The sequence below is a fragment of the Coturnix japonica genome, chromosome 18 (genome assembly GCF_054131305.1).
Source record: "Coturnix japonica strain WE chromosome 18, WE-NBRP24, whole genome shotgun sequence".
NCBI classification, from domain to species: Eukaryota; Metazoa; Chordata; class Aves; order Galliformes; family Phasianidae; genus Coturnix; species Coturnix japonica.
In genome coordinates, this window is record NC_140680.1 from 9,546,022 (window position 1) to 9,617,590 (window position 71,569).

The 71,569-nt window shown below is 47.8% G+C and overlaps 1 protein-coding gene across 2 annotated transcripts; it reads right to left on the reverse strand.

The window, feature by feature from the left end:
- Positions 1-10,944: 10,944 nt before the first annotated feature.
- On the reverse strand, positions 10,945-33,206 carry ADRB2 (adrenoceptor beta 2). Of its 2 annotated transcripts, XM_015876329.3 has the most exons (2): positions 31,815-33,206; positions 10,945-13,370 (listed from the first exon to the last, which is right to left on the reverse strand). In XM_015876329.3, the coding sequence occupies exons 1-2, from the start codon at positions 32,986-32,988 to the stop codon at positions 13,336-13,338; spliced, it is 1,209 nt and encodes a 402-aa protein (XP_015731815.2). In that variant the 5' UTR covers positions 32,989-33,206; the 3' UTR covers positions 10,945-13,335. The 2 variants fall into 2 exon arrangements, with proteins under 2 accessions (XP_015731815.2, XP_085375045.1); XM_085518919.1 differs by lacking the exon at positions 10,945-13,370 and having other exon boundaries at positions 31,277-33,199.
- Between the last annotated feature and the right edge of the window lie 38,363 nt (positions 33,207-71,569).

Below are 71,569 nucleotides of genomic sequence, written 5' to 3' on the forward strand. Positions count from 1 at the left end.
CCTGTGTTTTCAGCTACTCACTGAAGCCCCTCTTATCATCACAAAGCTTTTTTCTGAGCTGGCATTTGTAGGCTGTAATCAAGTTCCCCACCTGTCTCCTCTTTCAGAGAAAACAGATTGGATTTCTTTAATCTGCCCCTGCAAATCCAGGTGAGCAGAGTCTTTCTATTTTCTCATGCATGTCATGCACCCTGGCTGTAAGAGCTGCAAGTGTTATGTATGTACTGAGAGAGCTTCTGAAAGAGTCTGTTCTGCAAACTACGCTTGCAGGGGGGTCACAGGGGATGCTGGGGGCTCTTTGAGAGAGCAGCCCCAGCCATGATCCATCAGTGAGGGCATCTGCTGGTGAGCTCTGCTAATACAGTGTGGGTAAGGCACTGGGCTGCATGTTTGTAGAAAGGAACAAACAAACAAAATGAATGAGAGTTAATATCTGCCCAGGAGACGTGGATTGATTTCCTGCTCATCTGCCAATCTTTAATTATTATTATGCATCATGGTATTTCGTTTCCTAAACAAAAGGCAATGAAAATCGAATAGAGTAACATCAGATACCTGTAACTCAATTGAGGTTTAACAGCTTTATTAACTCAAAACTGAAACATTCCAAGGGAGTCGATGCAGTATGTCCTTCAGATCCATGGGCTCTGTATAGTCTTTGGGAAGCCCCCATCACACTACCCAGGGCTGGCTCCCAGTGGAAGCAGCAGTTGCTCCTGCAGCAAAGTGCCCATTTAAAAGTCTTCGAGTCTCTTTTGGGGCACTGGTTATCATCACTCTGAGAAGTGCTCATACTTCAACATCCATTAGTGCCTTATCTCTGTGAGCCTGCCCCACTCCTGCAGCTCTGCTGGGCGCTGTAGGGGACGTCACGCTGCAGTGCTCAGTGGCCCTGTCATCCCTTGTGCATGTCATGGCTTCATCATGCGTCTCGTTAGTTAATTAGATGACAGAAGAGCAAGCGGTACCAGTCAGAGCAGAGCTACAAAACGTGTGATAATGTCAAATGAGCTCAGAGAGTGAAGCCCAAGGTGCTGCCTGTCATGAGAGCCCACATTGGGCAGCTTGTTCCAGTCACTCAGGATGAGCACGGCCTGACACATGGCCTGCACTGCCTGATCTGTGCTGTCTACGGACCCAGCTGTGTCCCAGTGGGACCTTATTTTTCAAAGAACATGTTCCTCAGACAAAAAATGACTGTTCCTATTGGAGAGGGAGGTGAAAATCAGAGGTTAATGGACTTGAAGGCCAGAAGATGCTGTCCTAATGGCTACACAGCCTCCTGACACATTCCCCCATTCACCAGCTGTGTAAGGGCAGCAGGAGAGCAGCAAGCCTGCCCTGCACTGACAGCCAGGCTTGGCTTCATAATGGTAAGAAGCACATCTGCATTCCTAGGAAGCCTGCTCAGTTTTTATTATCAGCACCTTGCTTATAGCCTGAATTTATCTTGCTGCACTTCCTAATCCCTCCATCTTTTAATTCCTTTGGTTATCAGCTTAGGCAACTTTCTGCAGCCAGAAATGGTTCTCCTGAATAATGCACACACTATCCAAGACAAAACACAGCCACACCATCCTGCCACTGGGTGGACTCTGCTGAGGGGCTGCTGCATCCTCACGGCGGTCATGTCCTCGTACAGAGCCTCTCTGGGAATGGGCTTTGGTCCTTTGCATGTTTTTCTCTTTGGAGCTTTGGGTAGCAGCTCTGTCCTCCTGTAGCTGTGGGCAGGGTGCACACCCACAAGGGCAGCAGGGCAATGTATGAGGGCAGGAATAAAGCCCCCAGTGCAACATGCCTTCTGCAATTTGCTTTGCTGCTCATGCTACAGTATTGATTTCAAAACCTCTCTGCTGCTTATTTAGTTCTGAAGTGGAGCAACATGCCGATGAGTTGGGAGAAAGTCGAGGCAGTGTATCGTACCTGGCTAATTGTATGGTCTGCACTGCCTTTTATCTTAGCTTGCAATTCATTTAGCAGCAAATCTCTATGTTCGTCATTTTTGATTCCTGGGATACCATATAATTTCATTTGCAAATTGATTTGTGCTTTCTGATACTTCAATAACCCCCTTTGGTATAAACACAGCTCTTCATTTCTCTGTAAGGACGTGGACAACAAGCAGGAGCTGAGCACAAAAACAGCCACTTATTTAACCAGCAAGTATCATTTTCCATGCCCCATTTCTCACCAGCCTCACCAGCCTGGGGTTCAGATGCCACATGCAGATGAGGCAGACATGGTTTGTTTTCAGTTCTCTTTGCAGGTAGTATTTTCTCTGCACTGTGCTGCAGGACAGCCTGGAGCACCCACTGCCCATATCTCAGTTGTGAGCTGCTCCACAGAGGGACTCACATGTTGCTGACTGCACTGCTATGGGCTTCAGTGTATGGGATGCACTGGACCTCCTGTTGCTGCTGTGAGATGAGTCTTCAATCCTCCCTCAGCAATCAGCAAAATGCAGTTTGTAAACGTTCTCCTTTTTTTACTTCTTCTATGCTATAAACCCATAAGCTGTTACAGAGACACGTGCTTTGATTGCTGCATTCTCTTTCTGTCCTCAGCCGTGAGATCAGAGAGTGAGAAAGGCTTCATTTCAAATAGCTGCTGATTATCATTTACACTCCTCTTACTTCTTGTCCTCTCGGATCGATACTCTCTTAAGTACCGCAAATTGGAGAAAAGCTGTATTTTCACAAAAGATGTACAATGAGATCATTGGCTCCGAATCACTCATCTCTTTATGGCAACGATTTCTCCAAAGGAACTTTCTTTGTCATTTCCGATACCACTTGCAAAGACAAATAGCTGGAAATGCTCTTCGAATCCAAACGTGACTTCTCAGGCTGGAACAAGCTGGTTAATTTGGACGGTGGCAATAAAACACTTTGAAAACTATGGAACTATCATAAACCAGCATAAAAAGTGAGTCCATTTCAATCCTCCAGAAGAGAACAGCATGTTTTGTTTGCTTTATTCTTCATATATCCACAAGTCAGTGAAGACTGGGATTTTTTTCCTTTCATTTTTCTCTTCATCACGGAGCGTGGGCTGGTTTTCCTCTCTTTTTTTTTCTTGAGGGGAAGGAACTGCGCAGAGGAAAGGGAATCAAAGAGAAAACTCTTGGAAGGCCACGAGTGCCTTGAAAGGAGAGCAGCCTCCTGCATGCTGGCAAGGAGGTGGCAGCCTGCGTGTTGGTGACAGCAATATTTCAGGCCCTGCCATCCCAGTGAACACCCCCAATCTCAGATGTCTGTGCTCTGCCTACAGTGATTCAAGGCAGAGAGCATCGGCTTGATGCCTCAGGTCTTACATTTTGTAATGGAAAATTAGCTGGAGAGACAATGCATCACTTGGTCCTGAGTGGTGGTGTGCAGGCAATGCCTCCATCAGCAGCAGGAAGAGGAATGGGAACCAGCCCATGCCTTGGGGTGTCCTGCACCACAGCACAGCCTGGGTCTTCATACAGCCTGCTACATAGATTCAATGCATTTTCCCCATGCATTTGGCCTGCAGGATCTGCCCAGTGCCACGGAGCTGCGCTGCACTCAGAGCAACCACATCAATATTCATCTCTTTGTAAAGATGACCCGACCCTGCTGATCAGTCACTTCAGATTATTCGTATCGATCTAGCACCGTTAATGATTAAATACAATGTTCTTCAAAGCTTGCGTTTAACAAGAAAGCTTGATTGGATTTACTGTTTTGTTCTCAGTTGTTGTTGTTTCAGTTATGTTGTTTCCCCCCCTCCCCGCCCCCCCAGAATCTTTGTGGAACATCATGTCATTTTGCAAATGAAGAATTACCCTCTTGCCTTTTATTTAAAGCTTCCCTCTGAAGGATTCACATCGTGTTGCTGAATCAGATGGATGCTGTGTTGCAACACCCACCACCACCTCAGAACAACCCCCTCCCAGCCACCCGCAGTGCAGGGATCCTGGGTGCATGGGGTACCAGCTCTGGGTGATGCCACCCATAGCAAATCCCAGCAGTGCTGGGGCCAGGGGTTCCCAAAGCCCTCTGTATTTTTCAGGATTGTTAGGAAAGAGATGTTGGCATTTGTGTCCCAGCTCTTGTCAGCTGGAACAAACAACCACAACACCTGGTACCAGTCCTGAAGAATATTCCATGCCTTTGAAGGGAAAAGTCAAAAGGCAAGAGCACCAAAAGAAGTTTACTTGGTGTTCTCCATTTGCAGTACTGAGAAGGCAACCTTAAAACCCCAGCACAACCTGCAGTGCAATTTTACCTTTGTGTTTCCACCATCCATCCAAATGCCGTCCTCCAGTGGCAATTGGATCTGAATGAATTGGATCTGAAAGAGGAATAAGCTCCACACACCAAGATGTGATTTCTGCACACTCCTGGGGAAGTGCTATTGGAGAACCAGGGCAGAGTTTTACTGCAAATAGAGCTGTCAATGCATTTATTTTTTCTCTTGTCTGAGAGTGAGAAAACAAGGGCTCAATCACACATTGTAAGAGAGAAAAAACAAGGAGAGGACACAGCAGTGAAACCAGCGAGCTGGCACTTGTTAGTGACAGCTTGAAAGGAAGGGAAATCAAAGTTCCAGTAAGAAATCAGTGACCTGACAAAGCACAGACACCAAGCAGCAGCAGAGGACAGCCTGGGGAGGGTCCTGTGCAGTTCCACTTCAGCTGAGGTCAGAATGCAGAGCAGCACCACATGCGGCAGTAGGACTGTGTACACATGGGCACATGCATGTTTCTGCCCAAGTCCCCACTCCTGATAGGAGATGGATAAATAGAAGTGACCCAGAGGTCTGGGGTTACATCTGCTTAGACTCAATGACTCGAAATCCATTTCAGGCTCCTTAGCGGCCCCATTCAGCACAGTCATGCTGGAGCCAGGATATGAAGGGCACCTGTCAGGGCTATTTCAGGAACCAGAGGCCTCCCTCCCCTCCATGCTGAGCTCACGTTGTATCAGATGAGGTCTGCTGGAGCAGTGTGCATGGAAAGTCTGGTTTTCAGTGAGAAGTCTGGATGACAAAGTGACTTTCTGAGCCCCCTTGTCACTGACAGCTCCATCTCTGACCATGACACCAGGATACAGACAGGAGCAACCAGGCTCGCTCTTCAATGAAGGCTATTTCTGCAAATACCTCATCTTTACTCTTTCTAATTGCTGCCACTGGCTTCAGTACCCCCTCAGCATGACCTGAGCTGACCTCAGGCACCTCCACACGGCCATTTGGGCTCCAGCACAGCCTGTCCCTGTCCCTGCAGGGCCATGGTAATAGAGCCTGCAGCCAGAGCACACTTGGCTTGATCCAGAACTGCCTGGAGGAGAAGATAAATAAAGGAGGGACAAAGTGTTTTAACACAGGAGACAAAATAAACATGTTAAGTGCTCTATATGCAAAAGCAGGAGGAATCCCACTGCCTCAGGAATGTTCCTGCTGTGACTTGAATGTGGTACAAACCCTCTTCAAACGCTTCATCACTAAATGTTTCTCTGCAAATCCTGCTTGCCAGGGCAGGGGAAGTCTCTGTCACACAGCCAGCTCCTCACCAACAAGCTTTGGAGGTAAGTGCTCCTCCTGGCCATCTCAGGACCAAAGGTGAGATGTGTTTCACTTACCTTAAAGCCACAAGGTGAGAAGAAACAGTGAATGCAAGAAGTGAGCAAAGGAAGAAGCACTGCCTTTGGGAGATGCCTCAACAGCTCAGTCAGCCCAGAGTCAGCCTTGTGTGATGAGTGGCTGATAGCAGATCCTGTGCTTGCTTCTGGTTTTGCATAGCTGGAATGGTCTGAGCTATAAGATCTGCTTCAAGGCTGAGTTCCTCCTGGTGCTTCTGCTGAGAGAGCTCTGTCCTATCTGCTGTGGAGGAGCCCTCAGTGAGTCCCCATTATAGGGACTGATCATCTGTTTTGATGTGATTTGGTTAACAGGAGCTGAACTATCTGGAGCTCTGCTCCTGATGCAGTAAATGATTCCCCTGCTTACAAATCCTGTTGTATCAGTAATTTCCCACTCATCACTCCTATTGTTTCTCCTCACTTTATATTTAAAATGGTGGAGAGGGGAAAGGAATGGAGACATCTGTATAGGTGAAGCTGGAGCTTTGGTCTCATCCAGGTGTTCACCAGCTCCATGTTTCCACCTGGGCTGTGCACAGCAGGCCCGGGTCAGCATGGGATGGAGCACAGAAACAGGCATGAAGGGCACTTCTGTCATCAGACAGACATCTGCCTGCAGCAGGATGGAGCAATGGACTCCTCCAGCAGGTGCTGCCCTGGAGAGATTAACCCCCAAAAGGGGATGGAAAAACAGCCCTGACGTGAAACTGCATTCCCTGCTAGCAAGCCTGCAGATAAATCCGGGTGCAGTGCAGGCCCTGTGAGTCAGGTTCCTTTTTCTGCTGTCTGATAATACCACCCTGAGAAGGGTTCCCTGGAGGTGGGGACTGGGTTAAGTGAGGTTGCAGGGGAGATTTCCAGGAAAAAGCAGAGCTTTGAGGGCTACTGGAGGGCCTGGTTATGCCTTGGCACTATAGGTGTGGAGTGATGCTGGGTTCACACCTGTGGAAATGGGGGTGAGATCCTTTTTGGATGTGACAACCCACCCCAACCAGAAGCCAATTCCCCGAAGGGACGCTTCTGCAGCTGGTCTGAAGTCTCCATAGCAGAGATTTGCTGTTCCAAAAGAAAAGCCATGAAGAAAATCATGGCAAAAGCTATGGCTGATGAACTGTGCAAAGTAATCTTTTCAGCCTGGCAGAATCTGTTTATCACCCAGTGCCTGACGGTACCTTTGCAGGAGATGGTCTGCTGTGGCAAGGTTATGCTCTCACCAGGTTAAATTACTCAGCTATTGACTGCATTCATTAGTCAGATACTGAGTCACCGTGGTGAAGAAAATGAGGAGTACTACAGCATTGCTTTATTACTCAGTCTGCTGAAAGAAAACGGCTCCCCTTTTACTTCTCACCCAAAAGTTGAGGATTCAAAACATCAGAAGTACGTCTCAGCATGAATCAGTCAGGAAATGTATATGGAAGATCAAATGGATCGTCAATCCAATTAGCATCCTGGGTTCCTGCAGGGATGGGTGTTTTACTTACATACTCTATTGAGTGTTTCATCTTCATGTCCCAACCCCTCCGCAACCCTTTCTTCTTAGGTCTTCCTTCCCATCTTCCTGCTGTCACAAACATCTCTTGGCTCCCAGGAGCAGCTCTGTAACCAACAGTGTAAACTCCTTTTTCTCTCCTTCCCAAGAGATGCTACTTTTATTTCTCCTTTTTCTTTTCTTTCTGATTAATTAAACCTACCTAATTTTCCTGGATGCAGCTCAGGCAGTTGCTCTACCAGGCAGCTAGAGAGTGCTGAGCTAACAGACTATAGAAACATGTTTTCTCCCTTCAAAGTTACCCAGTCAAGTGGTTTCCTATTAAAAGTCATCACAAAGACGTTGCCCTGAGGTCCACGTGCTGTCACCCATTTGGCTCTGCAGTCCCCAGCTGTGCTGTGGTGATGCTCTGGTACATTCTGTAATTGCTAATCAGATCTATACATGCACAACAGCCCCAAGAATTGATGCTTAAATAAACACTGGGAATTATGAGCCAATGAAATGGGCGTTCATTTCTATTCTGGGGCCACTTGTTCTCTTGTTCCTCAGAAGTATGCTGGGTTTGCATACTGAAGTTGCCAGTCCCAGCTTTGCATCTGCTGAAATCTTTCCCATGATGCTGGCATCTTGCAGAAAAACACATGGCTCCTATTGAACCACCACTACGGCATCAGTTCACAGCTATGAGGCCACTATTCTTTATGAGTGTGCATCGGGGATGTGAATACTTTGTATGAATTGATTACAGAGGAAGAAAATGATGGCAAAACTAGAACCATTGTCTTCCCTGAGGTTTCAGGACATTTGCCTGGGCAGAACTGCTTTGCTCTCAGCCTCTTCACTACCTGAACCAGGTTTATTTTTGCTGTTTGTGTCACTGGTGCTGCAGAATTGCCATTACTGTCCCAGCTGCTGTTGCTTAGTGTGTCCCAAGCTCCTTGCCCTGTTCCATCCATACAGAGGGGGTTCAGGGCAGCCTTCCTATCCCCTCCTGTGGCAGCATGGCTGCTAAGCCTCTTTATAACCAGCACATTCCCCTGCTTGTGGGGCACACCAACCCTTCCTGCCTTCCACTACACCCCAGAAATAGCACTGAGCTCCCGCTGTGCTTGGCTGCAACAGCAACAGGTGCTGCACTGGGTTGTGTGTGGGTGCTTCGTTCCATGGCCTCAGGGCTGTGCCTGGGCTGTTAGCACAAAGCTGGGGCGTGATGTGTGTGCCCAGCTTGTCCATGTTCAGAAGAGTGGCCCAAGTCTGCCCTTCTCCACACTGCAAATTCAGAGCTGCACATCCAGCATTGCCCAGGGCAACACCAGCAAAAATAACCCAAGCATGGGTTACAGCACCAGGGAGCACACAATGAAATCCATCAAGGATCAATGTAATCTGTGCCTGCAGAGAGCTGACAGCTGAAAGCAAGCTTTGGGAAACCACGTCCACATGGCACCAATGTGGAGAAGTGCTCAGCCTCAGGACGGAGAGCTGGAGGTTTGTTTAGCTGCAGATAGCCATGAATTTGGGGATGAAAGAGTCCGATTCCATCCAAACCATTTCTTTTTCACAAAAATGACATTTGTGGTCACACTTCTACAGAGGATCTCTGCAACGCGGCAACCTTCATTTTGTTGATGCGTTCACTTCACTTTGTTTTAGATGATAAAAAAACCCTGAACAATTCAATTTCCTCTTTGTTTGCTCTGTCCCTGGCTGCACTCACCCAAGCAGTGCTGAGGGTGCTCTCCTTCCTCCCCTCACCTTTCCTTGTTCTTTTAAAATCTGCCCCAAAGGAAGCAGTGTAGGAGGAAGCGGGTTGACGTGGGGTGGGTTGGATGCGCTCTGCTTGGGGCCCTGATGGAGCTGTGGCTTGTTTCTATCAAGAAAGAACCGTCCAAAATGATCTCTCAAAGATGGCAAATATTCACCTAAAGAGAAAAAGAAAACCTTTCCCGCAATGTCTCCAGCCCTCCCATTGCGCTGAGTGGGCAATGAATGAGGATTTACCCATAAACAAAACCCATTGACGTCCCCTCATAGTCAGGCTTAGCAGCAAAACAGTTAATGGTAAATAATCACATTAGAGACTTTTCTACTTCTTCAGTTTCGAGTCAGGGCAGTCTGTAGAGAAGCAGCTTTGATAAATCAGCTCTGGTGGCTGCAATGCCCAGAAACATTGAGTGCTTATTTTTTGTGTTTTAATTACCATCATTTCCATTTCAGTACCATCCCATCTTCCTGCTTTTTGTTTCCTGCTGTCAGATCTCAGCCCAATCTGTGCAGATCCACATTTTCATTATGAATTTCACCGACAGCCACAGACAAAAAGAAAAGCAGACAAATAGCCCAGCCCCATCCCTCCCCCAAAACCAGCCCTGGTGCACCAGGACCATGCAGCTGAGGGGTGAACCTTCATCAGATCCCATGGAGACCAAAACGGAGCGGTCTGTGAGTTTTAAGTTCTCCATTAACAATCCAAATGAAGGTAAATTGTGCACACGAAGTTACTGAATCCAAAGCTTTTATTCACAGGTTTACATTTACAAGCTTCAAGGCTCTCATCTGATGCAAGAAGTGATGGTGCCAAAGCCTTGAAGGAGCAAACTGGAACGGAGCAAGGAGCAGTCTGCATCCTGGAATGGGCAGAAAGGGGTCATTTGATTCCTGGAAGGATTAAAACAGCTCGTAAAGCAGCCCCATTCAGTCTGCAGCATCTGCAGGCAATGACATCGCAGCTCAACAGGGCTCTTTACCAGCAGTTTGAGAAAACAATTGTACATGCTGCTCTTGAGAGGTTTAAGCTGCCATAATTCATGTTCATACCTCTAACCATGAAAGGATGAAGAGAAGGTTTATTGCAGCAATGTGCCACAATAATCTCATTGCGGCTCTTTTCTCGGGATTTGCTTTAAAGCTTCAGGAACTTCGGGGAGTTATTTGGACACATCATGAGATGTCTGGAGGCACTGGAGTTGTGCTCATGGAAAAGAAGGCTCACAATTTATTCAGTCCCAATCCCCCCCCCCTAGAGTGACCTCAGAGCTCAGTAAATCAAGACGCAAAGCCTGGAAAATGGGGAGAACACATCCTGTCTGCTTGCTGGATCCATGTGGACCTGCAGTACAGGTACTGCCTAAAGCCTTACTGCTGCCAGACAGAGCACAGACACAGCCTCCAACATCTTTGTTCATTCAGGCCCTCCAATGTTTTAAATTGGGATGATTAATTGTCTCATCATGAATTCTGTTGGAAATGTGTTATTTTGATTCTTTCAGCGCGCAGGGACCAAAAGCCTCTCCTGGCAATTGCTTCCTAAAAGCTGCGATGTTGTCACTGCCACCCTGCCCCGCAGCAGCAGGAGAGAACAGCCGGCAATGGAGAGGTGGAATTAAGGATCATGCTGCTGTATCACTGATCTGGTGGCTGGGCGCAGCATGAGCCGTTGGGATCACACACTGCCAAGTGGATGGGAGTCTCCAAATTCCCTTATTATCATCCTGTGAATCCCCTGGGAATCACAGCATCCTATTTCATCTGCCTTGTTCTCTCCTCCTAGGTTTCCTTGACTTGTTCTGCTCTGTGCCATAGCAGCTGCAGGACTGGTACCAATGGTTGTTCTATTCCCCTCTATCCATGTGCCACAGTCCCATCCATCCCCAGGAGATATTGCAACCTGCCTCACATCAGCAAACTCCCCCCAAGAGCCCCAGCTTCAGTGCACTTCATGCTGTGATTTTCCTCCCCTTGACCTGTCCATTGCATGGCAAATTTCAGCCCCCTCAGCCCAGCACGGTCCCTTTGTCCAGCACAGCTCAATGAATAGCGCAATAAAGGAGAGTGGGAAGAGGAGAGCTTTTCATTCTTTATTGGTAGGAACAATTTGTTCAGTGAGAACAGAGCTCTCACAATCACAATGGTGCTCCAGCTGAGTTTGGCACACGCACTCCCCCAGCACTGAAGGTTCTGCAGAGATGGAGGGGATGCCGTGTGCTTTCCCCAGCATTTGCTCGCTGTGGGATGGGAGCTGCTCATTGCTGACACTGGTACGGACACATAGCAGCCTTTGTCCCTCTCCTGTACCACACGTGCTGCACAAGGAGGTGCAGAACAGCTCCACACTGCTACAGGTCCTGGCTGTTCTGCTTATGGGTTCAGATCTCTGACAACTCCCCCTCTACCAGTTAATGACATGTGGGCTCATACCATGTTGAGCTGCAGGAGGGTTGGAGCATCAGCAGCCTGGGAGTTCCTTGGAGGAGGCAGGAGGAGCATTACTCAGGGGGCAGAGCTTTCCCAGTGAGCAGCGGGTATTTGCATAACATCACTGGGAATAATGGAATGAAGATTTCAGGAGGAAGTGCAGGTGCAATGCTAATAGCAGCTCTTGACTTGGACAACAGAGCAGTCTCCCAAAGGAAAAGCACAATAACCCTGGTGTTAAGGCATTTAAAATTGGCTGAGCACACCACCAGTTAATGTAATACATGGAACCAGCCTGAAGGTCCATAGGCAGATGGATTTGTAATTTGTCTCTTCCATCTCCAACAGCTCTTCAAGGAAGCACTCAGCAATCAGCAGGTCACTGCTTTGGGCCACGCTGGAGAATTATCAGAGCAAGCGTATCCATTTCTCTTATTGCAAACTGCACACGAGAGGCTTTGTGAGAAAAAGACCTACTGAGATCCCACGCTTGTCCCTAACCTGAAAGCTAATCCCGAGGGCAGTGCTTCCAGTACATAATACGTGACTGGAGACATCCAGGAATCTTCTGAGGAAATAGGTTTGGGTTGGGAGATGTTTCCATGAAGCAGCCACACAGGTTGGGACAAAGCCTCAGTGGGGATGGGGCAGGGAAGGGAGGGCATGGAGCAGGATGCAGGGCCAGGAGCAGTAGGAGCAGCAGGGCAGAGCCCCACACTCAGGAACACAGCTGTTCCACCAGCATGGAGCATATGGAGAAACTGCATCATCGCAAGGGCATCAATAAATAAATAAATACAGCTTTGGAAGGGGAAGGGCTCTGCAGGTGGAAGCCTGGCACAGCAGCTCAGGGATGGGGCTCTTGCCTTGGGTCAGTGTTGGCATGTTGTGCCTGGGCCTGTGAGAGGTGCTGAGTGACCAGAAAGCTGCAGCCTACCAGCTGGTCACACCAGTCTGTGTCTGGGATGCCATCTGTGATGAAGTTGCAAGTTTCCCTATGGTTTTGAACCATTTTTTCCTGCAGTTTCCTGCCTGAGCCTCTGCTGCTCCCTGTGTCTCTGTTCCTTTCTCTGCTGAGTGAGTTCTTAAAAATTCCACAAACAGGAGCTAAATGTGCAGCACACTCATTTCAACAGCTACAGCACAGAGCCAGATGCTCTGCATGATTATGGCTCTCGGGTGTTAAAACTTGGCTCCCAAAAGTGGCTGGTCATGTTATCATGTGACTGCTTGCAAGTAGGATTGCCAGGCTCAAGCCTTTCTCCAGTCCGAAGTCCAGGCTTTGCAGTTCCAGATCTGTTGGGATAACGAGTGAATGAAGGCCAGGTTATGTTTGCGCTGCGCAGTGTCAGCCCCATCTGACAGCAGCACTCTGCACTGAGCAGGGTTTTCCCTGTGCAAACCTCCTTCTTGTTGTGTGGGGCTGTCCCATATCCAGTACGTGTAGGGCTAAAGAGAAAAAGAGGTAGACAGAGCAGATACCAGAAGCAGAAATGAGCACAGTATAAACCAAAGGAACCTCTCGTGCTCCTCTTCCCTGCCTTGGTCAGGTTCCTGTTCCACCTGCAGCCTCAGGCAGCATGAGACAGGACCTTGCTGGGGCTCTTCTGGTCCGGTCACTGCATGCAGCCATGTGGTCCTGCTGTGCTTCTGGAAGCTCTTGCCAAGGATGCTGTGTCAGGAAAACCCCACAGTACTTTTGTGGTCATTTGTCCATTCACCTCTTTCAGCTCACGGGGCTCTTTTAGCATCTCCCCAGAGCTGGTTTCCTTCGCAGTGACTCCTGAGTGCCTCTCAGTGCCGATCCCCCATCTGTGCTCTCCAGTGCTTGAAGTGCTGGCAGAGCCTTTCCTGGTCCTCTGAATGCTTCACCAGCTTCTCCTTCAGGTGATGCACGATGGGCTATGGGCTGAGATGAAGACATTTGCCAAAGCAATCACTTCCCAAGCAACCCTGGGCTCAGAGAAGCATGGCTGAGCTCCCACTCCATCTCTTCAGAGCCCTCGTGAGCTCAGGGTGGTGAGGAAGAGGGGTCGGCCTTCAGCTCTCCACCATTCCTGGGCACCCAGGGATCTCTGTGCAAGAGAGAAAGAAAGAAAGGCATCAGGTTTATGCAGATTTTTCCTACTAAAAAAGCAGAAGGGTGCTTCTTTGCATGAAATAATTAGAATAAACAGATGCATCTCTGCATGCACAGTTAGGCCTGCTGGCCAGGAGATGAGAATATATTTCCTTCTGGTTTTATATCTGTGAATCTACAAAAAGGAAGGAACAGACCCTTTTCTTGATGGTGGAGATACCAGAATGACTGACATGTTAGATGGGAAAATGGGAAATGAATCTCGAGATAGAGAAAGGAACAAGTACTAGATATGCCTGTGCTTTTGTTTATTGGAAAGTGATATTTTAATGTGATATTTTAACAAGTACACATTGAAGACTGTGGTCTGTGAGGGTGTAGGGGGGAAAAACAGCAGTGACAAACAGAATGGATCTGGAGGAAGAAAGAGAAAACATTTCTGTTCCTTGGGAACACGACGCCTCTAAGAAGAACTCTGGGTATCCAAACTGAAGCTGTGCTCCTTGTGCAAATGGGAGCTGAAGTTTCAATGTGAGAGGGTTGCTTTGCAGTAGTATCACTTGCCAGCATCTATGAAGATATATTCATGCTCCATCTGCCCTGCAATGTTGTTTGGGGGGTGCACAACCACAAATGTTAGGGTATAGTACTTTAGAAAGTACAGTTACACCCTGAGCAGAAAATCAAGCTCTGGAGAATTTCTTAATGGCAATTTTCTGCTTAGCACCAGAGAAGGAACAAAAGTATTTCACTTTTTATGTTCCCTACTTCTAAAAAAGCTCTGTGAGCTGCAATGATTTCTGCTGGTGCAGTTAGTGCAGTGAAGTGTGAGCTGGGGTTGGCAATCATTAAACACCCAGGTAAGGAGAAACCGATTTGCTAAATCAGCTGGAATTAGATGATTTGGATAATTGCTACCTTTGAGCTTTGCATACAGGCTGCTGGGGGCTATCAGAAACCAATGGTGCCACTGTTGGGAGCCAGAAATCTTGCAAATCACTTTAGAAAATCCCTGAGATTTCCCAGGTGAAATAGCAGCAGTTCCACAACTCCAACGATTTCAGAGGAGGTTCAGGTTGCCTATTAGGAAAATACTCTCAGAAAGAGTGGTTGGGTACCAGCACAGCTGCACAAGGAAGTTGTGGGGTCACCATTCCTGGAGGTGCTCAAGAGCTGTGGAGATGTGGTGCTCAGGGATGTGGTCAGTAGACACGGTGAGATAGGTTGGGGTTGGACCTGATGATCTTAGAGGTCTTAATGATCCTCTGATTTCCACAGACAACAGCCCCACAGTCACTCAGTGTGGGACCAAGGGCTGACAGGGAAGAGAACTATACCTAAATATGAAATCACAACGAGGAAAGCAGATATGGTATGAGTTTCTCCAGAGCAGAACTAGTAACTCTGACAGAAGCTTCTCTTCCCTTTTCATCAGCTTGAAGCCGAGGGGCTCTTCTTCGACTATCCTATAGATGGAGCTTGTAAGCTGATCAGGAAACCTGAACCGAGCTGTCGGCTCGGAGGGCAAAGCTGCTGCTACTGAGTTCATCTGGAAAGGGCGTTCTCTGAACAAGCTGAGTATCTACATCCAGGAAAGACACCCGTGGAGCAGAGTGAGGTTCGGGCTTTCTGCATTCTGCAGCCACTGTGATTTAAGTGTCTCCTTTCCTCATGGGAAGGACTCCTCCTTAGCCCAGCCCCAGATGTCCTGACTGGATTCTTGCCCAGAATCCAAAAGAGGTCAATGTTTCTTGTTTCTAGATATTTCTATAATTATTACTGTAATTAGCGACTGGTACTCCAAATCCAAGCCAAGCTGATTAGTTTTGATAGGATGCAGAAGCCTGATGTCCTCTTTCTGCTCCCCCAGTTGGATGAGCTCTGCTTTCAAGCTCAGGTTCCTATGGCAGCAACCAGAGTTTTGTGTCAGGACTGGTAAACTCGGCTGCTTCCAGCCAGTGGTCCCCTTGGTTAAGTTATTAAGGACAAGGAGAGGAGGACAACCTGTGCTTTGTGGTTCCTACTCAAGCTTAACTCAAGCTGTGGTGAAGGTACAGTTCATCTTCACCAACAAAATGACAATGAAATCAGCAGAATTCATCTCTATTGCTGTATACAGAGCAAAACGTGGTTCAGTTCCATAGTGCCGGGACATGCTGAGCCCCACTACTATTGCTCTGCTTCTGGTCTATATCAGCAGCAACATTCTGAAGCCAAGAGGGTCTAGCTTTCCTTTACAGTGCTGACGTCAGTGGGGTGACCTCAGATTTATGCCAGTGTTGCTGAGAATAGAATTAAACTCCGCTGATTTACACCACTGTAAAACTGATACATATGGGGAACTGGGTTTGCACACACGTCCCTGTCCAGGCACTGACAGAAGACAGGGCTAGCTACCCGAATAACTGCATACCCTGAAGAATCCTTATTTATGGCCTCTGAATGTGTGCACGCACATAGAAGGGAGGTTTGGAAGATGGCAATTAAAATAAACAGCAGATCACTTCTCCTAAACATCTGCCTCATAAAAGCAGAAAATCAGATGTTGCCCTGGAACGCCTGCTATTTGCTGCTCTGGGTAACGCAGAGGGAGCGCAGCGCGCCCGACCTCTTCCAACATTTCCTCTGCCCTGAATTCCTCCAGGTTCACAAGTCAAAACATCACTTTCAAAACAGAAGTCACCCAAAGAAGCCTTATGGTCTCTGCTGTTGACTGTTGGATGTGCTCACAGATCAGACACCAGGAGAGGGTGAACCACCTGCATCCAACAAAGCAATGGCTGCATGGAGGTGGGCTGCAGGCCAAGTGCATGCAACTTGCAAACTAGCAGCCAGCTGGACATCACTAGTTCACATGCTGGAGGTGTTCAAGAAACGATTAGAGACATGGTTTAGTGGAAAATACTGGGGATGGGTGGATGGTTGGATGAGATGATCTTAAAGGTCTTTGTACTTGGCTGCACAAGGCGATGCTCCAGTTGACATATGGTGATGCTACTTATCTTTGTTTCATTGCAGGGCTCTGATGCAGCATCTTCCCACCACAGAGTTCACCCACAACTCCCAGACACAAGTGGCAGCTTTGGGAATACCTGGCAACTGCTCCAAACATTTCATAGTGAATCTGTCAGCTCAGGATTCATTATTACATTATTAGCAGCCAACACAACCAAGCATCAAGACAACTTCCCGTTCAGTGTCAGCCTTAAGCACTGATTTAACTTTGCATCTCCACTTTTTGATTGTTGTCAGAGTTCTCTCTTTGTCCTGTAAAGCTGGTTGGAGAACACAGACCCCCCATCACATAGATGGCACTCAAATCTATCAGGGTCTGGGAAGGTCACTGGCTCTTTGACTGATGCCAATGACAGTCTGTCCACTAAAACCCAGACCTGGAGCCTCAGTTACTTTAGTGAGAAACTTTAGAAAATGCCCACATCAAAATTCACATTTGAAGGACTCCTTTTTTTTTTCCTGACAGTTGGTCAATCATTAAAGTAACTCTGGAAAGCAGCCAGAATGTGGAACAGCTGAAAAGCAGCAGGATTTTAAGAGCTGTTATCTTATTTTTCTCTCTTGTTTGCTTGCCCCAGCTTTTGTGAGGAGCATTGTTTGCCTCTTTTTTGATTTTTGGGGCAGTTGGAAGGAGATTATTTGCTTTGCAGTCGCTGAGCAGATTGAAGGCAGTTCCCAACAGAGCAGCAATTCTCTTTGAAACCACTAAGCTGAACTCTGAAACCTTGCAGTCCCCCGGCAGGAACTCCTGCCTATTGGAGAGCTGGGAGCTCTCTTAGTGCAACACCACCATGGTCAGGCACTCAGCCCACAATGACCTGCTAATGCTCAGCACCTCGCTGCTGTGTAGGGCTGAATGTGTTCCCACTCAGGCCCAGTATAAATTCCATGCATGTGGGATCTCAGTGTGCTTGTGAGGTGCAGAAAGATGGTTTCACAACGGTACAAGAAAAAAAAACCAACAAAAAACCACAAAACACATCCTTTTGATATTCTGCAAGCCTGAAGTCATGATAGAGATAAGTGTGCTTTTATACTAAGGCCATGCATGCCAGATAATGCAGGGAATGCTTTCGTCTTGGTTTGTGGCACACCATAATTTCCTCTGCTTGGTGCGATGCCAACATATACTTGTCCTTAAGCTGGGCTTACACCCAGTTTCCTCTGAGATTTAAACAAATACGGACTTAAATCAAACAAGTTGCAATGAACAGAAAGTCCTTCTCCCCATAGGAACCGAATACTCAAACAGCATTCTCACTCCATCTGCTCTGCACTCAGCGCCTCATTGAAGAAAGGTGCTGGGATGGGACCTCAGCTCCCCTCTCACCCCAAGCCAAGGGCACAGCTCTGAGCAACCAGCTCTCCCTAACCCTGCTTTAGCAGGCTGGTTAGAGGCTGATGCCAGACTCATGTAACAAAAAAAGACACACATGAAGACACCACTATCTCTATTTTCCTGCCATCCAGCTGTGAAGCACCACATAGTCCTAATTTCCCTTCCCTCTGGGTAACACACTGAGCTGGCAGGGCTCTCAAGCACATTATGTGCCATGTTAGTGTGAAGGGTCACTCCAGGGGAAGTTTCCTTAAGGATTCTTGAGGTTCCCAATGTATTTCAACAGCAAGGACCCTTCACTAAAGTGTCACTCTTGCGTTTAAGTGACAAGGTTCTTGCATCAGGGCCACTAACAAATGAAATAGAAACTCTGCCACTGACTTTACTACTAATTTGTTTTCCCCACTAACTCAGAAGTTCTCTATTTTCCTGCAGTGCTGTAAGAAGCAAAGTTTAGTGCAAGCTGCTAAGCTGAGGGAAGAGTTTGACTTTAGAAATCACACAGTGTCACAGGACAGATCTCTGGTAACACACCAAGTGCTGTTTTCTATCATATCAGGAAAGCGAAGGCATCCCCCTGTGCTGCCTTATGGCACAGGTGGACACACATGGGAGGGTCCTTCTCAGCTCTATGGGAGCTCTTTTCTCATTCTAATAATATTATTCCTGGTAATGAGAGACTGAGCCAGACTCAGAACCCAGTGCACAACCAGAAAGTCATATGGAGAGAGAAAGGCATGGGGAAGGAGATTTGGGTCTGATTCTGATTCTGACAGCACCCAAACCAGCTGTCCTGAGGTCACTCAGAGCACAGAAATCTCTCCTTTTGGAGGAATTTGGCAGTCTGAGCTACCCAGGTTGTTGCGATTGAAGTTCTGCCTCATTGATCCAATAGAGGTCAGTCTGCAGGCCAGAGCCATTCGTGACTGGTTCCCAAATCTCCAATCTCCAGCTGGCTCTCTGCACAGCTCTGACATCTCTGGTGATCTCTGAGCAGTTTATGACTAACGTGACTAATGAGGTAACACAAAGACTAGTTTAGGCTTAGAGACACAGCGGATGCCATTTCACCAACACATAAAATTCTTTACCCAAATTTGTTCCCTCTCTCCCCTTAGAAGAACACATTACCCAAAACTGAGCATCATTCATCACTTTCATAACTTGAGATTGGGATGTAGAAGAGGAAAGGGCCCATGAGAGGTGACTGTGGGGGACAGTTTCTCCCCAGGGGTTCAGAAGTGCCCATTGCATTGCACGGCTCTGGGTTTGGTATGAGTGCCCAGTGTGGCACAGACACAAAGCAGCAGTTCCTAGATGTGATTTTGGTGATGCACTTTAAAGCACCCCTACTGGGGAAGGAAGGAGGAAGTCACTCTGTTGACATTCTCCTGCCACATGATTGCGCAAACCACGAAGGGATGTGGGCTGATGGCTGAAACGAGCTGGGGGCAGCTCAGGGACTGCCCAGATCAGGTCTGTTCAACTCAAGCTGTTTTTTGGCCATACCAAAGGTGTGAAATAGAAGTTTCCCTCATGTACGAGAATCAAAGTAAAAAGAAAGAGGTGAGATGTTAATGTTTCGGTGGGGAAGGAAGCGCCCTCTGTGCTCAGGAGTGACTGCGAGGCTCGGAAAGGTCAGGGGTTCTTTTTTAGAGTCTGAAGTTGTGAAGACATTTGACCGGGTGACATGTGGCTGCTGCCAATGGGACGGAGCTGCAGGGCTCCACAGGGAGCGGGCAGCAAGGAAAGGGGACAGCAAATGAAAGGGGAAGGAAGAAAGAGAAATAACAAGGCTTAGAGGTTTTCTTAAGATGGGCATTGGGGGACTCGCACGGCATCCGAGTGCCTGGGGAGAAGGCATTTACGTAACTGTAAGTGATTCAGCACGGAGAGAGGCAGCCAGCCCCTTCCCTCCGTGTCAGCAGCAGCACTAAGAGTGCGTAAATAACACAAAGGGAACACAAACAGCATCATGTCCGTCACAGCTGTCCCACAGGGGATACGTGGCTCTGCAGATGGTGAAGGTGGGATCAGTCCTGAGCAGCCACATGCATCCCCAACCTGCAGCAGGTACAGCACAGAGCAGCTCTGCTTCGAGCTGCCGTACACAGCACCAGACACCTCAGCTCTCTTTTCCCTCCTCACGATATGCAACGTAGTAAAAAGTAGCACTATTTTTTCACCACAAGAAGAGAAACCTTAGAGCAAACAGGTGCGCTGCAGCCTGTGCGTGCTGGGGTCACACAAACACCTCCCAGTGGCAATCAATCACGGTTATCTGTTGGTGTCTGGAGGAAGTCCAGCAGCTCTCTCATCCCGTCACATCAGTGAAGAACACGTGAGAAGTACATGAGCAGGGCGAGGGACGGAGTGCGAGCTGTCCTTTATTTCTCTCTTGTGCAACAGATCTCCAGTAGCTTTCTCAAAAGCATCTCAAAATTGCTTTGGGAAATCACTCACATCCATTCCTCATGTGAGTAGATGCAGCTCGATGAGATGTCAGATTCTTTTTCCCTCATCCAGCTCAACCACATCAAAGGGCAGAGCACAGAGGTCTGTGCCAAGGCTGATAAACACTCCCAGCCTTTACCAGGCTGATCCCATGCAGAAAACACTGGGCCCCACCACTGCTGGGCTCCCACTGTGCGTTGCTTTCCTCCAGCTGCAAGATGACAGATGTGACCAGCAGCATCACAGCAGGAACAGCACAGTCTTGCAGTGGGCTGGCAAGCAGCATGAAGGCCATGCTCAGGAATTCAGGGGTGGACTGGGCCTTGCACCTGGGTAAATACAAGCCTAGCAAGAAGGGCTTTTCTCCCAGAGCCCAGCATTTAGGTGCTGGTTGCTCCATAGCGGCTCTCAGGGGTTTTCTGCATTATGTTCTGGCAAAAAATGCGTTAAGTGATTGAGCACACGGTTGGCATCTGCCATGGAGATACGAATAGCCTTCTCTGTGAGGAGGAGCTCAGCTTGTTGGTGACCTGATGGTTCCAATGACCTGCTGCTCTTGATGGATGTGCCCATCCCTCCAGTGCCATCATCCAGTGTCAGCAACTGTGTCTTGTTTTCATCTGCGTTTCCAGCCATCAAGCCTGAGAGCTCTGAATCTCCTGATTTCCAACACAGTTCCCACTGGCGCACAACCCAACAACAAGACCCATCCTTGTCTCCATGCAGGGAGATGGAAGTGAAACAACCTCTGAGGAAGTTAATGAAGAGAGAGGAAAAGCCCAGCAAAATGAAAAGAAATGGCAAGGGCAGAATGCTAAAGGGACACCGGGTTCTATTTGCAGTGGTTTGTTTATTGTAATTTCCCTCCTCTTTAGGAAGGGCCAAATCTCACCTCACAGCACCATGACCCCGCAGCAACTGCAGGCTGTGCTGTGAAGCCCAGCTGTAACCTGAGAGCCCATTTAAAAATGGCTGGTCCCAATACTTCTGCAGGAATGACAGCCCTGGTATTTATTTATGAGGGTTCAGGCAGCTCAGCTACAGAACTCTGATGGTCTGATATGGAAGGGCTTTCAGGTTTACTGTATTTTAAATAGGGTGCATAGCTATGACAGCACTGAAGTGATGAAATCTGAAGGCCTTCAGTTTCCTATTGGAGACTCACCAGCAGCTGCATGAGGCTGCTGTGTTCCTCTACACTTCTCCCTGAGTTATGAGGGCTCTCTGCAAAGGCAAGAGGAAAGAGTGGGGTTCATGAGCACAGGAGTTTCATTGGCTGAAATGGCTGAAGAAGAACCAGTGATGTGCAAAGAAAGGGTGGTTTCTCTGGGACACCACAGCTCGATGTTGCTCTGTAGTTCATGAAATAACACTGGTGTGATATCAGTGCAAACAGGATTCCCATGAAGTTCATGTAAGACTGAGCAGTTTAAGACAGGATTCACAATACCTGTTGTAGATCAAGTGAGAATTAAATGTTTGCTTTTAAGATGACCTAATAGGTCTAGTTTCTATTAATTGTTTGCTGGTAACAACCAGTAATTGGAACTTCTGGCTGAAATCAGCGGGGATTTCCTCGGACCATTACTTGGATCTGGCTTTGCCAGTGCTATAATTAGCATGTGTACAGAGAAGCACCCATTAGCATCTGCAGACTCCTCTGTCCCCATCTGAATCAATGTCTGTGATGTAATTGCCTCCTTGGCGCTGGCTTCTGTATCACCCACGGAGGGAGGGAGGAATGCAGCATCCTTGGATGAATCACCAAACATGAAAGGGAAAGAGGAAAGTTCTCTGCAAACATCACCTTTTTGGTAATCAGCCGAAGGAAGGAAATGGGAGGAAACATTAACAAGTACTCAGGGTTAATGAAAATGGCATGTTTTTGAGGGGGATGCAGTCACTTTTAGGTTGGGCACAGTCACACAAAACTCTTTGATGTATGTAACAGCTAATGACTCTCTACAGCCCCCCTGGTGATGGCTGCCCCCCTGGTGCACGGGGCTGCATCCTATTCTTCAGGGATCTTGCCCTGGCCTCAGCCTGCTTCAGATGTGATAGAAAGCAGCGTATCTTCTCTTCAAACACCCTTGCAGAGGAATTGCCCTTCCAGGGCAGGCTCCATTTCAAGGCTTGGCGATGTTCAGTGAATCACTGCGGTTCAGCCTCTAATCTGGTGACTGACTCGCAGATGTTTGCCATTTCAGAACACGGTGATATTTTCAGCTATTTCTTCCTGCAACTCAACAAGCACCTCACATAAAAGCTTTTGTGCTTCAAAGAGGATTGAGGTCTTGGGGCATTACGCACAAAACCCAAACAAACATCTCAGCACGGCTGCCTCGTGTTTCAGTAACACAGACTGCTTTTCAAGGATGGCAGTGGGCACTGGAGGCTGGAGACCTGCAGGTGAGACATCCTTTGAGCAAGGTGCAGCCTCAGGGCTCCCTGCGCACCCACCTGAGCTGCTAAAGGCAAAGCTATCTCAGCAGACTGAGGCTGAAATGGCATGGCTGTAGCAATGCAAACCCATTTGCCATGCTGACAAGTGTGTCCAATGGATACACCGGGAGAGATAAGCTATGGTACCCCGTCCTTCCCTAACCACAGCTGCTGGCTGGCACACTGCGCATCATGGAGATGCTCTAAAATGACAAACAAAAAGCAACAATGAGAAGCAGAACTCTGGGAGTGATGCTGTTACAGAGCCCAGGTAGCATCCCCAGTGCTATTTTGATGCCTACAGCTCTCCTCCAGGGAAACCCAGTTGTCCCCACCTGCGTCTCCCACACAACACCACAGCCATCACCGTGCTGGGCAGCAGGCGGCTGTCCCAGTCTGTTTCTGTACCTGGCAGACATGCTCATTACTCACAGTGATCGTGCCTTGGCAGGCAGCAGAGCAACTTCTGAGGAGGAAGCGAGCTCACTGCTCACGTTAGAGGAAACCACTGCCCTGCAAACGGCTGCAGCTCGGGAAGGAACATGGGGACCAAGAGGAAGTCATGAATAGTTTGTTTTATATAAACCTGACTCGAGCCAAGGACTGAGAGGGGACTTTCCAAACGCACAGCCTTGACTTTGAGTCTTCTACAAGGAAGAGGAAGATGCTTCAGGAAAGAACCACAAAGCTCAAGGGCCCCTTGCAGAAGGGGATGGATGGAAAACAAGTGAAATAAAGATTAGAATCACAGAATCACATAATCACTGAGGTTGGAAAAGACCCCTAACCATCCATCTATCACCAATACTGCCCACTGAACATCATCTATCAGTGCCACATCTCCACAGTGCTTGAACACCTCCAGGGATGGTGACACTGGCAGCCCATGACAGTGCCTGATCACTCTTTTGGAGACATTTTTCCTAATATCCAACCTTAAAGGTTAAGGAAGACACTGTAACTCTGGAAATGGATTACAGGCTGTCCTCGTCTGTTGCCCAGCACTGGTGTTCTCTGGACTCCTCTATCCCTCCATCTACAGATGAAGGGATCCGAAGAAAAAACACATTTAAACTGCTTTTTTTAGTGCCATCTTATCATTCTTTCAGCACTCATGGACATCAGAAGTTAAAAACAAAACAAACAAACAAACAACACAAAAATCCACAAGACTAATGTTATCCAGAGAACAAGCAGGTACTACATAAGCACATCTGCCCTGTTTCCAAACCAAGATGCTGCTCTCCCCACTTATTCTATTCTCTCCACTGCAAATTGCATTCAAAATGCAATCTATTTGGCAGGGATTTTTTCCTCAGTCCTTTGAGCTTTGTTTCTTTGGAGGATGCCCAGAAGCATTTTGACCTTTCCACAATCACACCTGAGCTCTGGAGCTGGGAAACCCCACTTGCTGCAGGGCAGAGCCTCTGGGTTCACTCATCACCACTGCTCCCAGGAGACACAAGGCAGGGCAGTGCCTACACTCAGTAATTTCACATGAAGGCTGTCTGTATGCATGCTTGTTTGAAACCAAACAGAGGATTCTGCGAGCTGTGATAATATGCCACTGTGGTGACTCACATGAAAGTCACTGCAGTAAAAATGAGATCGAGGTCCTGAATGCAACTGTGCTATTTGGTTATCTCTCTATCATGTGCACCCACATCCGCACCAACACTTGCACAGCTTGTCCCAGGGCTCTGGTGGGGCCAGATAACCCAGGGTCAGCTTTGGGCCACCTTTTCTCACACTGAAGGGTGCTGTGCTGTCAACAATCAAACCAGCTGCTTATAGAGCATCTCAGGTTTGCAGTAGGACTTTCCTTCCATGATAAAATCGCTGGCTTTCCTTCTCACTCCAGCAGTAAAGGAGCCATGTTGTTGCTGCAGTGAGCCTGCTGAGGGGTTTGGTTAGCAGGGAGAACTCATCTCTTTTTGTTTCTTCATCACTATTTTACACTCTCTTTGGCCTACCTTTCATTTTGCCTCTGTTCTTTGGCTGCCTCCATCCCCCTGAAAGTCCTTCTCTTTCTCTCTAGTTTTCTTCACTAACTTCTATGTATTTATGAATCTGTTGGCAGGGAGATGGAAGCCTCCTTGCAGACACAGGCCTTTGGTAAGCTGCAGTTATTCAAATCCATGCTTAGGTTGGCTTTTCCAAACAATTTTATCACTATGTTTCATCTTCCAAGATGAAAAATTGATCCCCCCAAATCACTCTCGTTGTACATCCTTCTCACCCAGCAGCACTGTACTAAACTCTTGAGCCCAGCTTGTCTCTACAAAGAGCCCAGACTCACATGGAGGTTCAGTATCACTGCAGTATCTTGGTCACAACGTGATGTAACCATGACCTACAGGCAACGCTGATATGGATTTATCTCAGCATCGTTCTCACACACAACCAACCACTGAGCAGACAGCTTCCTGCTGGAGCACCAGAAGCAGCAGAGCTTTGCAGCCTTAGTGGGACACCAACCTAGCCCATAGTGTCAGTGGATTCCTATGGACAGGGCTGGGACCTCCATCCAACACATCCATCATGGTGGGCACCTTCTGCTCCGGTGCAACCTGGCTGAGGCAGGTAGAGCAGCATGGATTTGGCCCAAATACAATAAGATAAGAAATGCTCTCAGCAGCGTTGTTTTTGCTTGAGCTGATGGTTGCAAAATGTCAGAATCTCAAGCAGAGGGCCATCCCCACCCAAGGATGAACAAACATTTCTTTCAGCCAGAAAGAGAAAAGATTAAGGAGGGATTTTTCACACTCACATACACTTAAGAGGAAAAAATATTTACATGAAACAGAAAGGACTTGGCAAGGGTTTTGCAGAGGCTCTGTTGCTGTTTATGTGTTTCTTAGGACAGGGTTGATGCTGTGGAGCTCAATGGTGGAGCCTGAGCCCCCCCAGCTGCCCAGCAGGGTGTGAGTGTGGATGCGGGCAGTGCAGGCTGCAAGAAAGCCATGTGGCAAGGACACAGGTTGCTCTGATAGCCACTGCTGTGGTTTCCTAATGCCATTCCTTTGGCATCGCAATGGACCAGAACCAGGCAGGGTTGAGGGAGCCTCAGTGCAAGTCTTGAAGTAGGTACTGGGCTTTGGGCACCTCTAAGGACTAAGGTCAAGGAGGGACATAGGGAGAGCTGCTCTCCAGTCTGAAGGACCTGCTGGAAAGGAATGATGGATGGCAGATGGGGTTTCCACATCTCCAGGATCCCTGCAGCCAGCAATGGCAATTGTTCCCAGCTGGGACCCTCCAGCCCTTGAAAGCACAAAGTTACAAAACCATAAACTACTGTAATTTGTGCATCCACTATGTTTTGTAAGTGCTCAGCATGGTCCTTTCACATCCAAGCTGCACAGTGAATCCTGCTGCTGTTTTGGAAAGGAGAAGCCTTGAAACAATCAGGATACACATCGGCCTTTGCTGCCAATGCTTTCATTGTGGTTTGAGTGGCATAAGGAATGCAAATTGCATGTCACTGCCACATGCTGGGCTGGGATCTTGTTTAACACAAGCCATGGTCTTCCTTTACCCCTCCTGAAGCAGTAAGAGCAGCAGCACAACAGGGCTCCATATCTGGTAACAGAAGGGGCTGGGATATTTGTCCAAAGACCCTCCAAAAGATTTTCCAGGCCTGAAGGGAGATAAAGCAACTTGGGACAGACAGAAAAGATCCATCACACTGTGCTGCTGTCCCCCAGCTCCAGGTGTTTCAAACCCATACATTCAAGCCCAGCCCAGCCAGGTTAGGAGAGAGCCAAGGCAAGACCCCACTCAGCACACAGCAGCACAGCACTGGGCTCTGCATGACTTTCCTGGGTTACACTTTCCCATCCCTACAGATATTTGTTTCCTCCCGCTCCCAGGGAACGCAGCCACAAAGGATTAAAGCTCAGCTGTCCCCAGCCCTTCTCCATCCCCACCATGCAGGAGGCACACATGACTGCCGCTGTTTGGTGTCCAAACAGGCAGAGCAGCAGGTGAGTTCCTAAAAACCCTCATTCCTATAAGCCCTGGAGATGGAAAGCAGAGAAGGCCTTTTACAGGAGGTGCTGAGCACCTGCAGCATCCTCAGTGCTTCCAGGGAAAACGAGCTCGATGTGCAGCATAAATGAATGGAGCTCAGCCACTCTGTATGCTCTGGGCTCCTCAGGGGCTGGGTTAGTTTCCAATGAGCTCTGAAGATTTACTCACTTGGAGAATATGTGGGAGACACAGCCAGCAGGACAGCTTGAAGCAAGGACACTTGACTACAGGCATACCATAAATACTCTTTATTTAAACACAATGTCAACCATTGGGACCTGCAATAAATACTTTAACTTTTGAACATACACGTCTTCATCTAGCTAGCACAACAAAACACCTTTACATTTCCTTGTTTATGTACAGATCTATATATCACTGTATATAGATAATCAAGGTATATACACACATGTACATACATATATCTAAATATATATGCACCTGTGCAAAAATGGCCTTACCAAGGACAGTAAACAAGAAAGTATTTCCCAACCCATTCTTGCTGGCACTGGTAATATTGCACTGAAAAGATTCCTGCCATTGATAGGGTGAGAAAACAGGAGAAAAACTCAAACTGTATGCAGGGAGAAGCAGCAAATCCACTTTTTTTTCATGATAAAGAATATATGTAGGGGTCAGGGTTACATCCAGCTCCTACAGACAGATCTCACCACACTTAGCAGGAGAGACAACCTTCTTCTAAGCTGTGTGTAAACTCAGTTCCAGCGTGCACATGGGATGCACTATCACAACCACAGGAGCTGTGCTCCCAGTTGAGCTGCCGCACTTTGTTCTGTGGCTATGCCCCAGCTCCAGCATAGGCACAAGGAACATCTTTCAGCGGGCACAGTGCTGCTGCCCTGCTCCATAATATCATGAGCAGTACCTACAGGTTCCCTTGAGTGTCCCTGCAGCTGTCACTGGAGGAATGTCTGTGTAAGGGTGTAGCTACCCCAGCTGCCAAATGACTGTGTGCTCACAGCCTGGGCTGTGTGTCAATTGCAAGACGTTCTCTTTAAACCCAAGAAGAAAGGTTAGGGCTAATGCTTTCAAAACATGGCACACGGCTCTTGAAAGTCAGCAAACACGGTGGCTCAGCTGAGGAACAGGATGCTCCTGGGGCTGGATGTTCCTGCATAGGTGGCTGGAGTTACAGCCCCCTCGGCTCCCCATTTGCACCCTCCCTGCCCAGGGACACAGCCATGGCTAGTCATAGAACATCTGTTCCCCTGCTGCTGTGATGGGATGGCACTTAGTGTTTGCTGATGGAGAGCAGAGAAGGGAATGTGCAAGGCAGGATGTCCTCCCTCCTGCCAGAGGAATGAACACGCTCATAAACTCATCTTCTTGGGAAATGGGCTCATCGTACCAGGGAATACAAACACTTGGATGCAGGGGGCTGGCAAAGAGAGGGGAAGAAGCATTTCCTCCAGGCAGAGTGGTGTTTGGGGCTGCTGGCAGCAGGGCTGTAATATCAGAAGGGCAAGAGATGCTGGGAGAGCTTGAAGCCTGCAGTGTGCTTCCAGCCAGCCCTGTCAATGCTCTCCCTCTGCTGTAAAAGCACGTCCCTTATAGTAAATAAATACAAAAACAAACCTTTAGAAAAGCACAGCAGCTGTGACGTGGCAGAGCTGAAGAGCACGCTGTGTGCTGCTTGGAGACACGAGGCTCTCCAATCTGTGCTGAGCCCTGGCTTGCTGTCAGGTATTCAGGAGGGTTTGGTAACTTCAGTTTCTGCCCTCCTCCCTGCTGTACCCACTGCTCAGTGTCGTTCTTAATGAGGACTTCAAAGGAGAGGCCGTGGGGTCTGGATCAGCCCCCAGCACCCACACGACAAAGATACACAGAGGGGAACACTGTGTATCGGTAACACCCAGACAAACACATTGGCACTGGTGGGGATCTGCTGCCCCACAGCTCCCCAGAGCTGCAGTGAGTGAGGTTGGGTTTCAAGGCCTGGGCTTCCCAGAAAGCAGAAATGATCCCAACCGGCAAAGCACTGACATAAGGCAGCAGCTTGTGACACTCCAACTGTTTTAGGGGATGGAGCTACAGCCACCGCAATAACAAAGGGACCAGCAGTGAGAACAGCATTTCATGACAGCACAAAAGCAGCAATTGTGCCCTTCATCTCAACAAAGGCGTTAAAAACAGTAACAACCTCCCTGGCTAAAGTGACTGAAAGCATGAAGGTAGAGGCGCACCAAGCTCCAGCTCACACCCACCCTTCAGGCACCATCCCACCCTTGCTCTGTGCACATCGTGGCCGCTGTGCAAAGCACAAACCCACAGCACAGAAAGCAGCCCGTCAGCCTGCAATAAGGACCCGGCATTTCATCACAGTGCTTGTCCTCTAATGAAGTTACTGCTGTGTTTTATCAGATGTACTTAACCCGAGTCAGCCCTCTGCTAGTGTTAATCCTGAAATGTGCCTGCTGGGTTCCTTCTGACCCTAATATCACTGTTGCAGCTATAGTGTCCTGACTTAATGCTCCATTTCTGAATCCCTAGCATACATCTATAAATTCTTTTCATTGCAATGTATTTCTATAGGCAAAGGGATTCCTTTATTCAGCTTTTTCTTTTCCAGCCATGAAACCAGAAGGGGTTATTCAAGTTTGACTTCACTGGTGCCACACATTTATTACTCCGGTATTTATCTCTTTTAGTTCCAGCTGCTTCCAGAACTGAGCAGTATCTCACCAGTTTTACCAGTGGTGCCTTAGAGGAAAGAAATCAGCTCTTCAACACTCAGACATGGTTGAGCTTGAGGTTTCCTAACACAGCACCTAAGCATTGAGCTGCAGAGGTCATCAGACAGACAGACATCCCCTGTCCCTTCCACATCTCTGTGCTCTGCACACTGCAGCAGTCCTGCAGTCACCCATTGCTCATCTGCTCCTGCTGCATACAGCACCAACATCTGAAGTACGAGTGCAGCCAGCCAAGCAAGAAGAACAATTATTTGGACAATAAAACCCTCATCCACAACACGTGCTATTGAAATGCAAATAATAACAAAAATGAATACAGCGACTGAGATGCGGATGCTGGATTTCTCCACCAGGAGCTATCACCATGGGATACCCCCTCACCTTGCACTCCTGCTAACACCAGCCTACGCAGGATTAATGGCACAGAAGAAATCAATCGCTTCAACCAAGAGGCTAATTTTCACTTCTTGCTTTGTAATAATCATGATCCATACTGAGCTGAAATGCATCTCCAACGTGGTGCATCTCTAACCTACATGGGGCACCGACACCAGCCCCGCAGCGCAGGGCCCCCTGCCTTTCAGCCCTTTACAGTAGGAAACCGAGAGCACCTGACCCCACACCAGGTCTCTCCAGCCAGGACAGCCTGTTAATGTTTATCTGAGGAGCAAATGTTTTTCCAGCCTGGCCTCCTGCTCCCCACAGCCACACACCACCCTGCACCATCACACCCCTCCCGTTTGTTCACACTGTAATGTAAAAGCTGAACCCGATGACTTGGGGAGTGCTCGGACACTGCTGACAGCTCCAAGGAAGGTGCAGGTGGGCACGGGCAGCAAAGCTGGCAGTGACACAGAGCTCTGCTGCACACATTCCCTGCCACTCTGTAGCATGCACCAAGCTGGAGAGGCTGCAAGCAGAGCAGAGCCAGCACCCAACATAGGGTTAGGAAAGGGCTAAAGGGCTGCCTGACCTCCCAAACCGGATTGGGATACCTGGGGGAAGGCAGAAGGGAGCACGAGGATTTCCAAACCCTTCCCCACAAAACCGGGTGGGGCTTTACCATGAGGAACGCCAAGGGCTCAAGAATGAGTTCGCAGCCACTCTGCACCTTGCAGCACCTTACGAGCCGATCCCATCCAGCGTTCCCTGGGCGCACCCTCGGGGGCTGCAGGAACTGTGGGCAGCACAACCCAGGTCTTTGCGAGCCTCCTATTAACGGTGCCAACCCTGGGGAGAGGAGCTCCCACGGGGCGCGGGGCCGTCCCTCCCCCATCTTTCCCACGTGCTTCTATAGACACCGCACTTTCACATCCTCCTCTTTCAAACTGCAGCTGAGGAAGAAAGCAAGGGGGGGAGCTCCATTTCAGCCCCGAGATCGCTGCTTTCTTCCAGCGGGGTCTCCGAGCAGCGTCGAGCAGCACAGCCACCCTGTCCGTCCGTCCGTCCGTCCGTCCGTCCCCACCTGCCCGCTCGCGTCTGCCACCGTGACAGCCCATGCGCCAGCCGCCAAGTGCTGCGGGAACGCAATGCAAAGCCCGCTGCAAGGGGAAAAAACCCTTCACAAACAAACCGACCGACCAGCCCAGAGCCGTCCCGCGGCCAGGGCTGCGCTGCCGGACTGTCAGCCCTCAGCGACAGAAAATAAAACCTTCCCTGCCCACCTCTACGGGCTGAGAGCCGAATTTAAACCGGGCGGCTACAAGAGCTTTGGCTGCGGTCTCGATAAAAGGACGGGCTGCGACTGCAGCAGCGTATCGCCCAGCTTCCCATTATCACGTTCCTGAGTCCCACACTCACTGTATCACATTCTGGGCAAAGACTCCGTTTATTTCTATCCTTATTTCAGCGGACAGTCCTACAGCACTTGGCAAAAGACGCATTCGTGGTTGTCGTGGGTTTTTTTTGTTTTGTTTTGTTCTGTTTTTTCGGGCGTTGTTTAAACTTTCCCACTGACAGCAACAAGATCAGACGCAGCCGACAGAGCTCTAAGCATCCCTAAAGGGGGGGATATGGGGGCAGGTGCTGCACAGCTCGGGGAGCACAGCGCTCCCGCAGCAGCCGCCAGCACCGAGCTCATGAGGTAGTTCAACATCGGCCACAGCCAGGAAGTTCTTCCTGGGACGAGCTTTCTGCACAGCCTTAAAATACCATCCCCCAGCACTCCCCCCGCTCCCCCGGCACAAGGGACCTAAGGTCGTGCACTTAAATTCATAACCTCTGCAAGCAGCCAGCCCACCCAAGCCACCGGGGCAGCCTTCCACCTGTTTGCAGGAGGTTTGCTGAGCTTTAGGTTTCTTGCAGCCATTGAGGTTTAGGTGTGCTTTAGGTGAGGATCGTTATTATTACTGGGCTTTTGTTTTTCCTTAGAGGAAGGCTCATCGTTAGGAGCAGTGTGCCACAACAGAGCCCATCGCGTCTCAGAGCTACCCACTAGGCACAGTACCTTTGCAGTGCAAAAAGTCCTCAGGGTGAGGGAAGGAGCCCTCTTCGCAGAGCAGCTCGCAGGCTTTCTCTGGTGCCAGGGGGTAGCCGTTGTCCTCCTCGTTGTAGTCACTCCTGCCGTTGCTGTTTGAGTAGCCATTAGCGTACATCTTCAGAGCAGACCTGCGGAGGCACAGGAGCTCCTGGAAGGCATACCTGAAGTCTGGGCTCCGGCAGTAGATCAGGGGATTGAAGGCAGAGTTGACATAGCCCAGCCAGTTCAAGAGAATGTACACGTACTTGGGGATGATGTCGTCCTGGATGACGTGCACGATGTTGACGATGAAGAAGGGCAGCCAGCACAGCGTGAAGGTGCCCATGATGATGCCCAAGGTCTTCAAAGCTTTGTGCTCCTTCAGGAAGAACTTGGAGGAACGGCGGTGCCCGGTTTTCCCGTTCTGGTCCTGCTCCTTGTTCTGGATGTGAAACCTGCCCTCACTCCGGTCTATCTTCTGCAGTTGCTTCTTGGCCACCTGGAAGACCCTGGCGTACACAAATACCATGACCACAAGCGGTAGGTAGAAAGAGATGATGGAGGAGGCAATGGCATAGGCTTGGTTGGTGAAGAAGTCACAGCACGTGTCCTTCTCATAGCAGAGGATGGCCTCATCACGGTCTGCCCGGTACCAGTGCATCTGGATGGGCAGGAAGGAGGTGAGAGCTGAGATGGCCCACACCATCAGGATGACCACACGTGCCTTGCTCTTGGTCAGCAGGCTCTGGTACTTGAATGGGGAGGTGATGGCAAAGTATCGATCCACAGCGATGACACAGAGTGTCTCGATGCTGGCGGTGACGCAAAGCACGTCCAGAGAGGTCCAGAACTCACACCAAAAGTTCCCAAACTTCCACATCTCCATGATGATGTGGCAGGCACCAAAGGGCACCACACCCAGTCCCATCACCAGGTCTGCACACGCCAGAGAGGTGATGAAGTAGTTGGTGACCGTCTGCAGGCGCTGGAAGCGGGCGATGGCGGTGATCACCAGCACGTTGCCGAAGACGATGACCAGCACGATGAGCGACATGAGGATCCCCATGCCCACCACCCACACGTCCCGCGACACCGTGGGGTCTGCTGCGCTCTGGTTGGCACTGACGTTGCCGCCGGGCAGCTCGGTGCCCTCCACCCCCATGTCCCCCCAGCCGGATCCCCGGGCAGGCTGCGGGGGCTGCTCTCAGCGTTCCGATGCCGTGGTGCTGCGCCGGGCTCCGCGCATAGGGAACAGCAGGTGCGGGCTGTGCGCGGTGGCTCCCGCCGTGCGGGGCTGTACGAGCTGCGCTCCGCTCCAGATCGCCCCGCTCCTCACCCGACCCAACCCGTCCCGCAGCGTCTCACCCGCCCGACTGTCCCCAGCCCGTTCGGCGCCGCCGAGCTTATAGCAACACCCGCCGTGACATCAGCCCGACACGGCCAATGGCAGCCGGCGCCGCGCCTTGCGCGCACCTCGCACCCCCCCGTGTGCCCCCCGGCCCGGCAGCCGCCCCACGCGTGTTCCAGCTCCACGCTACAGCCTGAGAACGGAGGCGTCCGTCTCCCTCCCCACGCTGCGGTTCCGCTGCCCCCCGACACCCCGACACGGGGTTATGTGACTTCTGCGCTGCTCCCTGCCACCAAAGCGAACAAATATCCTAAATAAGGGCTGAGGGATCCTACAAACTTAAAAGATAACGTTCTGGCTGGAACGCCATGTCTGCGCATTGCTGTGCATGGAAGGGTCCCGTCGCCTCGTGCTGCCGTCCCGCAGGTGGCACCGTATGTGAGCGGGGGCTGCCCGCAGCCGCTCAGCCAGCGCTATCAATACAGGAGCCGCCTGCACGCAGGGGGAGCTTTGTGGTTTAACACCGAGGGGTGAGCGAGGTGCTGGAATCAGGAAACACGATGAAGTTGCAGTTGCAGCAGCTCGTGCTTCTGGCTCAGGGGCTGTAACGAGTGGCTTTGGAATGCTTGTGAAGCAGCCAAGAGTGCAGGGGAGCACTAATGACCTTAGTTAATTACCAGGGCTTTTCAGTGCCCATCATTGAGTTAAAGGGATCCACGCAATCCATGCAACGTATGGCTGCAGCCAGCTGGTGGAAGGCTGTAACATCACATTGGCTTTGCACCAGGTGAGGATCTGTTCCATCTCAAATACAGGCTCGCTTAGCACCTGCAGGCTCCTGTGCATTGAGATTCCTGCACAGTGCATGCACCTCATGGGGAGAACACAGCAGAAAACTGCTAGGAAAATGCAGGTGGATCAGATGTAATGTTGGGGGAGAAGAGCAGGAGGGAAAAGTGATGAGTGTGGGAACTACATGTTGTGCTCAGCTCACTGTCCAATGCTCTATTTGAAGACCTGGTCAGAAAACTCTGCCAAATGATCAAGGTAAGTCTATGGTAGTAACTGGCAAGTTTGCTTCCTATATAAGGCTAACATCAGGAAATGCTCTGACACTAAATCACAGCTTTCAGAAAGCATCAGGTTCCTCGTTCCAATAGACATTTCATGCTCATCCTTGCAAGAAGTGCTGTCTTGAAAGGAGGAGAGGCAGCTTTGGGAGCTTAGGAGAAAACACACTGAGTCTGGGAGGGTCGTAGCTCAGATTTGTGTTTCATAGCACATGCAGAACACACTTGAGCTGTCTGTTCGTCCTGCACATCCTGGTAATGGCCCTCCGTTACTCTTGTGGTTTGCCTGCTTTTACTTGTGCTTTTGAGTAGTTTCAGGCTTTCTTTTCAAACAGAAATAATACCAAACCTCAGAGTAGAGGTTGGGAGGAGGGTCCAGTTTGCTTTATTGAACTGCCCATGGTGCTGGGGGGCTCTGCCAACCCCACAGTGCCTCCTTCTGCGGGCCCCAGCTTGCAGGGTGTCAGAGCCAGGTGCACCCTGTTTATCTCACGCAGCACATCCCCACGCTGACCCCGCTGCTTTGTCATCACGTTAATCTTTTCCTTTCACAATTGGATGTGTGCTCCTTCCTTGTGGGATGACATTTGAAGAGCGGCCAGTGGGATCAATGAGAGAGGCAAGGCTGGGAGAAAGAGGTAATCGCTTTTACCAGCCCAGCTGACACAAGTGGAAACAAACAGCTTTGCTTTCAGGTACACGCATCTTCTTCAGGACTGTGACAAGGGATGCTCCCTTGGCCCGATCCCCAGGTGCTTCTCGTGGGCTGGGAAGCAGGAAGCCCCCCGGTGGAAGCAGGTGGCCATGTGTACATGCGTAAGGGTTGCTTACATTACTCTGGGTCTCCAGGGGCTGTTGGCTTCCTAATTCCCCTTCTCAGACAAGCAGCTTGGCAGAGGCAGTGAGCTTTTGGCAGGTTCCTCGTGGCGGCTTCCTGGCTGCCATTCCTTTTCCTCTCCACTTGTCACACCGTGAGGGGGAGCCACCTCTGAGTCACAGCTCCAGTAACATCTCCTTTCTGTTAGTCTGGAACAAGCTTGATTAGGAATTAGGGCTTGACTGATAACAAGACACTCACCCTGCACTGTGCAGGGGCAGGAGCAGCAGAGGGACTGACTGCCTGCCATGCTGGGGATCAGGGATGGCACAAAGCGCCCGGCACAGCAGCAGACACACAGCAGCATCCCTTCTGCCTTCGTGTGTAACATCTGATGGCCCTGGTATTTACAGTTCTTGTGTTCTTGTTCTGATTTTAAAGTCTCGACCAAAAGAAGAGGAAATGGCTGAATATAAGAAATGATCCCAGTGAAAACAGAAGGGCTTGATATAGAACATGGCACATGGAACAGCTGAGCTCTGGAGATTCATTTTCTCTGGGTTAAACACTGAACTGCTCATCCATAAATCAGCACTGATGGTGAATACAGGTTGTGGAATGACACAACATGAGGGCAACAGCGGAAACAGTAATAGTTAGAGATAGAAGGCTGTTATTAGGACTCTATTTCTTTTCAGATATATCCCCCATCAATGAGAGTCTACAGAGACCCCCAGGTGAGTCCTGGTCCTGGGGCAACGGTCTCTTCTTGCAATGGGCTCAGGGTTTCTCCTCTCATTCCTAATTTTAGAAGGCTACTTCATAAGCTTATAGGAAAGGGAACTCTGTGTGCCGGAATATGTGCCCAGTTCTACTGAGTCCAAGAGGAAATTTGTTTTTTCCTGAGAGCTTTCTTATCAAATCTGCTGCATATCAAACCCAAAATAGCTTCTGTGGCTGCTGGTCGGAGCAGCTTCCCCCAGCTTCGAGGGATTGTGAAGGAGCTTTGCGGTCTGAGCATGCCAATGTACTGCAGCACGGCCGCTAACGCCTGTCTCCTTTGGAGCAGACTTCACAAAGTAGTGCAAAAAAGGTTATTTTTCTTAAGGGTGGCACCCTGTATGTTCCCCAAGTGCCTTGCTAGAACAAGGAAATCACAATGCAGAAGTGGCTTAGGGTGAGCCCAGGCTTGTCTCATTTCTCTGTTATGCCTCAGTCTGACCAGAGCCATCTGTCTTCCCAGTTCATAGAGGCTGTGACATAGCAGTGGGAATTGTCATGGAGTTTTGCTCTCAGTGCTGAAGAAAATCTGTGTCTTGAAGGAAAGGCAGTATCTCTGTTATGTGAGGTCTGGGGACATGGAGATCCATTCAAAGTGAAGGTGTTGGCTTGAAATGATCCCACTCAGTGCCCTGCACACAAACATCTCCAGAACACACAAAGATACTTATTTTGCTGATAACCAGTGTAGTGGAAATGCTAAGTCACAGCCTGAAGCAGTGATTGAGCACCTGGTGGGAAGGCAGGGCCAACCCAGGGGAGCTCAGGTGCATGCAGTGTAGCTGAGTGACTGCAGGAGGTAGAGCCAGGATCCACCCCTTCCCAGACTTCATTTAAGGGTTGGCAGTGTAGGTGAGGGTGTTGTGCTGGAGATTCCTGTGTACTTGAGGTCTTCCAAAGGTAAGTTGCTTCTTTGCTTTATTTCTGTGCTGAGAGCTGTTGCTTTTGGCCAAATTTTCGCTTGCTGTAGCCTGGAATGTTGCTTCTTTGCTGACATTGCTGTGCTTTCCATCACATTACAACCACTAACAAGCATACACAATTTTCTAGCAGTGAGATGGGCAGTGAGCACTAAGGCAGTCACATCTCTTGCCTTTTTGCCTCAACCTATTCCCAGCACGTGATATGAACCCTGTTCAACCCATCCCTTTGCTCCGTGTGGGGATTAGCGGTGTGGTCACATACCAACCTAACATCCATAGAACCATCTCTAAGGTCATAAGGCACAGCCACCAACCTGTGCCCACTGACCGTATCCCACAGTGCCACATCCCCACAGTTCTTAAGCACCTCCAGGGTTAGTGACCCCACCACCTCCCTGGGCAGCTGTGCCAATGTCTGACAGACCCCAGCCCATTTTGGAATGCCAGAACAAACACCCCTTAAACAATGTAAGTAATCACTTTTAGATAGACCATTGTGTGGCATTCATCTGGGAGATGCTATCTGTGAATGGCGTTTGTGTGTTAGTGTAGTTAAAAAGCACGTGAGATTACATCTTTGGCTAGTGTTTTTATTTGCTACAGTATGGTAATTGAATTACTTTAATCTGTGGTTGAGTTTTTTAATGTAGCTAACCCTGAGGGAAATGGTGTAAGGCTTCTTTTACTAAAATTAGCCCCGGTAAACTTAAATTCACCCTTTCCACAAGCTCTCAGCAGAACACTCATCATAAAAAAGGGGTGTGAGTCCAATAGCAACACAGAGAGGTTTGATAAGTTCCATTCCAGTTCTGTAAGTATTTGTTTTCCCCAGAACCCCTCTCTAGCTGATGCGTGGCAGTGAGATGCTGTGGGACATGGCAGAAGATTGGGGCAGGTGAGTTGAGAGCTGCTATGAAGGTCTCAGTGTATGAACTGAGCGTAATGTGTGCTGGCTCCTTGCCCCCTCCCAGAATAACAGAAATGTAATGCGGTGCCCCTGGTGTGTCTGTAAATAGTTCTGCCTAGAATCGGGCCCTGCCCAGGTGTTGATTCCTTACTTCAAAGGTCAAAGTAGTTTGGTTTCATAATCGCTTGTGTAATCCTCTGGTGGGAGTGAAACATGGGGAGGTATCCCAGATGGCACAATGGGCAGGTCCCACTGACCCCAAATGCTAGATGGAAGTGGAGGTCCTGTGTGAGGACTAGGGAGGGGGAAGGCAGAAATGCCATGCAGGGAGCTTGGGGTGGGCAGAGGACCTTCCTTCAGGCTCCTGTGATTCTATCCACACTGCTCCTAGCAGCCCTGGGCTGTTCAGCCTGGAGAGAAGAGAAGGCTCTGGCAGTCCAAAGAGTGGCCTTTCAGTATCTAAAGGAGGTGACAGACCATTCAGCAAGGTCTGTTGTGATAAGACAAAGGGGAATGGTTTCAAACTAAAAGAGGGAGATTTAGATTTGATATAAAGAAAAAAAGGTTGTTATGATAAGGGAGGTGAGGCACTGCACATACTTCCCAGAGAGGTATGTGTTCCCTTCCCTTGGAAACCTCAGTTCATTCCTGTTGCATTAGTTCAGGCAGCTGTCTAGTTTGAGTGGGTGCAGTTTTGAAAGGGAAAATCCTGCTTGATGTCCAAAATAAACAACAATTAATATAGCCGTGTGAAAAGTAATTATGGGGACTTTAAATAAACCAAATTAAAATGAAGTAACCCAGCACTCTCGTCCATCACCTGCTAGCAGCTGGACCTTTGCAGCTGCATTTCCCAGCTAAGGTGGGTAAGGATGGAGCACTGCAGCAGGTAATGCAGCCCAGAGCATACAGGGCAGCTGTTCTTACTGATGCCTGGTGCCAAGCAAAACAGCCTTCTCTCCCAGCCCTACCATGGGACCAGGAGGTCACAGGGCTGGGCTCCATCACTCACTTCCCAGCCAAGCCACCAAACTTTGCTTTTCACCCAAGAATTTGAAGCTCATTAACCAAACAGCCCTCGCAGTCTGTGTTATTATTATCATTACGAGTAAGGTCAGCAGTTTTTGTGGGAGAAGCAGCAGACCCTGGTTCACAGGAGCTTCATTGCGGTCAGAGGGACAGAGGCCAGTGCTGTGAGACCCTGCTCCCACCAGCCAGGGAGAGGAGATCCAGGCACAGAACTGCAGGATCATCAGGGTTGGGAAAGATCTCCAAGATCATCCTGCCCAACCATCCACCTACCACCAAGATGTCCCCACTAAACCATGTCCCTGAAGTTCCATATCAAGATTATGGCAGAGCACCAGAGATCTGGATTCCTTTAAATGCAGTGACTTGTGGAATCAATGTCTTCCTGGAGTACGGTTTAAAGTTGTAGTTTCCATAGACTAGACTCACAAACATAATGCTGCCTTGTGATCCCCAACCACATTCAGATGGTTTTCTCCATACAGGCAGTGTCTTCTGCATCTTTACTGCAGAATCTTTGACTCAACTACTTTATGCTGCTATATTTACTGAGCAAAATGAAAAGCACACCATGGCTGTTCAGCATTGTCCTTATTTCTTTGTGAAGAATGAGCTTATTATTGCTTAGTATTATGTAAATACTAATTAATACTACTTTTTATGAGGGGCAGAGCAGGGCCATGCACTTCATATGGGGCTGGGACAGGTCAGTGAGGACAAGGCTGGAAGATCCCCACAGGGCTCAGGGCACAGAGGGAGATTTCAGAAGAGGCCCATCATGCTCAGTGCTGGGAAATGGAATAGGACCGGTACTTCGTTAAGAGCCCTTCTACAGCAACAGGGGAAACACCCTCATTAGGAGCTCTGGCTTGTGGGAGGGCTATCTGATCTGTGCCATGTGCCTGTGATTATCCCCTTGACAAAAAAATGTTCCTGCTAATCCCCAGCTTCCTGCTCCGGATGGTGACTTCAAAGCCGGTGTCAGCACTTGCTCCAGCAGCCAGGGCAGTGACAGCCTGCACACGGGCTGGGGGGCACCGGGGCCATCCATCCTGCAGGTAAAATCCTGGCAGTCCTGGAAGCTGCCTTCTAGGCACGTGTTCTGGTTTTTCTTGGTCTCCTGATGGTCTTCAGGGAGGAGCACTTTAACCTGAGAGATGAGCCATGCAATGTTCCCAGAGGGGCACACAGCGCTGGTTGGCAGCACAGCAGCAGTGGTTGAGCACCCTCCCACCTCTGCCCTATCTACCCGTGTCACTGAGCTTGCCTGGGGCCCTGGGTGCTGCCACAGCTGCAGAATGAATGTGGCTGCACCATGACCTGAGATCTTGCTTAGAAACCCACCCAGCCCAGCACTGCCGCCCTGTTAAGTGAAAAATCCCTTCCCTCAATAACGGGGCCAATTGCTTCCTGCCTTTCAGCTCAGATCCAGCTGCTGCTGATCTCCAGGGACCAGTAAAACACTTGTGGGTCTGCGATGCTCTTTAAAAATGGCAGTGGGTCTCTTTCCTTAGGGAGTGAATGTTTTCTCCTCTCTGCACGAACGCTCCTCAGTCAGGAGGCTCTCCCTGGGCACAGAGCACTCTCTGAGCTCTCTTCTACTGCAGGAGCTGAATTTCTGGGACCTTAATGCAGAGCTGGGTGTTCAGAGGGGCAGCCTTTAGGGGTTAGGACCACTTGAGGATTTCCACAGTTTGGAGGGAATTTGAGTATAGATTTAAGAGCTTTGCCAATGTCTCTCAGCTGGGACCCATGACACCATCTCCCCACCCATCCCCAGCTGCAGGCAGCTCACACAGCCTTTCCTGCTATCCTAACCTTCAGCTTCTACCCATCTTTTCATGCAGAACTCCAACCAGAGCTACAATAGCACCCCATCTTTTGTATCTGAAAACAAACACAAGGTTGATTCTAGATTTGTGATGTGCAGAGGTGAGGAAGATGCCTCCTTGGGGTGCAAATGGTGTTCTTAGCCATTGAAAGAATTTATATGTATTTAATGCATCCTTCCAAGTTCCCTCTATCCTACTAATGGAATACTTATGAATTTGTTATCTGAGTTGCCTGTGGATCCAGATCTGCTGTTTTTCGTTGATAATGTGTTGGTTCCTCTTTGGAATGTTGTGTCTCTGCTATCAGTGGGTGTTTTATGTGGTTATCAGTGTTAAAAGCACAGCTCAAGCATGGCTAGCCATCTGCCACATAGCTTATTGATTTGGGATAAGAAATGAAGGAGCCTTGTGTTTTTATTCTTACTGTGTCTGCCACTGTTTCCTTACTCAACATTTATGTATATGTATATATACACACTCACTGCTGAAGCTCAAAGGATTTAATTGGAAACAAGCATACTTCATCCGGGAACAGGACAAAGCCCTTCAGAGATCTGAGCTTCGCTTCAGTCACTTTTGGACTTCTCCCCAGCAAAAGTTTCTGCTGATAAGGACACAACATCGTTAGCATTGGATCTTTCACCCAAGGGGGAAGAAATGAGCATGGAGCAACTGCTGCACATTATAAATCATGAGTTTCCCAAAGGCAGTTGGGCTTGCTTGGTGGTTTGGGATGTTGCTGTCAGCTCCCATCTGTGCAGTGGGTCAACAACAAAGGGTGGTTGCTTGTTCTGCTCTGGGAAAACAAGTGAACAAAAGGATCTAGCAGTAACTTATGTGGCTGGATCATCCATAGCTCACCCCACCTCTGCTCTGAACACCTCTCTCAGGCTGCAAGTCACAGATCTCAAAGCTTCTCACCCTGCAAAGTGCAAACTGGTTTCCAATCCTTGTGCTGGTGGCTAGGAGGAAAATAGGATGTCTGGAGATGCCTAAGAACTTACTCATGCATTAAAGTGAGTTTTGAAGTTCTGCCAAAGAAGAAGGATTAGGAAGGGATTCTTTTTTTCATCTGCTTTTCATATATTGTTTTTATTTGTTGTTTGACATAGCAGCACTGGGGGGATCATTCAAGGGCTGAGTTGAATAGGTCAGTGTCCTTTGTAAAGGCACCGCTATGAGCTGGGACTAAGGTGCAGCAAGGAAAGGATAGGGATGATGGGCAGACATGCAGATGTGATGGCTGTTCTGTTCTTCTACTACAGGCTCTTCAGCAGTGTGTTAGCCTGGATCAGGAAGACATGAAAGTGGATGTTGCTGGTGGAGGCTGCCTGCTACCCATGTCCCTCAGTGCCACATCTCCATGGTTCTTGACCACCTCCCTGGGCAGCCCATTCCAGTGCATCATCACTCTTACTGAGAAGAAATTCTTCCTAATGTGCAACCTGAACCTCCCTTGGTGCAACTTAAAGCTGTTTCATCTCATCCTATCAGGAACTTCACCGTGCCTGAAGGTAACCAACCACATATATGCCTGCACCCAGATTTACACGCAACACCTGTGTTTGCTTGCTGCTCCCCACATCATTCCACACTATATTCAGTGCAGCTGTCAGATATTGAGTAAAAACCCTTTTGATTTTGTTGTTTAAGATGAAAGAGGAGAACAAAATAGAGAGATATGCTGCTTTAGACAGTCTTTATTGGAACTAATGAGTTTTAGAGTAGTCAGGATCTGGAATACAAAGAGCAGCAGAAACAGTGGTTGGAGGGGAAGCAGGAATATATAACACAAGGTAATCTTTTGCAATGTGGACAAGCTGGGGTTATCTAATAATTGGGTTAATTAATTAATTCCCTGTCAATGCCTAACATAATGAGCTGTTTAGGTTTCTGGTTGCCTGTTTCATAGCTCATGTTCTCAGTATGAGCATTGTGACCTCTCTGCCTCCAAAAAGGTTATTCCTGTTGGATTCTACTACAGCTTCTTGTCACAGACCTCCTGGTTATGCTCTGTTCCACATCATAGCAGAGCTCGACCTCGCTTTACAATATGTATAATTCTGATCTGGATTTGGAACTCCTAAAATTGTCAGGGTAGAGGGACTGAAAATCAACTCATTCCTTACTGTAACTTCATCTTCAAGGGACAAAGAATGCTACAACAGAGGAACGATTAGGACATTATCTGGCAGTGCTCCTAGTAATGAATTATCATCATTTCTGACCATATAGGGTATTAAAGCTCGCAGTCCAAAACTGTTTTATTAAGAAAGCAGGATGAAATCTGTATTTTGCATGCAGTAAAACTTTATATTTGCAAGCACTGAAATGAACTTGTGCCTGTGTATTACACTGAGAAATTGCTTCTTGCATTTTAACTTGTTTTGCAAAATGCAAGGAAAGCACCTTTCAAATACTCTCCTAATGTTCCTGAAGAATTGACAGCAGAAGAAAAAGTGAGCCACGATAGGGCTGATATCACTCCTTGTTTGTAGTAATGAAAGCAAAACTGAATGGATTGCTGAGTTCCAGGAACGATGCTTCATTTTATGAGCAGTAGATGCATAAAATTGGGTACTTCCTGCTTTAGACACAAAGCACAGTAAGTACCTTACTAAGGTAAGGTCTATTCTATATGGCAAAAGTAGTTTTGTTTTTCCTTATCAAGGCAAGATTAAGAAGTGGTGCACTGTAGAAGCTTGGTTATAAGAGTGTATCTGACTTTATAACTAGATGATGAGAGCTGATCTCCTCTGTCCAAAACCCATATTAAAGGAACTGGAAATGGAAACAAGGTTGTTCCCCACTTCAGGCATGCAGCGCACATAAAATAAGTTTTCATAGCATCTATGGATGTAAAAGCTTGTTCAGCTAAATAGTTATTCCTTAATATCCTTCTACCAGTGTCCTCAGAGGAACTTCCTCCTCCTGAGATGTGATTCTATGTTCTTTTTCTTTGGTTGCAGGCTGACATCTGGGAATACTGGACAAACTCTTGTACCGAATGGATGTTCCATTGATGCTGTAGGAGATCATCCTTAGCACAGCGCCTGTTACCATATCTCCTAGGTTTTGAACATTCTAAGCTGGTCTGGATACGGTTTGAACGTGCAGAAAACCTCAGTGTTCGTACAACACACTTGGCCAGGACATTGGGCAGTGTCAGCCTCATCCCAGGACTCTGCTGAGAGCTTCTCAGCCTTGTGCAGGATGTCTGAAGATTCTTTCACATTTGTACATGCTGACGCAAACAGAGCCCCTCACTGCGGAAATAAAACTACAGAGAATTTCTGGCAGTGTTTGGAATGATGCATAGTTTTGTGGTGACCTCTCCATGGCAAGTGCGAAGTTCTATCTCTGCTTGGGACCAAGTGAAATGTTTGGCATGACTTGAAACACCCTGAGAACCAAAGTCACCTCTTAAGCTCCTTGTCCCGACTGATCCTTGCAGAAGCAATGAAAAAGCATCACTGCTCTTCTTTATTTTTTTAATCCAGGAGAAGCTGAATTATGGAAAGGTTAAGTGAGTTGCTCAGGGACACAAAGGAAATCAATAGCAGAACAGCTTCCAAACCATATTTCCTAAACATCCCATGCACACCCTTAAAGAAACTTAAAGAAGCTTTCATCCTACAGCCAAACAGATGCTGGGCTGCCCCAGCCACGCAGCTGAGTGCCCACAGCTGTTGCACAGCTCCAGCCCCACACTGCACCCACAGCTCTCCCACCTGATGCTGCCCTGTGCTTTCAGCTCATTTCCTGGAGTGCAGAAAAAAAGAAAGCCCTGGAGTTCAGCAGCAGTCTGACAGCAGCTGACCTTTGTATGATAAGCAATGTTCCTCAGCAGCGTGCATCAGCTTGCATCAGTTTATATTTATTTTGCTCGTCTCTTGCAAGCATCCAAAGTGATACTGATTGGATAGGACAAGCAGGATCTCAGCATCTTGAAGTAATCTATAAGGAGACGGCAGCAGAGAGTCATTAGACAGCAGTTTTCTACAAATGGCTTTGAGGAATTTGTCTGTGCCAAAGACTGTTCTCATGTCAAAGGATTGAGAAAGGCTCAGCAAGCAGGGATTTGTTTGTCTTGGAAGATCTTTGGGGAATCACAGGGTGATTTGGAAGAGACTCATAGAAATCCCCCCATCCAAGCTTCTACATGAGCCACTGGGAAGCTGCTGCTCTTCCAGTATCCTTCTATCTCTTCTGATTAACCCACTGCTAATAAGTGATGTCATGGACTCATCCTCACTGCATTTATCAAAGTATGCAGCATGATTCTTTGTGTAAAAATGACACAATGACACCAAAACTGGATCATGATTTAGGGACATAAATGCAACTTGAAAACTTTAGCAAGGTGCTCTGTGTGTGTATGCTGGCTTACTGAGACACTGGACACTAAAAGTCTTTTAAAAGTTCTTAAAGGTGATTAGCCAGGTATCAGACCTTTGTGTGCTTAGCATACTGCAAGCAGTGGGAGCAAAGGCAGAGCCTGTGCTGATGAAAAACCTCCATCTGTAGCACTCAGAGCTGTTCTGATGGGACCAAAATATGTGTAGGGTATGCTCAGCTTCCCACAGTTCAGGGAGATCAGAAACATTCATCAGACCTGGTCTTAAAGCATGAAACATTGAGAAGAAGCTTGAGAAAGTCTGGAAAGCTTTGGGATGTGCAGGCTTGGAATTTCCTTACCTCCACCTCCCTGTGTGAGACCTGTTCCTTCAAGCAGTTCTTGTTGGCATGAACTCTTCTATGGAGCTGTCCCAGGAGGACCCAATGCACACAGAAGCACATTTGTGTTGGCTGTGTTTTATGAGACTGCAGCCTCCTGACCTCAGGAATCTGTCGTGCAGTGATTTGGATCTGTGGGGAAACCTCAGATGAGTCCATTCATCATCGCAGCCCCCTGGCTTATCACCACACAGCCCAGGTGGGAGAGCTGGATCAGGAGAACAGTTCTGAGTGGATTGCTTAAGAGGATTGTCACTGTGAGATTAGGGCTAGAACACTCCATTGCCACATTAGCACTTGTATGTCTGAGGCAGCAGAGAATAATGTACTCTGGAAGGGTCAGTAAGGCATTCTTTCACGTTTTACATGTGGATATGGGTGTAGATGCTGGAGATTCAGTAGTGAAGTGATGAAACAAAAATCTTTATGGGTTGGGAAGTATTGAGGGGGTTTTGGCACTGAAAGGAGGAAAAGCAGAAAGATCATTTAAAAAAAGAAGAGGTTGGCAAGGTTTTTTTTTTATCAGATTTTAATTAGAATTCAGTCATTAACATCAGAACATAACATGTTTGTCTTGGCATTAAGTGATGCCAGTGCCATGTCAGCATGGCTTTGCCATCAGCAATAAGTAGTCTTGCACTCAGCTTTGTAATCATGACAATATCACGTGGGTATATACCCAAGGAATGCCCATGTTCACACCCTGAGACAAAACCTGTTAATTCTGGTTATTTTCTGGGTGTTTTCAGCCACTATCCACAACATCAGCATTACCAACATTGCGACACACCTGTAAACTGGAGCTCAAGCAGTCCTGCTGCACACCCCTGTTCCATAGTTCCACTTGCACAGCCTGTGAGCTTTCCCATCTCCCCATCCATCCCCTTCTGTCTGACATCAGTTCCCTCCTTGTGGTTTTGCCCACTGTGTCAGCCAGTTCGCATTGGGATGGACACGCAATCCATCAAGATCATTGAATTTCTGCGTGTGTTCTGACTTTGAAACAATTCTGCACGTAAGCACTTGGCCACCAGTGACCTGATGAGACTGAACTGCTGTGAACCCGAACGCGTATTGAAGCAGCTCTGGAAAAGGGCAAACCAGTTTTTACTACTCAAAGCAGGATGTAGCACTTTGGAGAGCTTCAAGCAATAAAGCCGTCATCTCCCCTGCCCTGATCCTACAGCACAGAGCTCGCTTTCCAGGAAGAAGAGGAACAATGTGCTGCAGCAAAGCGGTCAGATGGAGGACAGGGATGGGCAGTTCCATTTTGGGCAGTGCATTGTGCAGACATCCACCAACCCAATCTCCAGAATGTCTATTTACTGTGAGACTGCAATAGAAGATACCCCACAACAGAAGGTACCGAGGTCTGATCAATGACTTACTAAAGATCAGTGGATCGAGAGAGGGCCCATGCCTGCTGCTCAGGAATTGTGGTCCTGGGCTGGGTTTTGCTTCCCTATGAAGCTATTGAGCTTCCCTTTATCTGAAGGCCTTCGAAGGAGTTTGTACAAGGTACTCTCATTTGTACTCTCATTACTCCCCGTGTATTCCTAACTGGATGCTCACCAGCACAGCTAATGAAGGGCTAAAGACAATATGCTAAGTCAGAGATATCTCATAGTGTTTCTGTTGTAATGGAAGCCACCACTGTATGGGGACATCGTTCCCACTGAGCAGTATTGTCAGCAGCAGAAGTGAATCCTTGACTGATGACACACTTGATGGCAAATCCCAGAGGTTTTTGTCCTCCCTGCCCTGGTGGCTTTCTGCAAACATGCTGCTGCTTCTGCATCTTCTTCCTGATCCTTTTCCATCCTTGAGATAAACTCTTCCTGACAGGCACTCCCTGCTCTGGCAACTGGGAGCTGAAGGAATTCCCAAGCCAGCAGTTGCATCCAAATCACAGACATGAGCAGAGGTGACACAGCAGAAATAATACAATCTGCAAGCTTTGCTTACAGTGTAGGATCACAACAGAGAAGAATTAACTGCTTATGTCTTCAGAGGAAAAAGAAGAACCTCTCTGTACTGCCCATCAAAGAGAGTCATCATCATCATCAAGAGCCCTCACCTGTGCTGTGGATGAGGGAGATGCCTAATAACCTTTGTTGAGAAAGCAGAGGCGTGTCAGCATGAGCTATGTGCTATTGTGTGCTTCATTCTGCACTTTGATGCAGATTGGTTTTATTTTGTCTGGGTCTGCTGCTGGCAGGTAAAATCTGACCGTGCTCCTGACACGTGTTTTGTGTGCGCAGATTTAATGAAGATTCCCTTTTGTTGAACTGGTTATTACCGCTTTTGTGATTACAAAATATCTGGTAGCTGTGGCAAAGGGCTTGCTGAGAGCATAAATAACAAGGGATGTATTCACTATCAGCTGTAAAGCACCGTAAGCCAATGAGCTGCTTTTGCATAAGTTGCTCCAGGGGCATTAAAAAAAATACAGCTGGCCTTGCCAAGACCGTAACAAAATAGAAGCTCTAACGTGCAACTGAGCAAGCCATTATTTATTGCAGGGCTACGAGTGTCAGTACATACAACAAACCCGCTATTTCCCTGCTATTCACTGACCCTCTGCCCCTGCTGCATATTTCATCAGGCAGCTATAGAGTCCATCAGGACCACAGTTCAACCCCCTGCGAAGCCTCCACGGGGGGATGTGGGGAGGCTGGTGCAGCCCTGGAGCTGTAATGGGAAAGGCACGAGGAATGTCAGCACCTCCACCAGTCTGTAAGCAGCACCATCTTGATTTCAGCTTTTCAGTGCTGAGTGAGCTGGAAAAAATGTATCACATGCTCTTTGTTCCCAGGGCAGACGCTAGTTTTTATTAGAACATCTTGGACGGAATCTTGTCTCAGTTACATTGATAAAAATCCGGTTATGCTACTACAGACAACTGAAGTATTTCAGACGTATCCTGGTGTGGCTCCGAGCAGAGCGTGTTCCTGTGCTCACAAGGGACTCCCCGAGGAAGCTGATAAGCAGCATCTGGAAGCTCAGGAACCCACACTTGGGATAAAACGTTGTGCACAAATATCGTATGGCAAGCCATTCACATTGCACTGCTAATAGATGATGACAAGATTAGGTAGATCTTTTCCAGCTCATGCTTGTGTTTATCTTACTATTGAAGCTCAGTGTTTTGGCTGGGAAACCACGATAGAAAATGATAGGGGATTCCAGGCTGAAAATAACTAAGCAGCAAGATCTGTTCAGGGCCCAGCCTTGGTAAAGTGGTTTGTCACTGTGACTTTAACTAAAAAGGAACCTCTCCCTGCTTTCTTGAGGATCACACACAAACTGTACTGAGGTTCAGCTGGTACAAGCGAAGAACTGTCATCTTGCTGAGGACGTGATAAGCAAAGATAGAACTGAAACACAAAAACATCTGAAGACAAAAATAGTAGACTGCAAACCTAGCAATTTTTTTTTCACTTGTCTGAGTGCCAGCAGATAGGGCTGTGTGATTTTGAACGGATATACACAACGATGGCAACAGAGCAGTTGGACAGGCAGTCCAGCCAGCTGTTTCTCTAGTGCTGGTGCCCACAAGAGACCAGAACACCAGTTCCTTGATGACTCCAGAGAGACCTTTCCAGGAACTGGGCTTCAGTTACAGAAGCAGTACTGGGAAGGTTGTGGACAGGGGAGAAAGAAGGAGAGAAGGGATTTGAAATCAGTCTGATGTTTCAGATATGGGAAGTGAGGATTTCTGGGGTGAAGCTAAATATGGCTCCTGGCAGAGGATGTTTCTTTTTGTGGTGGGACATGTGCAGCCTAAGAGATTCACAAGAGTCTTTTGTCAGGGGTACACAAAGCAGAGAAGGGAAAGCTAGCAGTGCACTGCCAGAGATGGGTGCAGCCCTGGGCAACCTGGTCTGGTGCCTGATCTTGTGGTTGACAGCTCTGCATGTGGCAGGGCAGATGGAACTAAATGATGTTGGAGGTCCTCTCCAACCCAAACCATTTTGTAATTCCATGATTGTATGGTCCTCTAGAGAACCACAGCCAGGAGCACAGCCCTTGCCTCCAGATTCCCTTATGCTAACGAATGAACCAATGCAGTTGTACCCCTATGCTAGCTGGGTTTAGGACAAGAGGGAGGAGCAGGCCAGCACTCATGACGTAAGATGCCTGGTTGGAAGTGCTATTTGTTTGAGGTTGTGACCTAGAGGCAGACCATCCCCAGCCAAACTGCTGTGCAACTCCCAGGGGAAGCTCGGAGATTGCCAGGTTAGGCAGAGGAGCCTGCTGCAAGATCTGCTGCACAGGTAGCCTCCTTCTTGATGAAGGGCTGTTTTCTCTGCTCTGCAAGGGTGTTTGTGAAGGGCTTTAGGTTTATTCTTGTCTGTCAAGATGGGATGCATTGCAGACATCAAGAGGGCAGAGTTCATGGCCATCTAGGCATAACAACCTGCTGTTTATTAAGGGCTCGGCTCTTTGGTGAGCTCAGCATAGCTCTTACCCACCGTAGTAGAAAACAATGCCCAGGCAGGTGATGCCACAGCACAGAGACATGAGCAGAAGCACAGAGGTGTGTCAAGTGCTGAGTAAGGATGCTGAGTGCCAGGGATGTTTTTAGCATCCAGCACACAAGGTGTTGAACAACTGTCTGTTGTGTGCTGGTCACACCATTCACCACAGCCACAGCCTCAGTTCTGAGCAAGTAATCCAAGACACTGAAATCCTTCTCAGCAAAGCAGGTGTCAATGGGCAATGCTGTGTGGTTGCTGGTGCTGAGGGTGTAGTGTTGGTCACAGCACTGCATGATCCCTGTGCTTGGTCTCTTAGCACAGTGCATTCTTAAATACTTGGGATTTAGCAGTTCTAAAGGATCTGCGGAAATTCCAGAGCTTTTTCTCTCTTTTAAGGTGCCCTGTATTCTACAAATGCAAATAGCTTTCACCTAAAGTCTTTGTAGCTGTCCACCCTGTGTGATTGAATTAGTAGGATGTTCAGTGTTGGTTTAGCGATCTGTTTCTGTTTCTGCCCCAGCTGATTGGAAACCTTTAACCTTCTCAAAGAATATACGCAGCCACAAAATGAGTCAACAACATCTAATCTGGGAAAAACAGCCAAATGTTAAGTAAAGTTAATTGCCTCTTTCTATGACATGTGGTGAACAGCACAAAGTTCACCAGAGTGTGGTGGGAATTATCCATGGATACTTGCCAATGCACCCCGTGTGTGTTTATGCACACACACACCTTCCCAAGAGACTCTCCTGTCACTGATGATTTGTATCTCCACTTTGGCAACATTGGGAAATTCATGGTCTGCCTTTACAACTGCTCCGAAGGAATTCAAACATCCCTGTATTCCATCTGGTCCTGTAGTCAGGAGATGGAAGGGAAGATCTAGTATGTGATCTTCACCTCCAACATCAAGTATTTAGGCACCACACAAATCGTTATATTTCCTCTATTTTTCCTGATCTGAGCCCTTTGGACACATATGTAGAAGAAACTGTACCATGGGCACTCCTCCTCAATAACCAGCTCCTAGTACTTCTCACTATCCCTCCACCTGGCAATGGCTCTGCATGGAGCCAGGGATGGCCAGTCTCATCAAACTGTTTTTCTAAGAGTTGTATCTCTCTTTCCTGCTAAAGTTCAGCCCATTTCAAGAGGCTGGAGATAATTCAAGATCAACAGAAACTCCATATTCCGGGCTGCCTTTGTTTGTTACCAATTCTGTTACTATCTTACCCTGGAGCTCAGAATTTCACAATGCAAGATTTGTCAAGAGGTCATTTCTTTTCCTGCTCCCGTGGCACACTTTGCTCACTGGGCTCAGGTAGTGCTGCCAGAACTGCAAGGGACATTGAGAAAGGGATGACAAGATGAGGTCAGCTCCAAAGGGCACTGTCAGAGCTGGGGAACACCAAACACTGTCCCCTTGCCAGGCTGTATCATTCTAGAGAGGCAATTTAAGATCTCAAGGTGGCACTGATCACAGGCATGAACAAATCAGAATATAAAAAAGACTTCCACCAGGGATAATAAAGACAAAATAATTACTTGAAGTTGTTTTGCTTTTTGTTCAGCTTCAAGGGAAGGATTCAATACATAGGAAGAGCTCAAGGCAGAGGTGATCCATCGGTGTTGGTGATTTGAGGCTGCCCTTTCAGTTGCTGTTTCAGTGCACTGAAGGTTTGTGTTCAGGAGTTCCAAGAAGTGAAATGGCGAAGGTTGGGTAAAAATTTAGCTGGGATTTGTAGACATTGGCATCATGGTGCTTTAAAAACAACAAGTCTGGAGGCTCAGACAAGAGCAGCTGGTGGATTGCCAGGTCCGTAGTGGGTCTGAACCTCAAGCATTTGATCCAGCTTTGAACAGCTCAGGAAACTCTGTTCCCATTCTTCTTTCAACGTTGTTCCACAGCCCTGTGCAGCTCACAGCTAGGAATTATTTCCTGACATTCAGCTTATACTTTCCTCCAATTAGTCACTTTATTTCTTGTAACTGTACCCCTAATTGCTTTCCTTTTCTTGATGATGTGTACACCCTTCTTGTGCAGATGGCCACAGTGCCCCATTAGTCACTGGTTCATCTGCGCTACTTCCATTTTCCATCCTATGCCAACAGCTTGAGGCCTTTCATTGCTTGTGTTCCTCTGGCTTTCTTCTCACTGGAGAAAGCAGGCACACACCATGGCACACACAGCCTTGAAAGACAGCTGAGCAAGAAGCACTGACATCTCTGGTCTGAGTTGAAGGCCATTCTCCATCTCACAGCAGCTGATCTGTTTCACTGTTTTTTCTTTCACTTGGAGTGCTGCTCTCTGTGCTGGTAAAGTGAGAGACTTTGCCATCTCCCTTTCAACAGAGGAAGCTGGGGATGTTATTTTCTCCTGAAGTACCTGAAGTTAAAGGGATGAAAGCTCCAAAGCTTAGAAATGCTCTCCTAGGACATGAGTTCCCTTGGAACCAGAGCATTGCTGTGCAGAGATGATAAAGACGTGCACTGCAGCAACCACACCAAGAGCAGGGTAACACCACAATTTACCAACAGTGAAGGATGCCAATAGTTTGACATCCTCCTGCTCTTGGTCCATTTGCAGGATGCCCTATAGGTCTGACTGAAAGTGCACAGGGATCTGAAAGGTTTGCCTTCTGCTTGTCCATACACACAGTACTTTACTCTTGGAAGGCAGCCTGGGAAGACAGAGAATGGTGCCTTAAAGTTCACAGGTTGTAGCCTGCAAATGACCCATTGGCTGCAGGACCTCCATATATTTGATCATGACCAGGAAAAAAAAGAAACATTAAAATGCTGACAGGGAGAGAAAGGCCCAATGCTGCCTGTAATACACTGCTCAGTGCTGCTGTTTCTGGGTAGTGACAGATGAGAGACACAGCCTGAAGCAATGAAACCCCTCCTGGACAGGTGAGATATGCTTCTAACCAAGCTGAGAATGACTCAGAGCTTGGGGAGGCTGACACAAACAGGATCAAACAAATGGGGACAGAGTGACTACATGGGTGCAGGAAGAAGTAAAACATGTCATCAACCACCACCGCAGCTCAGATAACAGACTTCTCACAGACTTCTCGCTTTCCAGCCCTTCTTTAAATAGCCCAGCTGAAAACAAAACAAAACAAGACCAAACCACATTTCTCCTATTAGTGACGGTTCTTCAGGCAGCCAACCATTGAACAGAACCATTGGGCACACCCTGCAATAGGTGTGATGGAAGTTTCCCAGGGCAGCAGAATGAATGACAGCTTCAGCCCCATCTGTCTTTTCTCCCCCTGCCAACACAGGTCAGCAGCACCCAGAGGAAGCACTGCCAGTATGCAGAGCTCTCCATGAGCATGGCTATGGACAGATGTGCCCACAACCATTTGCATGCCCTACATTGGATAATGAACAAGTCAATGCAAGATCAGGGATAGTCTCGTGGCTGGGGGTCGGCCTTGCAGCTGCAATTGGCATCAATTGGCTGATTGTGCTCTCAGTAACTGCAGCAGCAGCAGGATGGGCAGGGAAATGAGGTGTGAGTGCTGCTGATGGGCCAGAAGCTGAGTCACTCCCATTGCCCTGCAGTCATTCAGAGCTGAATTCAGCTAATCCCCAACTCCAGCTACACCCAGATACTGATGTGCAGCATTTTGCCATGTACTCCCACCATTGATCAGTTTCTTCGAGGCTGAGTTAAGCTTGTAGAGCCCATGGCTTTGCTTTTGAGAAGCTTCATGAATGAAACAGCATTTTACTCTTGACATAGTACTCCACATTTGAAGTCCAAAACCACTGAAATATGTGGCCTATTTTCATAGAATCAATAACTTGGGGTGAAAAATACCCCAGCACTAAGATCATCAGGCCCAACCATTATCCCATCCCCACCATGCTCACTGACCATGTCCTTTAATGACACATTGCCCTTTCCCCAGGGTGCCAGTATGGCTTCACTGTTCAAGTAAATGCCCCCACCCCAAGGACATCTCCTTTGCTTGATGCAAGGGATGTAAGTGCAGCCACATCACACACAAAAACAAGCACGTTTCCATTTAAAATATTACTTGTATTCATCCCACCCCAAGCTGTACCATGGGCAAAGCTGCAGAAGAATAGAGTTGTGAGACAGGTAGCAAGCACATGGGTAAACAAATTCCTTGGCTGTTGTTCATCTCATACTCAACTCATGTAATTTTTGTTTTAAAAAATATCATCCCTGAAGTGTGAGAAAGAGTGAGTGCTTCCATTGGCGCAGCTCTGCTCACTGGCTGCTTTCACATTTACTCACACCTCTGACTCACTTGCTCTCAGCACTTACCCCCTCCCTCCCCCAAAGAAACTGCTGTGTGAACACCTCCTGGCGATGCTCATTGCTCAGCCACAACCTGCAGAGCTGAGTCAGGGCTGTTCTCCCCCCCACCAGCCCCGTGGCACAACCTGATGCTCTGCAGTGATGCTCTGGCTGTAGGCTGGGCCCTTTGGGCTTCCCCAGCTCAGGGGGTGTAGAGTGGAGATGATGGAGGGGGCACAAAGTGGGGCAGGCACACAGGTCCTGGTGGCCCCTCCGTGGAGCCGTGCCTATCCCATGCTGTTGTTTGAGGAGCTGAGGTACTGAAGGATATTTCAGTGCTTAAACATTTCTTTTTGAGCGTGTCTATTTAAAAGACCACACACGCCGTCTTCAGACCAATCGTTTCTTGATTTACAGAAGGAGAGAGCGGTGCCCAGAAATAAATAATTGAGAATAGCTGGCGTGCAATTCCCATGTAAGGCTGTTGGGATGAGGGATGGCATTTCAGACACAACAAGAGGCTTAGCACCTCCTCTGCTATTAAGAAGGGTGAGAAAAGCCAACCCAGAGTTTTCATTTTCATGCAGTTCGTACCAGCACATCAGAAAGTCAGATTGCAGCAGGTCCTGATGGCTGGAAAACCCTCCAGCATGTCGGCACGTCCCTGCAGCTCAACTCACTGCTGAGGACACAGAGCTGAGTGCACAGACAGCATAAAAAGAATGGGCTTCAGCGCATGGGAGAGCCGTGCTCAGCTCCATTGCTGCTTGATTTAAAGTTTGCGGGCAGGAATTCCTCAGGCATGCTCACCAGGCACGAATTGGGAGGAAATTAATAATTTATGCTGTCACTAATGAATTGTTGAGGTCCGCAGACATTTCCATGTGGCTGCCACTGAGACCCCTGGGAATAGCATTGACCTAAGAATGGCAGCAGTTTAATTGTTCTCATTTGCAAGCGTGACAATGAAGGCGATTTCTTTGCTATGTTCAAACAACTCTGGGCTCCTTATTTCTCTCGCAGCAGCGTTCTCTAAGTGCACTTTTCAGCTGTTATCCTCCAAATGATCCATCTCCACGTTAAGCTTCAGTGGAACTGCAGAATGACTTTAAGGTGCCATTTTCCAAACTGGATCAGCAGTCTGGGAGCTCGCAGCCCAGAATCTCAATGCACCTGGGAGTTGCTGCACTAAATACTCACATTTAAGTGACTCCATTGCTCTCCAAAAAAGTGATATGGGGAAATAAAGCTGCATGTATGTCAGCAGCCAAAGTGGGGCTGTTCCCCTAAGAAACACTGATACATTCTGAAGCACCACTTTCCATCTTCCTCCTCTCCACAGGCTCCAGCTTTGCAGGTTTTCTTTGCAACTCAACCTCCCTCTTAATTCTCCTTCCTGTTCTCTTTACAGCCCCTTTTCCTGCTCTGCCCTCTCTCCTCACCACCATCTTTTCTCTCAAGCCCCCTCCCTCTGCTTGCAAAGAGCCTATGCCAAACATTCCTCTCTGCTCTTTCAAATCCTTCCCATGCGGCACGGCCTATCTGAGCACTTAATGTCTGGCTGGCAGCGAGGAAGGGCTCCTAAAGTGAGAGATACATTTCTCTTTATAGGAGGGTTTTAAGAGCCCCGCTTTCCTTCTGTCATTCATACAGATTGGACCTTTCAGTCTCACATCAAGTGGGAACAATATCGTCTGTTCTCATGCCAGAAGCCATAACACTCCTCTTTGCATCTCCCTCTTATTTGATAGCCAGGCAGCAGTATGAGCTCTGGGAACACTGGGCTCCAGGGAGAGATTTCTATGAATCTAAAGTACTTTTCAAACACATTATCCAGATGTATTTCCCATTGCTCCATCCCCTAAACCCCACCTTCAAGGAATTCTGTAATGCACACATAATGAAGTTCCTAAAAAGAAACCCTTCTCTTTGATCACCCCCCATGATGGTATTTGCTCAGATTTACAGGGAATATTTTCCACTGAAAGCAAAACTCTTGGTCTCCCCTCTCCCTGGGCAGGGTCCATAAATAGCCCTGAATGTCTGGCTCCTGGAGGGACGTCCACACCTAGGGAAGGTGTATACAGCTACTGTGTTCAACTGGACCTCTTAAATTAGCCCAGGCACAAAAGAACAGCAGGAGTTATGTGACTACTGGTGTTTATTCCTGAGGAAATAGGAAGCAGGGGTGTTTCATAACATTCCTCATGTTCTTTAATGCTCATGAAAACGATGCTTTGGCACTAGAACATGTCGGATGAATGAATCATAGCTGCAGCCATACAAACCAGCCCAGCCTGCCACAGACCAGCCCAGTGCACACAGGGCTCCCCACCTTCTGCCAATGCCCCTGACCCCCAGAGCTACTTGCTTCTGTTCTCCATGGCCCTGACACTGAGCCTACAGCTCACTGCTTCCCAAACATGCATCAGCCTGGCATGAAATTCTTTGACTTCCACCTTGCATAGCTGATGGATCTCATCAAAATAAAGCAGCAGTGCTCAGGAGGAAGATGGCAGGCAGCTTATTTTCACAGCTGTCTTCCACCCACGTGGCATCAGCCTGTTATCACAATCCCAGCTCAGTCCCTGCTGCATTCCTACCCCAGTGCCATCAGTCTGCACTCCCAGTAGAGTACCACCATGAGCTAAGGGCCGCTATGGGCCACCTGAATTGCTCACACATCTCATCTCTGAGAAAGAGGATGGTGCTTGCTTTAAGATGGTATATTTTAGTAGATTAAGGCTCCTTGCTGTGATACAGGGCATTTTCCAAAGCCCATTAAAGTCAATGGAAAAGCTCCTGCTGGTTTTGATAGACTTAGCAGGAGGCCTTATTAGGAGCAAATCCTTGAAGTTTTGCATATATGTCTGCCTTTCCAGGGAAGCTCAAGTCCTTTTGAACACACTGTGTCTCAAACCACAGACTTCTGTTCTTCAGGGATAAGCAAAAATTGAAAGTTGAGGATTAGGCTATCAAATGAGCTCCTATATCTAGAAATGACCCAGGGAAGGAGCAGTGAGTGAGTTAGCCTCCTGAAATGGATTTTACATCAAGCCTCCAAATATTTGGGCAGTATTTCTGATCTGAAATCCCTTACCTGTTCTTCCACTGGCTACTGATGAAGTGTAAGTGTGCATTAACTTTAAGCTCCTGTTTAATTACTCACTTAAATGCACATAATAGCCCGGTGAGTCTCTCCTGAAGGATTTTTGCTGCTGCAATGAATTAGCTTCCTTCATAAACTGTCAAAACTTCAAAAGTTGACTTCTAGTTCCAGATACATCCTGAAGGGACAAGTCCTTGGAGGCTCCCCTACATCCCTTATGGGTGTCACAAAGACATTCAGATCATAATCTCATTTTGAACTGGCCTGGACTGATTTACAGGACTGCTGGGCCTGGGCATGTGGATGTCAGAGAATCATAGAATCATAGAATCATTTGAGTTAGGAGGGACAGTCATCTAGTCCAGTGCCCAATGCATTTGTTCCCCACGTAGTCCATGAATAATTTGAGAAGGCTTTTAGACCACTGTGACCTGAGCCCCTGCATAAACTATGTGGGATGGCACAAACAAAGCTGCTGCTTCTGGGGAAGCTTTTGCAACCAAGTGAAGTGTCTGCTGGGCAACAGCTACATCTCTGAACTCATTCCTGGCTCATGCCACTGATGGTTTGACATGTTCCAGTCATTGTGAGAGCCCTTGTGAAAGCCAGAGCTGTCATTGACCCAGCTGCAGCAGGAGAAGCATCAGAAATTGTCTGTGTCCAATGGACATCCATTGGCAACATGGTGGCACATGGAGCTTTGGGCAACGTCAGCTTGCAAATCCATCCAGATTAGCATTTACGTCTCTAGGATTCAGACTGCATACAGGGGGTAGGAAAACAGAAGCAAGCACAGCAAACAAAATACTGTGGGATATTTTCAAATAAGCAATAAACATGAGCTTATTCTTCCTTTCATAAGGATCAGTGCAAGAGTCTGCTAGAATTTGGCATGGGCCTGTGAGCCATAGATGTTAAACCTGGTACTTCTGTGCAGTTCTCAGCCATAGGGTGACTCATGAGACTTCTCTCTTCACATGACTGAGAGTCACCTTTAGTGCTGTTTTCCATTTGTGCTATGATAATGCTCAGGAGCTCCAGGCAGGATCAGGATCTTGCTTGAGCTACGTGTTATAGATCTCAAGAGACAGCTCTTATCCAAAAATTTCACAACATAAATAGCTGGTAAAACAAACAATGGGGGAAAACCAGGGGAGATCAGATGGCTGAGATCTGAAAAAAGAGAATCAGTGCTCCTGGGGATGGAAGCCTAGGAGAAGGGAGTGGTCTGGTGTTAGCTGTTATAGCAAAAATGCTAAGATAGGGCTTGAACCATTGATTGAGAACCTGGTGGGAAGGCAGGGCCAACCCAGGGGAGCTCAGGTGAATGCAATGAAGCTGAGAGACCCTAAGGTGTGGAACCAGGATCCACCCCTTCCCAGCCCTCCTTTAAGAGCTGGTAGCAAAGGTATCTTGTTGGAGATCTCTGCCCATCTGAATCTTTCTGAAAGTAAGCAGTTTTTTTCCTCCCTTTGTTTCTGTGTCTGTACCTATTGCCTGATGCTCCAGCAGAGAAGGTCCTGTCAGGTACAGTCATTGGGAGCAGGCATTTCTCTGCTGGGAGCACAGAAGGCATTGCTAGCACCAGGCTCCTCTTAGTTCCTTCTGCCAGGAAGGGAAGAAAAAGCCTTGTAAAATGAGGAGTGTCTCTGGCAGGGGCTCCCAAGAAGCACACAATGAATCTCAGTTGCTCATCAGTGAGCTTCCTTTCCCATTGCAGGAGGGCAGCCCCCTTCAGTGCCAGAACATTTGTTTCACTATTCAGCAAGTGCTGGTTGCGGTCCCAGGACCTGGAACCATCTGCACTGTCTCAAAAGATACAGACGAGGGCATGTCCTTAGCTGCTGGTTGCGTAAACAGCACTTTGCCATGGGAAGTCTCTTGCAGTTGGATACTATCTCCTTGTGCGTGCTCTGGAACATCCTCCAAAAGTCTGTGCTGGTGTAAGCAGGAGGCCAGAGGACAGAAAGGGACAAATATCCTCAGCTGCTGGGAATTGGTTTCCATCACAATTTGGACAGGTCTCTTAGTGGTGGGGTTCTTGAAACTAGCAGGGATTGGTGGCACCCTGTTCACATAGCACACTGTCTGCCTCTCCAGGCTTACACCACCTCTAGATCTCTATTCTAAAGCTGTGTTAAGGCATAGCATCTCATACCCTTCCACTGCTTCACCCTTTCATCACAAACCTTCCACCTTTGTAATCTCTTCCCAATTGCCCCACAACACAGTGGGGTGTCTGCTCCCTTCCCTTGGCTTTGCCTGCAGCAGGACAGGAGCATGGCTTCTCCTGGAAGGTGCTGGCTCCTTTGTTCCATGCTGCTTATTTGTTCAGTTCTGTGTTATGTTGGTTTTCCCACTGAGGTCTCATTTTCCAGCTCCTTGATATCCTCACTACACCTCCATCTCCAGAACATGGAGAATGGTGGGAAAGGTTGAGTCTTCCTGTTTACAAGCAGAGAAAAGCTGTTCCTGGCCAGATCCTGTCCCACCTCTTGGTCAATGTAATTAACATCCATAATTGTTTTTCCAGGCAGAAATGTAAAGAAAACATTTTTAATACTGCTGAAGACATGAAAGGCTGGATACAGAATACGAAAAAGTGTTTGGATCTTCTCCACTGCTTCAGACACAACTTGTCTGTCTCTCCGCATACACTGCTATGTGTGGGGTCACACTACCACTGTTTCCAGGCTTTTCCCTGTCCTGATCTTCATCCATGTGCAGACAAATTGAGATAATTCTTCCAGCAACTGAGCTGGGGAGATGGTGATGCAGCCCCATCAGGCTGTATACCTGGCATCATAGCACCTGCTTTCCATACTGAGCTTAGGGAACAGATCCTTATGGAGAAGTTTGCTGAGCTGTGGCTTTCCCTTAGGCTCTCTGAGCAACCAGAGCAGTCACCATGCGTCTACCATCTATTTTATGGCTCTCACAAATAGCAGAGGTGTTAGAGAGGGATGAACCAGCTTCAGCTCCAAGCATCAGAGACAAAGAGCCTCAGTCTCTGAGGTTTACAGCAGCGCAACTTATCACTTGAAAAGCTTCCACAGGAAAAGCAGGTCAGTGCCTCTGTTTGGAGCTCTGTTCTGGCTGTCATTTGAAGGTACCCATTCAGAACATCCTCTATTTGAAGAGGACTGAGCAGAATTGGAATCTCATTTTCCCCTCCAGGAAGATCTGCCCTGGAATATTTTCCTCTCTGTGCCGTTGTGGAGTTATTTGCAAGAATTTTGCATCTGGCTCAGCCACTCATTTTCATTTGTGAACCAGCTCCCTGCTGGTTAAACAATTCATCACATCTCACAGGACTTTCATTTGTTTTTTCAAACAAATTGGATACTGATGAAGGAATAGTTTCAACGCCAACACACCCTACCACATGCCCACGCTGCCAGAGCCAAGTTCTCAGCTCCTATGTAGCACTGGATATTGGCTGCCTAAGGATGACAACCTGAGGGCTGGGCAGGGTGGTTTGTTCTTGCCCAAAAAAGAGGAAGAAAGCTGCTCTTAGATCCAGCCCTAGCAATGGTGTTGTAGGGTGGGTGTGCTTATAGCTCTCAGGTTCATGGCCCAAGAGTGGTCTTAGCAGAGGCACCTTAGGGAAAGGAAAGGGTTTTTTTGTATTGCATTGCCCTCAGTGAAGAGTCTTACAGAAGGGTTACAGCACTGATCACAGAGTTGATTCTCTAAACCTCTCCTTCACCCTTTTGGACTGGAGGAGCTCTGAAATAAGACTGGATGAACCTGCACAAGGAATGGTTGGCAGAGCAGCACACAGCAGTGACAGCTCCTGAAGAATTGCAGGCTGAGCCCAAGGAGCTGCGTCTGCTCCTCAAAGGATCACATCCAAAAGCTACGCAATTCATAGGGAAAAAATATTGTTTATGAAAGCAGATTAAGGCCTGATTTCCTGAAATTAACAGTGACATGAAGAGCAGAACGTACCGAGTCCCATAGATCAGGGAGAGGAGCAATAGGGTATTAAGGTATCATCAGAATATCTACACAAACACGGCACTTTATGCTGCCAGCAGCAAGGGATTTACAACGTATTTTTTGGCCAGCAATTAATCTCTTGGGGAAAATAACTAACTTAGAAATGCTTGCTTTATTTCTTCTGAAAAAGAGGGAGTGCTAGCCTTGGCACAGGGTGCATTATTACATTAAGCTCCTCAGCACTATCAGTGCAATCAGACTGTGTCCTGCAGGGCTTTGGCCCGCAGCAATGCTGTGTTCTGATACAGAGATGTGCACAGCCCATCTCGGTCCCTTCTAAACTCAGTCAGTCTGGGTGTCCCCTTGGAAAGGCAGAGGGTTCCTCATCGTGTTAAAGAAACACAGAGGGATGTGGTCAGTGGGCAGTGTTGGTGGTAGGTGAACAGCTGGACTTGCATGTCTTTTCCAACCTTGATGATTCCATGACTCTGTGTTGTCTAGGAGTCAGGCTGGTCCATAGGAACCAAGCAGAGATTTCCCCTTCACTTGTAAGCAAAAGGAATTTCCACATTTGAAATACACAGCCTCACCATGAGTCCTCAGATCTTATATTGGTACATTTTTACATTGCTGCATGTTTGCCAGCTAATTAAAGATATTCATCAGGCTGCCTTCATAAAAGCATTTTTGGCAAAGAAAGACTAATTCACAATAAGTAATCAATAAATCCAGTTAAATACTGGCTATATGGAGAGAGTTCTGTGTATGCTAATGCTGCAGCTACACGCTGTCATGTGTAATTGATCGAGAAATTTATCAGCCCAAAGTTTTTTGCAGGCATAAAGCGAGAAAATGCTTTCTTGCTAAGATAAATGCCTGTAAATTTTAAGTTCCAAAGCTGAACAGATAGATAAATACGCAGGTAGAAGCCTCCTCCCAGCGATGGGAAAACATGCTGGTGCTGCAGACTGGCAGCCATCAGTGCCCACAGTGATGTCATTCTCCAGCAGGCTGAATGCTGGCACTCAACAGCACCGAAATGCCAAGAGTGATTAAAAATCCGACTTCCTCCAGTGCCCCAGATTACACTTGTTGGGACGTGCTTCTTTCATATAACGTCTCACCAAGCTGAGCTAGAGCCAGAAGTGCATGAGATGAATTAGCTGCCTCCATTTTAGAAAGTGCTTGCAGTACGCATTCTACGTTTGCTAAAGGATTAAGGTTTTTAAATGCCTAAGGAGTGCTCTAGCATCCAAGAATTAACCAGGGAGGGGTTTGGGTTTTTTTGTCTGAAGTATCAGGTTGTTGGCTTAAAACACGGATGTTCAATCTTTTGGCTTGCCTGAGCTGCACTGAGCAGCTGCAATGGCTGCAACTCTCATTGGGTTCTGGAGATGTTCATCAGAGATTTTTGATGCAGTTCTACTCTTCTTGTACTTCATCCTCTGAAACAGCTGGCATAGTGGTACTGCAGCAGAGCTGCTGGTGGTGGCCATGTCCTGTGCTATGCCAGCAGATATCCTTGTGTCAGTTTTGGAGCATGGAGCCATGGGGAGTGTTCTCTTGGCAAAAGCTGCTAAGCCAGCTTGTCACCTGCCCTTTCATTTCTGGGTGACCGCAAGCAGCTGAGGTGCCCTTACCTTCAAGTCAGTAAGGAGGTGCTGGGATCATGGAAAATGTTGTTTCTAGTGTAACACACCCATAGGATGCTGATGAGGCTTGTGCATGTTACAGAGGTGCACTAAGTGGTTCCTCACAGTAGTCATAATTGACTAATTAGGCTTAGTCAGAGGCTTTCCCAGGCATGGTTCATCAGTCAGGCATCCGACACATGGGTGTACAATGTTTTTGTTCTGCCTGAAACATGCAATAAAAGTTCTCTGGCAGTGTGGCTCCTCACAGCTGCAGGAATAAGTGGCTGCAAAGGGTTCTGGGGCTGCACTGGGGAGGGGTCTGCAGCTACCTCTCCCTCCTGCAGTACTAGTGCAGGTGTCTGTATGTGCAGTCTGTGTAAAGAAAGGTAACCTCAGCAAGCAACAGCAGGTGAGACTGTAATGTGGTGTGTGTTAACAGGGTGGCCATGGGGTAGATGTTCTAGTCTAAGTGCAACAGAGGTGCAATGTCACCCACAAAAGCCACAGCAAGCCTCTTCATGTCCCCAAAAGCAAGTTATGCTATCTTCAGTAATCCAAATCTGCAGTGCCCCTTCCAGCCATGCTTACCACATGAAGGGAACTTATCCTCTTGATGGCATATTCAATGAGGAGTGTGTATTTTCAGAAGGTTAGCACTGTGTTTGTGGCACTGAGTGATGTGGTCTGGTGGGCATGATAGGGATGGGTTGGTGTTTGCACTAGATGATCTCAGTGGTCTTTTCCATACTTAATGATTCTGTGATTCTAAAGGAGAACTTGGAAGAGAGGAGCCTGAATTTACCCAGTTGTACAGATTAAAACTCACCCCTAGAAATTAAGTAGGTAGATCAACGTTTGTGGTCTCAAAACACTGAGTTCTCCAGGACAACCTCACCAGTCAAATATAAGTCTATTCACTGCTGGTGCCAGGGTTTGAATCCCACATCTGGTCTGTCTCTGTTGCTCCTCAGCCATCCCTCTATGTCCCAGGGCAGCAGCTGTGCAGTGGAATGGGTCAGTGTGGCCCGACCTGCCAGGCACACAGAGGTGTCAGCTGAACCAGGCTGCTTCAAATCATTTATTTTTTTTTGCTGCTCCCCTTCACAAATTCCTTTTCAGCCACAGTTGCCAAAGTAAGGCAAACAGACCTTGTGCTGGGATGCTTTCCAATGCAAAGATGAGACATGTTGCTTTTCTTTAAACAATTTGTTTAAGATATAGAAGCCAGTTCTACCATGGGCCAAGTTCCCTTCCCCTAATAAATTATGGGCTGATTTGTAAGGCTGTGAAGCACTGCTGTGAAACGCCATTAGCCCAGGGGCACACCTCTGCCCCTAGTGCTCCTATGTCTTGGGGTAATGGCTGCTCTATGAATCAGCAGCTTCCCCTTGAGGATCCCTCAATGAATCCAGGCAGGTACAGTGACAGCATCCCTTCATGGGGCCTGAGCATCTTTAGTGAAAGAGCATCTGCCTGCAGGAGAAGCTGGAGGTGGTGCCAAGTCTCCAAAGTGTTCCTGTGCTGTTCTGTTTGTCACATGGAGGTTTTCTCCCAGTTTCCTGGAGCACCTCACTGTGCTGCCAGGAGAGCGACTGCCTGGAAGAAAGTGCTGGAATAAGTCATACACACCTTGGCATTTCTATGCTAAAGGAAGGTGCAAAGTTGCTTGTCTTCCAGTGCTCTGTGCCATACAGTTCCTTATGGGCACAGCCCTGAGCAGCAAGAATACAGACTAATGACATGAGACAGTACAGAGGAGACATTGTGCTGTTATTGGCCGTTCTTAGGTGAAATTAGCTTTAAATATCACACACCTGGTAGCACTGTAGGATCAGATAGCATTTCTGCTACAGGCCAGGACCTAAGTCATAGCCTGAAGCAGTGATGGAGCACCTGGTGGGAGGGCAGAGCCAACCCAGAGGAGCTCAGGTGAATACAATGCAGTTGAATTACCAGAAGGGATGGAGCCAGGATACACCCCTTCCCAGATATCATTTATGGGTTGGCAGTGGGGGCAAGGGTGTCCTGTTGGAGATCTCTGTGCCTTTCAAAGGTAAGTGGTTTCTTTGCTTTGTTTCTGTACCCAGGGCTACTTCATTTGGGCAAATCCTAGCTTGCTGCTGGTGCATATTTCTTGCAAGCACCTTAAAACAGGATGTAGATGGTAGGGCTGGAGGAGAAACTCCAGCCCAGGTTAAAGAAGCTGGGTGATGGACACCCTGAACCCCTGACAAACACATCAGAATGGCACGATGTCATGCAAGAGTTGTTATCAGCCTGAGCGAGGTGGTGTTTATTTCACTTTCATGCTAATTTATTTCTACAGATTTAACTTCAGAAGTCAGTTTGAGATAGACTTATGGAGAAATGACTCCAGAGCATTTTTTTTCGCACTGATAAAATAGAGTGTTTGGCTTCAAGCCTAACGACACGCCAGTTGTGAATTAATTAAGTGATAATCTTTATCGGCCTGCAGTATACACAGCAATAAACCTCCACCCTGGGTATATTAATAATCAGTGATAGCAAGGTGCTAACTCAATCTCAGAAAGCTGCTCACTGTGTGTAGATCCTGCTCTGAGGTGCAGCCTGTACATGAAACCTCCAGCAAACACAAGTTGCACTGGGAGCTTGGCCTTGGGGCTCTTCATGTGGGGACAGGCATACTGGGATGGGTGCTGGCCATGCCCAGTTTCTAACAAGGGGTTGGCTGCAGCCCACCCCCAGATACAAGTTGCAGATCCTTGTAATGAATTACCTGTTACTGGTGGGGTATCCATGAGTGCACAGATAGAAAGGTGTCATAAAGGACCATCAGCAGCTGCCCAAGGGTTGTCCCAAAATCACCCACGTTTTCTGTCTTGCAGAATTGAGACCCAGAGGGTTTATTATTTCTATGAGCGTGCTCCAGCCCTGCTGTTGCCTTTGGCAGTTGGCTCCCTGAGCTTTGCGCTGGCCGCTGACTGAAACCAAGGCACTGAGGACAGGATGCATCGCCCATCCCGAGCTGCGCTGGCCTGTTCTGCTGCTCTGGAGCTCACTTCAGGCCTGGCCAAAGAGTGTCCCCTCCTCTGCAAAGTAGGACACTTTGTCCGAGTGCAGAAAACACACACTGTTGCTTCTGATCAACTAAATTAGGAGTTCAATTATTTTAATGGCTTTTTATTTTTTTTCAGAACACCAAGAACTCAGAGCAATCATCCAGGGCCAGGATGTTTTTTCTTTCTAAGCAGACTGTCTGTGCTAATGGCTTGCGACTTGTCAACAGGAACCAAATTCCCATGGTGTCTGAAGGCAGAAGCCATGGCATTTTGGCATAATTCACCATGCTCCAATCAATCACCTCTGAAAACAATACCGTGAGAGAGAGATTGGTTGGATGAGATGGATGGAAAACCAGAATTTATTCCCCATTTCCTTTCTCCTCCTGCCGTGGTGTACATAACTGCAGCACTTGTATAAATTGTTTAGGGAAGAGGATCTCACTCCTTTGTATGCAGGGCTTTGGGTCCCAGTTCTGATGGGCCGGTAGTGAGGCTCTTTTATGCCATATATTTATGATGGGTGTCTTGAGATTCTTTATGACTTAGAAGCATTTATGGTGGAAGAACAGGTGCTGACCTCTATTGCTTTTCATCGTCTATTTTATTTTTTTAAGAGCAGAATGCACTATAATTAAGTGTAATATTAATACAACATCCTTTAGAATCTTCTGCCAGAAACACAGGCGATGACATAATAGTGGAGTGATATGGTGCTGGAATATACACACTAACAGAATAATGTGTTTTGGCATGTCTTCATTGGATAATATTTCCCTAACAATTTGGTCCAGACTGTAGCCAACTTGGTTCATAAACCAGGAGGTGGTCAGATGGAGATTGCACATTTTGCATTGGATAATGTGTACGTAAATGTTTCATTATTCCATCTGCTCTTGTTAATGTTGACGACAGTCGCCATCAGTAAAGCAATATTTGCCGGCCGTGACTGTCCAGGTGCTCCCTGAGATAACGTTGTCCATCCTCGTAATATAAACTGGCAAATATCTGGGCTGTTTCCAAACACAGCTGTGTGGGATCTACTGATAGAAGCTGACCACTTTTAAATACTGTGTGCTATATATAAAATGCCAAACAATTCACAAACAAGCTAAGACCTTAAATAACTGGGTCCATATATATCTATATTTATTCTACCTGCTCTTCACACAAAATAACCTTATTTGCTGGCTTAGTAATCATTGCTCAACCATTTTTTGAGTTTCCAAAGGTGAGTTTTTTAATCTTTCTTCCACCCCTGTTAATACAGAATTAGCTTTAAAAGGATTGCTCTTGACAGACTGAGTTTATTTCTAGTAAGTTTCAGATGACCATTAGGACAGGTATGCATGCTTCCAGTGTAATTTGCAGTCTTTCTTTTCCATACTTTAACATACATATATGGATAAGGTTGGATGTTTGGAAAGAGTGGTGCTGCATTGGCACAGCTGCCCAGGGAGGTGGTGGGGTCCCTGTTCCCGGGGGTGTCCAAGAGCCATGGAGATGTGGCACTGAGGAGTGTGGTCAGTGGGCACAGTGGGATGGGTTGGGTTTGGACCTGATGATCTCAGAGGTCTCTGCTTAGTGTGTCGTGAGTTCATAACGCTTCTTTTGCTGGGAGGATGGAGATGAGTGGATGTCACAGAAGTTTGACTCTTGGATTTGTGTGGGTTTGGTATTTTTCAGGGTGATTTTCAGGATGGACAGCTTGATGAGAGAGAGAGATGGCTTCTGAGAAGGCAATTACTTTGGCAGCTCTGGATGCTGCAGAAAAGGATGCTGAGCAGCAGGAGTGGGAGGCAGCTGTGTGGCTGATCTGATCTGAGCATCAGTCACTGTAAGTACTCAGTTTTCTGTGAAGAGCTTTGCTAACCAAGCAAGAAATTGAGCCTTCATTCCTTTAATATGCAACAATTATTATTTGCATAGGACTTTGGCTGCAGGATCCCCAAGTGAGATGTTTTGCTTCTGTTTCACGCTGAAACTTGACTTTATTCCCAGTTTAATTCCCTACAGGAGTACTTAGTGTTTTTTCCCCTCAAACAGCTTTGAGTTCAGGGTTGGACAAGTTAACCTCCAGAAGTCCCTTCAAATTAGGATTATTCTTTCTGACCAGACTATTAGTTGGGTAATTATTTTGTGGAGAAAAAAAACAAAAAATGGGAGTAATATAGTGAATAATTGCAGTATAATTCAAACATCATCCAGCACTATCTATAGCAAAGCTGGGCAGTTGGCTTTTCTCTCTGTTACCTCAGAGTCCCCAAAGGGGACTGGGACTTTGCTGCCTTTGGTGAAGTGTTTCTTCTGTGTTATCTCTGCTCTTGCTTTGACTGCAGTTGTGTCTTATCTGATGGGAGACTTGCTGAATGCAGTGGCTTTGTTTTATTTTATTTTATTTTGTATTTAATGAGAGAGAATAGTGGGAGCAGGGCAAGAACCAAGTCCCCTGTTTAATCTGAAAGAAAAGTGCAGAAAAATGTACCAAGGCAGCATCTCATCTATCTCTATCTTCTCGGACAAAAGTATTTGAGCAAAGATACCTGCTATACAGGTGACCTGTTAAAACTTTTTGACTTCATATAAGACATGAGATACATCCAATTGAGAGCATTCTTTTCAAGTAACAGTGACGTTTCCACTCCTGGTAGGCACACAGAGGCCACTGTCTTGTGTCTGGGGCAGTTCAGTCCCTTGTTGTCATTCCCAGAGAAAACACAGCTCTCAGAGCAGCATCTATGCCCAAGGGCCATTAGTATGCCTGGAGCATTTTGCACAGGGGAAACAGGAATTATCTTTCTATAGCAAATCTACAGCATGAATTAATTTTCCTTCTTAATTTCCCGGGTGCGGTAATTTCACACTTGAGGGATAAAGCTTTCCAGGTGCCAGGGGGCTCCTCAGCACAGCAGACTTATGAATTCATGGCAAATCATTGCCCCACTGGAGCTGACACGGGGGCAGCAAATGGTGGCAGTGCTGTGGGGTGGCTGGTGCCAGCATCTGTTTCCCTTGCCCCCTGCAGGCAGCTCAGTGTTCCCCAGGCTGAGAGGCCACGGTGTGTCATCATTAAATGATTTATTGCTTGAGTTAATTACAACAGGGTCACTAAGATAAAAGCTGGGATGAACCCCTCACTGCTCTGGATGTTGGACAGCGTAAAGGAGAAATGGTTCCTGCAGCTTTTATGTGGGTTATCTCAGGCTGCAAAAGGGACTGAGACTTTTCAGCACTTGCACATGGGAAATCTTGGCTCCTTGAGAGCAACTCACAGCTATGTACTAAAACAGTCTCATTAAGTTCTAATTTAGGACAATTGCATGTTACCTTCCCTGCTACCATGGAAGAGGCTGTCATACGACAGAGTTCAATCTAGCAACCCTTGCCTCCAAGCTCATGTTATATAGAAGCATTGCAGCTTTCCTCAGAAGCACAGAGACTGTGCTGGAGGAATGAGATGAAGCAGGGCTACTCTACTTTCTAGTTTCTCTCCCTTTTTGGCTTAAACTTTGTGGAAATGGCAAATAAAATAGGGAAGGAAGTTCTTGAAGTAACTGTATCAAATGGAGTATCTTAAAGAAAACAAATAACAAAAGCCACCGAAAAACAAACATTGTTACACAACAGCACTGGCAACTTCAGTTAGAAATGCAGAGCTGAAGCCAAGACTGTCTGTCTCCTCTCTGCAGAACAGCTGAGGTCTGGGAGCAGACAGTGTCATGCTGCGGTGTTCGGGCAGCACACAGTGAGGCAGAGGAGATACCATCATCTGATGCCTAGCCCAGTGTCTCTCCAGATGTAGCCATGAGAACTCAATGCTGGCACTGCCGAGGCACTGATGCCATATGTGGTGTCACCCACCACGCCCTGGAAGAATGTAGGTCTTTTATTCTTTTATGCAACTCTTTTTTTTTTTGGCAGAAGAAAGAGAAAAGCTGCTACCTGTCATCACAGATGTGTCAGGCTGAAGGTATGGGCTCCAGTGAATGGGCTCTTTCACCACTCAGGCAGCCATTATAAAACATTAGGCCTGTCATTCATATATTAATTTATTTCTCCATTCTTGCATATGAAGGGTAAAGGTATTCGTAACACTGTTCTGCATGTGCATTTCTATGCAGCTAGCTCCTCCTGGTCAGGTTTATGTGCAGCTGGGATTGTACTGGAGGAAAAGTGAAGGAAATGATCAGGAAGTTCCTCACTGTGTAGGACGTGCCAATAGCACTGACTCCTTCAGGCTTTTAAGTAACCACAGATGTGCACCCTGCTGTATGCAGCAGGACACGCAGTGTTGGGGGTGAAGAAACTCCCTCTACTGAAGCGTCTGTCATTAATCTGACCAGGGACAGGATGATGAGTTGATGGATGGGGTTGGACCAGCAGCCAATAATTTCTGTGTTATTATACAGGAATAACAGTACTTCGCATTCAGTCTCTTCCTGCCTTGCCTTGATCAGTTGTTCCCTTCTCTTGATCTTTCTGCTCCTTTCTCCTCGTCTTCTTCCCTCGCTTGCTGCAAGCTGGATGCAAGAAAGCTACTCAGAGGCTAACACAAAGCGAGGCCACAGCAGTCAGTGCTGGTTTAGCACCATTCTCTGCCTCAGTCTGAAGAAAGTTTAACCTCTGTTCTTTGCACTTTTTCAGCTGCTTCCCTTGTGCTTGTTGCTGACTTGGCACTAAGAAAGCTCAGCAGAAAGGAATCTTTTTCTTTCTATTTACAACCCAGGAAAAGAGTATTTTAATGGTCTTTCAAACAGAAGAGAAAAAGAGAGAGTCCATCTTGGACAGATATCAAATGGATGCCAGCCTGGTTTAGTCTAATAAAGAGCATCACTGAGATTAAGGTTGAACTGTTTATGCTGTTCCTTCTGAAAAAGGTACTCCAGGATAAGGACTGTGGTGTTCCTGCAACCTGGAGAATTACAGAGGAATTTCTCTGTGGCCCAGAAGGCGCTGACCTCATTCCTCCACCTTCCCACGCCCAGCAGTTTACAGGTTCATTGGGAAAGATTAAGGTAATGAACTGTTCCCTTTCATTTCCCCATCCATAAGCAGAAATCCTCAGGCCAGAGATAAGACACTGTGTTCATCATAATATGTTCCCAAAGGCTGGAGGTGGAACTGTGTGCTGGTGGGCAGGAAGAGGAAAACGCTGCCTAGGTAAGATGGACTGATTCTCCACCTTTGCTACCTATTGCTACTATTCTCCTCTCTCTTTACCTACCCAAAGTTATTCACACGGGGAGGTTTGGTGTGGTTGGTATGACATCCCCATTCTCCAAGGGCCTTTGATACATCACCATCTGTGTGTAACTGAACCCTCCCATGAGTTAAACACTGAACAGTTAAATGAAGTCATGTCCAAGTTCAAATCCAAGGTGGCTGAAAGGACTTAGTTATTCCAGGCTGTCTGGGAGATTACTTTCAAATCCACTACAGTAATTTAGGAAAATGATAAGTGCTCCTTTGGGAAGTGCATCAGGAATACGGTCATCCACTGGGAGGAAGCATAGACACGCTTACTATGTTTTCAGGGATGCTGGCAGAGCCCTGGGCAGCATGGGGAGAGCTGTAATCAAGCTCAGGTTAGTGTTATCAATGTGAAGTGCTGCTCTTCAGCTGGATGCTCGTTATGCCTCTAGAGGTGGGCACAGCTGCTATGTTATTCTGTGGTGCAGAGCTGGTGTGCTGGCACCAGTCTTCTGAGCTGGAGGGGCCATCCAGGACTGGGTCCCACCAGGGATGCTGGGGTGCCTTGTGGTGGCTGCTGTTCCCATGCAGTGTCGTGCAGCTCCCTGGCTAGCTGGGAACAGG

Coding starts and splice junctions, on each gene's coding strand:
- ADRB2 (XM_015876329.3), bottom strand. CDS start 32,988: ATGGGGGTGGAGGGCACCGAGCTGCCCGGCGGCAACGTCAGTGCCAAC. Junction 13,371..31,814: donor GGACTTTTTGCACTGCAAAG/GTACTGTGCCTA, acceptor TCTCTTGCACAG/AGATCCCTGGGTGCCCAGGA.